The following is a 72,089-nucleotide window of genomic DNA, read 5'->3' on the forward strand; positions in this document are numbered from 1 at the left end:
TTATGACTATCAATCCATCATTCTTTATATAACACGTAATAAGCGTGCACATGACGTCATCATTTTCACAAATTCACATTTTTGTATGTATACACGGAGACGATAATGGCATCGTTTTCAAAAACGTGCACTTTGAAACCCATTTTCAAAAGTTTGCGTTTTCAGGCCCCAAAACGCGTTGTCGTGTAAACTAACAGCCAAAACGAATAAAAAGTTTTCCATTTTTAGTTGAAAACTTTGTCGTGTAAACGGCCCCTCAACGGTGTTTTTGTCAGCGAAAACTGAGCTTTTTGAAAATGCACTCCAAAATGGATAAATTTGAAAATGCTGTTTTCGTGTTGTAGTGTGGACTGTGTAAATGGATGCTTTCGAAAATGTTGGTGCATTTTTAGTCATGTGACACATTAAGTCCAAAACAAGATGGTGGACGACATTGTATCAGTTGTTTTGGCTACTCTCCAGTTTGATTGCGTTGTTAAAGATTAATGTCAGTTTGTACATACTTCAGCTAACTCTGCAAAGGAGACAGGATGTTTACTTGCAATTGCTGTTCAGCGGCAGAACGCGAGGACAGTTGCGTTTCAGACCGTAGATTCCCGCGACGTTTCAAAGAGGCATAAACGCCTGATGAAAATGACACATGTCGAAGCGTATTACGTTTTACTCATTCGTAAACATAAGTGTTTTCAGACGTTTCGTTATGGATGAGCAACTATTGGAAAATGCTAGTGTGGATGGAGGGCGTTTTGAAACAAAAAATAGACCTAGCCCCAGGCTCATCCAATATTCTGCTACAATTACAGATGTCTCCAGCTGGATCTGATTGACTTTGGGTGGGCTGAGCTTCCACTATGTTTTGTGACCATGCTGTTAAAATGGCTCATACAATTTTTTTTTTTATAAACTTCTTAGAAATTTTCTTCATGATTTAAATGCTTAAAAACAAAGAAAAAATAATGATACACATTTAAAGAAATAATAAGCACCCCATGACTGAGTGATTTTAAAAATACATTGATCGTGTGATCACGTGGGATCTGGAAAGAACCAAACTGTGCCTCACATTTTTGGAGTTATATAAGGTGAGGAAAGGACAGTATTTGTATTACAGTGTTTCAATGATGGATTGTGGCAAACTGATTATTAGTGAATAGTTTTATAACAGTTTGTTTTATGCCCTACATTGTGTGAATTAATGTAAAATACCAAAATTATGTGGTGAATAGGTGCTATTGCTAGGTGACTTAGCCAACTTTAAATGAATTTTCATGTTGTCTTCCATGTAGAACGTCAAATAATGGTTATTTTTATTAATTGATTAATCTAGCAATTTTTAGAAAGAACCTTCAACTTTTGGGCAATTAATGCAACTTTTAATCAACAGCTCTTACAAAAAACAAAGGTGATCTTATGTGGATTTTCTCAATAGAATGAGGCAGAAAATATATTACACACTATTAAATGAATCTAGAAAAAAACATATATTTTCATAATTGTCTGTTGCCACACTGCACATTTTGGATGTTTTTCTTTTCTGACACCAATTCAGGTCATGGAGCCTCTGCTACTGAGATGAGTGGAGTCTGGTGTGTTCGATAAGGGAGACATCCAAAATGTGCAGGACTTTGGGTACCTAGGACCGAACTAGCCTGCAAGATCGATTGTCAAACGTGACACTACTGGACTTTACAAACTAAATTTCCATTGATCTTAAAGCTGCGCTGCCTAATTTGTGCTCCTCTCGTTACAGCATCAGTGTTGATTTAGCATTGTTTCAATGGTTGCTTGCTATCTGTGTAATGTAAAAAAAAAATTTTTTTTTTGCAAGATCTGCACTACCTATATCTTGTGGTCATGAGCTGCTACTGCAAATATAGGCTGAGATATCATCTTAAGAGAAACATTAAGAAAGTTCTTAGGATAAATTAAAGTATAAGAAGTTTTCAAGAATGTTACTGCAATGTATAAGTTAAGAACAATTCTTAAAGGAATCAAGGTTTCAGTGAGGCACTTACAATGGAAGTGAATGGAGCCCATTTTTAAGGGTTTAAACAGAAATGTGAAGCTTATAATTTCATAAAAGCACTTACATTAATGCTTCTGTAAAAACTCATGTATTATTTGAGCTGTAAAGTTGTTTAAATAGGGTTTTTGGTTTTGTTGTCATTACATCGTCATGACAATGAAGTAGTAAAATTGACTAACTTTACACAGAAAAGGTTCGTAAGTGGTTTTCACACTAAAATCATGTTATTGTTTATGTCTTGTGGCTGTACTTTTGAAACAGTATTTTAACATTTATGAATTCACTTTCATTGTAAGTGCCTCACTGTAACCCAGATTTTTGCTTTTTTTTTTTTTTTTTTTTTAAGAAAAGGAGGGGCAGGTCAAAATAACTTTTTGTGGCAATCAATATTATGCCAAAAAATGCTGCTGACTGAGCTTAACTTGTATTGAACCCAATAGAATATTCCTTTAAGAGGCCTTTTGGACAGAAGACGTGGGACACAGATGTAGAATATTTTGGACATTACAAGAAACAGCCACCCCTTTGACCATATTTTGCTGTATCTCAGGAGGTGGCTTAACATTAGAAAACCCATTCCTTTGCCTGAATGAGGTTGCATCTTCGTCGTAAATCTCCAACATCTTTAATTACCTCTGGGTCAGCAAAAAAGCACACTACAGCACCTCAGTCATCAGAATGAGAGGAAATCACATTTGTTCTTTCTCATGAGGGAATGCAGCTCACAGAACATCTCCACTTTATTACCTCAAAGGGCTGGATTTCAGAGAGCAAATGCAATGTACCCTGTCTCACGCGTCTGGCGACTCGCATATTCGAAATAAAAACACATTGTGCAGGCTGTGCCTGTCCCTGCCAACATAATCGGCATGCATTATCACCTAAAGGGTCAATCAACAGACGTGGTTCTGTTTACAAACACGCAGGCCTATGGAAAAACAGCAGCTGCCCGGCCTCAGAATAATTTTTATCCATATATCACATTCAACATCAAGCTCTCTCTTCTTCATAATTCATTATTTACTCTAATAATTTGTTACAATAGGACGACTTTGAAATTGGTGCGTAAACACAGAGGCCATTCAGCTTTCTATGCCTGCAGTGTGGATATTTTTGATATGCAGATAAATAATTATTGTGGCTCAGTGTTGCCTGATATTGCAACACCTCTTTCAAATGTCCGCAGGTGTAAGATGATACGAGAGACAGTAGCTAGCTAGCTATTTTCCACCTGTTTATTATGTTGTATATGATACAGTAAATGACTATTATGATCCCATTGCATCTCTATAAATTATTGCACTGTAAACAAAATCCTGTTAAATTTACGGTTAAAAAACTGGCAGCTGTGGTTGCCAGAAATTCACCGTAAAAAATACGGTAACCACATTTCAGGCTTTACGGGGTGTAATTTTGATGCCTGTATGTTTTACGGTGCATTACTGTCGTTTATATTACTAAATAATAAACTTGACATATTAACCTTCTAAAACTGTAAAAATCTGCTTTTTACTTTAAGGTATTGTTAATCACCGCAGAAATTACAAAAGGGCACATGATGACATGAAGTTCATCAATAGAGGCCTTCCTGGAGCAATGACCAATAAACATGTAGAGACAGTGCTCAGTGTCACTCACACAAACACTAAACACCATCAGGGTAACACATATGAAAATAAAATTATGCAATAAACATTAAACTACATCAAATATAACACAGAACACCCCAATGTACATAACTGATATTAAAAATAAGAAGAAACATAACTATTCCCATAAAATATAATGATTCTGGGAATTCTGGGAACGCCAGACTATTGTTTTTTTACCGTAATTTTAACAATTTACCGTACATGTACTCTCTTGTTAAACATAATATAAATTTTTATTGTTAATTATACAGAAAATCATAATTTTTACATTCTACAAAAATTATTTTTACAAACTTTTACTGTAAAACTACATGTATTGTCTTTTTAAATATATTACAATTTTTTACCATATATTTTAAGGTAACTACCCGCTAACCAATTAATGTTTTTTTACTGTAGTATTTTTACAGTCTTTTACCGTTAAAATTACGAAACAAATTTACAGTGTGAAAACAAAGCCTTGGTCATAGCTATTTTCCAAAAATCCCATAGCATGCTTTCTAGCTTGCAACATCTCTATGCATTCTGTCTGGCAGTGTTTTTAAAGAGATACTTCAGCCAAAAATGAAAATTGTGTACTCATCATCATGAAGTTCCAAACCCGTATGACTTTTTTTTTCTTCCATAGAACACAAAATGAGGTGTTAGGCAGAATGACAACCCCATTCACTTTAATTGTGTGGAAAAAGATGCAATGAATGTACATGGTGACTGAGGCTGTCAGTCCCTAACAATAAATCTAACATCTTCCATTTGTGTTCCACAAAAGAAATGAAGTCATAAGGGTTTGAAGCAATATGAGGTTGAGTAAATTATAAAAGAATTTACATTTTTGGGTGAACTATCCCTTTAATGAGCTCTCTAAAATTCATCTTTAAGCATTCTCTCTACCACCCAATGAGTTTCAGCATACTTTCAAGCATAAATCATTCGATTGCAGTGCACTCCTGGTGTGAAGCAAGTGTGAGTTCTCTCTAATACACTGTGAGAGCACATGTGAAAATATTTTGCTCTTACATGCTTGTGAACTATGAACAGACTGACATTATTTCATGTATTAACATTTTTGGATACATTTTAGACTTCTTGCTGGTTGTGTTAAGCATCAGCACTATTAATGTGTTGTGTTGTTGTTCTTGCTTAATGGAAGTAAATTAGGATGATGTATCTTGATTATTTTATTGCAGCAGCAATTCATCGTCATTTATAAAAATATCCTGGGCACCACCCCAAACAGACAAGACAACCTGCACACGAGGTGATAAGAAAACTATTCACTCCAAAAGACAAGTAGTCTCATAGCATTTTCTGAGTTGCTACAAAGAAGCATATACAGTACAGTACCCTCATGTTCTGTTTGGGGTCTGAGAGACCCCAATCACTAATATGTGACAATATACCGTACTTCTGATTAAATGCATGTGAAACAATACAAAACTTGGAGATTTTCTTCAAGTTTGGCCAGTAAGCTCTCTGGTTGTTCTTCCATAAACCAGCTCTTTCAAGTGACTCAAAAGAGTTGGTAAGTTTTTTTGAGACAATAATGAAACCCACAGCAGTTAGGGGTTTATTACTTTTAATCAATTCAGCTAGCTACAAAATGGCAACCACTTCACAGACTGACAGGATACAGAGGGAGTTTTAATGTTACATGCGTTGAGGACATCAATCTCACAGTTTTACCTATGTGTCATTCAGGTAAGGTATTTATTTGACTTCTTATCATAACTATTCAACATCTTAGCGATTTGGTGTGCATAGCTCTAAGTACAGAAACAACAACAAAAAAAAACTTTTGTTTGAATTTTTTTTTTTTTTTGTTATGAATTATTATAATTTTTTTACCAATAACAAACCACACAGGGAAAGTAAACTAACATACAGTCTTCTTATAAAAGTAAGGTCTCTCAGAAATATGTGTCTTTGCTTTACATTGCAAATGATTATTTATTTAATTTTCTTTTCGGAGCATCCAAAACCTATGATACAGTAAACAACCAGTCCCCACCTTTCAAAAACATTTTCTACACCAAACTGCTTATTCATTTCAACAAGTCATTTTTGCAAGACCAGCACACCACCGTTATTTTTCATTCTCATTACATTGCCTCTTTATGTCACTTTTGCATTATTTTACAACAAAGGTCACAGTCTGTGAATATATATTAACTGAAATGGTGGCACTATTGCAAACTTGCAGTAATATGGAACGTTCCACTGTGTCCTAATACTGAGCATGCTTGTCAATTTTGCTACTGCCATGATTATTATTTTTTTTTTGTCATCTTTTTAAAACAAGTTTTATTTATAAGACGCTAAGATCTACCATTTGTCATGCATAACGCACAATTCACATCACTTGGAATGCAATGTTTTACTACTACAGCTACAGAATCTAGTTGCACATTGTCTAAACAGTAACTGATTATGTTTGTGATGAGGGATATGAACCAGGGTCATCGATTGTAAGTGCTTGTTGTACTAGTATCATATGCAAAATCTGCCCCCCCCTCCCCCCCCCCATTCTTCATGTTGTAATGACAACATCAAAATAAGGAGCATGACAGTAGCCAAGTGGTATGACACAGTTTTACCAAGACGATACTGATATACTGAAAAGACAGCTTATGTAGCATTCCTATTATATATTTCCTCCAGAAAAAATTTGATATATATATATATATATATCATACAGTATACATACTGAATATATATACATATACAAGCAGGTATACGTATACATACATACATATATGTATATAGCTGATAAAGAGAATAAAAACTTCACAAGTGTGCATGAACCATCAAATCAGCACTATATACAACCTTTGGAAAGAATGATACGGTGTTTAAGAAATCATTTACGAGGACAATCATTGAAAAAGCTGACAGACGACACATAGAACGACATTTACAACGGGGGCCGGGTGATATGTGCATGTGTGCAAACCTAGAAGGTAAATACCATGATAAGCGCATTGCCTTTATGACAAACTGCACAGCTGGTAAAAGCAGGCAGACCAGAGGCTTAGCCACTGCCGAGCATCTTTGTGGCCCTCTGGTTGGCTTCGTCAATCCTGGTCTTGTTGGAATCAGCCTGGTGGTAGTAGCAAAGGAGAGTTGTTAAAATAGTGCTTTATTATCACAGATTTATTCATGAATAGTAAGCCTTTCAGTGTTTATCATTATATATTAGTTTGTTAAAATGACAATTATTATTTCTAGGATTCCAGACTGTGTTTCATCATCAAAAAATCCAACAAGGCAAATTGGCTTTAGAGCCGTTCCATACCTTTTCCATGATCCTGTCGACCTGGCGGTTCTGGGTATCAATCTCGTTGCCCATATCAAGGGCCATGTGGCGCAGGTTACCAATGATGCCTCCCACCTGCTCTAAGTTTTCATCCATCTCATTTTCCCGGGCATCATCTGTTACCCTGTACCAAAAAGAATGTATGGAATGTAGCTGTCCCATTAATGTCCTTACTAGCACACTAGTATTTTCAGTATTAAAGGAGGGAGAATTTGATTGGGTAAGAATCTGTGTAGTGCATATTTTTGCTCCATTTTCCCGGATGAGGAAGACTTTTCATTTTAAATGCCTAGTGAATTTTGTCAACGTTTAGGAGTACACTAGCCAACCCGGTCTCATAAAATGTGCAAAATTTTTATGTGGCTTCTTGTACATATTGCGGCAGTTTCCTGGCAAAAATAAATATTAGAGGGACTAAAACAATGACTTTATTTACTTTCACACAAATCACAAGTAAAACCGCAAATTATCAGTTCAGAAACACATACTTTTCACTCAGTTTCTCAAACGATGCTCTTTTGACATCACAACACATTTACTTTAGCGCACTGAAAGGCAATACATTTGATATATTTTCATTACATAACCAACCGCGTTTACAAGCTTATTCATACATGATCAAGTTGCGCAGTAGCTCAACTGATAGAGTATTGCACTTACGATGCAAAGGACCGGAAGCAATCAATCTTCAGCTATTGCTTTCCATCTCACATTTCCTTTTTATAACACTATGGGTTAGGTTTAGGTTTAAGGATTCGGGTGGGGCAGTAGGTTTTGTTGATCTACAACTCGATAGAGCATTAACTTTAAAAACCACATCTGTTTGGGAGAACATTTAACTCGCTTTTAGCGCCACACAGTGGTCTTTTCACCTTGCAAATGCCGCGATACGTTTAATGAACCACAATGTACAGTAACTTTGCAAAAATGTCACCACAGTCACATAATTTTCATGAAACCAGGCTAGAGTTCTGCACGGGACAGTTTTTTTCATCCTGCACCTGCCCGCTCCTGCAGGCTTCTATCTTGCACCTGAACGCTCCCACTCAATTTTACTCCATGCTCACCCACTCTCTTCCAGCAGTGATTTTCTTCCTGACTGCTCCCGTTCCCGCAAGCCCGCATTCGTTTTCCACATTGGGTAAAAACCATACAAATAGATAACAAGTGTACACAAAGAACGTTTTATTTATCTGTTATTGCTAAGCTATTATCAGGTGATATGTGACATGACTGATGACGACCATCTGACTTGCCTGAGGTTGATTTTCTTAACACTTTCTAGCCAAGTTTCACATCCTTTGATGACAGAGTGTGTCCATGCTTTTCTCTGCCATTCTTCTAAAGCGCTGTTGCATTGACTACCTGCTTAGCCTGCTATAATTATTGGATAATTTGATGCACGTGCTGTGTGCACATTTTTTACATTGCATTTTCTGTTTATTGTTATCAAAAATCAATTATATATATATATATTGCATTAATTAATTAATAAAATAAAAAAAGATATCCACATATGATTTTTCAGGCTATCCTCTGACTGCCCGCTCCAGTCCACATCTCATGGAAGTACCATCCGCTCCCGCCTTCAATTCAGTCATTTTTATCCCACAACGCAAGAAATCTATCAGGTCCCGTGGCTCCTGCGGGAGTTCCACGTGAATGGAGACCTCTAGATCAGGCTGACACTAGCGTAGACCTCCAGGCTAATAGATATGGGGCTCTATTTTCATGACTGCGCTAGGCACAGCGCTATGATCAACGACAGTGTACTACGTCTTGTTCAATTTTTGTGAGAGTGCTAATTCTAAGCGCAATTTTCGTGCCAGCGCAAAGTGCAAATAGCCGTGGGTGGGAGTGTTTGCGCTTTCTGTGGGAGTATGTGCACAAACTGTGGGTGTATTGTAAGTTAATGAAGTGGCGCAAAGCGCAATTTGCTATTTCCCTGAGAAATAAGTCATTGCGCTAAGACATACTACATATACATCGTGGTTAGGATCAGCGCAGGTGACAATACAGTAACAGAGCAACGGACGCATTGCATACAGACCATTTACACTACCAAATTCTTATGAATGGGCTGTCTTCATTTATATCAACATTGCTTGACAGGAAATGGAATATATAATAGGATGCAAATTGTGCAATAACCAGAGAAGAACCTCATACTTAAACTGCACTTTACCCAGCCCATTAGCACTTTGCGTACACAATTTCACCAACCCATTTGTGCCTAGACTTAGCGCATGCTTGCACGAAAATATTAATACTTCTTGGCCATGCCCACTGACTTTGCGCATATGACATATCGCATAGAGCTTCGCTTAAAGCATAGCGCTCTTAAAATAGGGCCAATTGACTTAAAGCCACAAAACTCTCACTTTGATTTCATTGGATCTTTAAGGCAGACTAAGCATGAATCATCTTGTACATCTGCATGCACATGGGTTATCTATGCATATTAAGTAAACAAACACCAAGAGATGATATACATTTGACCCCCAAAGCATTTTATCTGAACATACACAGCTGTATAAAACAGATTTGTTTAACCTTTTGGCTACACAACAGAATCTCTGCACTTTTCCAGCAAAACCTCTTGACCAAGTGTACTGGATTCCAGGGCCTCTCACCTGCGGATAAAGCCTCCACTGATGGCCATCTGTTCGCGCTCATCCACCACACGGGCGGGCTGGCTCGCCACCACTCCATCCTGGTTGTTTCCCCAGGCCTTGCTGGCCCCACTCTTCATTCTGCACAGAGTCAGGGGAAGTGTGAGCACTATGGTAACCGGACACTTCCATATAAGAAGCAATATGTCCACAGATCAACATCAAAACATGGAGTACCAGGCAAGCATAACAGGGATGAGCTCATTCAACTCCTAGAGGCTTTATTTGCTATGTCACATCCTGCAGACAAACACTGCAAAAAATCTGTTTCTTGATCAGTATCTTTGTCTTGTTTTCTAGTAAAAATATATTTTAAACAAGAAGTAAAACTGCACATGATATTAAGACTTTTTGTCAGATAATTTCTTGAATTAAGTTTTTTTTAACCCCATTTGCAATTTATTTTTAAAACATAAATGTAACAAAACTGAGTTAGGTTTATGTTTAAAATACGAAAAAAATCAAATAAAAATTATATATATATATATATATATATATATATATATATATATATATATATATATATATATATATATATATATATATGCCATCGGGGTAAGAAAAAGAAACTGGTAAAACTTCCAAATAATTTTCTATTTGTTATCATTAGTAAATGCATTAGATATCATGAATAACAAATAACAATATGTTTTTATTAATCTTAGTTAATGTTAATTTATAAAATACAACTGTTCATTGTTAATGTTAGTTCATCATGCATTAACTAATGTTAACATATACAACTTTTTACATTATATTTTTTTTGTATATGTTGAAATTAACATTAACCAAAATTCATTAATGTTGTAAAAGTATCATTCAATGTTAACTAATAACTAATATTAATGAATACAACCTTTTTGTACTGTTAACATTAAGCTTAAATTCATGATATATTCTCTGATTCTCTTAATTTTATTTCTCAGTTTTTTTTTTTCAAGTAAATGTATCTGCATTAGGGATGTTTCAATATTTTTCCTGGAAAACATGGCAAACATACTGATTAGGAAAATTATTTTTGTAGTGAATAACATACATGTACTATATGCTGAGACACATACCTTTCTTAAAAGACTGAAAATGGGGTACAGAGGTGGAGAGTAGTTTCCAAACAAAGATAAATGGGACTGCTGTATTCCCCTCTGTTGAATGGCTTCCCTCCCTCCCCATGGCACATGAACTGTCCCCCCTCTCAAATTATGACAAATAACAAAGAGCACAGGCCTTGGCGACAGACAACACAGAGTAACAGGACTGCCACATCAGTGGAGACAAGTGCAAATAACTTCACAAGAAAATAAACTGGAGGGAGAAGAAAAACATCCTATCTCATTCTTTTATTGGCCACCTCTCACTTCACATCTTAGGTTTTGTTAAGGTGATTATTGTTATGTAAGAGAAGAAAATGACAGATCAAATCACCTGTGAGATTCTCAGTTTGGATTTAGCCCAGAGCTACAAATGAATGAAACTATCAATTATTGCTAATTATAGCCTCTCTTACAAGGCAGTTATCCACAACATACTGTATGCAGTCTTGTCAAATATGACAACAACCTATTATGCATTATTACTATTTATTGTTGTAGACATGGCCGTGGGCTATACTGATCATAAAGGCCGGAGGTGAGGTATAGAACTGCAATAATCATATGATTGAGTGAAACCCATTTAAAAATTGAAAGTAATATAATTGCTACTGCAGGAAATTGTCTGTACCAGGCTTTCAATATGACAGCCTAGTATTCATTTCTAAGATCGGCAAGAAAATTATACAACTAAACATAAATCAAGATTGCATCTTTTGCATAACTGAGCCCGTGTTTTATTCATCTGCTGTTGTCCTGGCTATGGGTTGCTGATTTGGATCTTAGTTTATTTATTTATCTAAACTGAGATGGCCAAGCCTCCCACTGCAGTATTATTTATAGAGATGGACTAAAGCTACGATTCTCCCAACTGTCTCCCCTCCTTTCTCTCTCTGAACAGCATGTTGAGCTTTATCTAATGTGAAGGAGTAATTAATACTCAAACTGGCAAACACTACCTAAAATACTGATAGTTAGAAATTTGAATATCATCTTTTTTTCCCCTTTATTCCAGTCATAATACAGGGAAACAAACATATAGGGTTTAAAAGTCTGCGTCCACATTGAAAATTTCAAATCTAATTTAATTTAATGTTTAACATTTAAGGATTTTGAAGATTCAAAAATTTCACTTTTCTTTTTTTTTTTTTAAACATATTACATTTAAATTTAAAATGTTAATTTTGTATTTGCATTTAAATTTTTAATTTTAAACAAAGAAATGTGCAAAGGAAATATTTTTTTTTATAAGTCACTAATGAAATAAGCTAATGAAACTAATGAAATAGGCTGGGATAACATAGATCATCAGGTTTTTGTGGAGTTCATGCCAGCTTGAATGCATGGTTTAATTAAAGCAAAAGGGAGACAAGTGCAAAGAAATTCAATTCAACTTTGACCTCAGATTATATATATTTTTTTTAAATTATTATATTTTATTTAATTTCCTTTTTTATTTTTATTTTTTTAATAGAAGCAAATAGAAGCATTTTTACAAGTGGACTTAGAATTTTGAACCCTGTATGTTTTTTGTTTTCAAACTGTAAAAAAGAAAAAAGAAAAGAGAAAACTATTTAACATGACATTTGATTTGAATGAGAAAACTTAAAACTATCTGACTTACAAGGACTGTAACCGTATAATAACCATAGTTTTACCCAGCCTCAGTGCTTTGATACAGCTACGAACTGAGTTCAGTGTGAACCACACAACCTGACCCAAAAATCTACAACCCGATGAAATCCTCGGGTTCATTTGTGCCACAGCATCAGCCAGGGACTCTATGACAGGCTGTCACAAAAAAAAAGAGAGAAGAATATCTCTACTGTATCTTTCACTGCCTGACCTAGATCTGCTTCCCTTAGGGAACCAGCAAAAGCACTGGCCTGTACTGCGGCTAAAAAATGGACTCTGTGTCCTGTACTCTGCCAAACCATCCCTGCCCACACAGAGAGCGACAGGCTTGAAAATGTTGCATCATCTGAGTGACTTTCAGAAGGAGTTGGTCATCAGCATTGTTACTATATTTACTGTGCATTATTGTTTAACAGGTAGCAGCAATGTCAGTAACATTAGCAAGAGATGCTTAAGCATGCATTTGGCATTCAGGGACATGCTATTGCAGTCATACAGGTATCATTGATGGATGTGCTTTCAAAGTTGCAATAAATAAATAAATAAACAGACTAGCAGGTAGTGTGTGCTTACTTATGTTACTACAGAGATCTTGGTCTTTTAGTACAGTATTGGCTACCCTTTATCCTTAATTAAAACATTCTATATTTGAATTTAAGTGTAATTTCAAAGAAATAGAGCTCACCAGAGGACAACGCATTTTGTAATAATTAGTATTAAAGGATAGTTCACCCAAAAATGAAAATACTGTCATGATTTACTCACTCTCATGCTGTTCCAAATCCATATAACTTCCGTTTAACACAGCAGATCTTGGACAGATTGACAGCCTCAGTCACTGTTCAGTTGCATTATAGATAAACGATTAAATGAAAGTGAATGGTGATTGAGGCTAACATTCTACCTAACATCTCCTTTTGTGTTTTATGGAAGAAACCAAGTCATATGAGTTTGGAACAACATGAGGGTGAGTAAATGATGACAGAATTTTCATTTTTGGGTGAACTAACCCTTTAAGAATCTATTTACAAATTTGTTCTTTGTTTGTTTATAGCTCAACTTTGGCACATCCATGCAGTTTTGTATGTTTGATTTAGCGTTCATTAAAACCTTGGTTCCTGAAGTAAGCCTATCTTAGCATGCTGTTTTAAAAAAGGGTATTAAGGCTGCTGGCTTGGCCTTGGGTTTTTGCAGCATGCCTTACTTCATTCATTCCATAGCTAACTTTCCATCAAGGACCCAGAGCAAAGGCAACTGGGCTGCTGTACTTCTGTGAGCATATGTGACCATGCCTCATGCTCAGAGGTGGAAAGTAACGAATTACAACTACTCTCGTTACAGTACTTGAGTACATTTTCACATTTTTTCTACTTTTTTAAATATAAATAAATAATAGTACTTTTACTTGAGTTGATTAAAAATGAAGTATTCAACTTCGCTACAGTTATTTTTCCGCACAAAGTAAAAAAAACAAACAAAAAAACATAATATTTCAGAAATTTTGGGATTTTTTTGGGGAAGAAGAAATCGACAAGTTATAAGCGCATAAACTGCCGCCGGTGTCATCTCTTCTCTAGCTTCTTCAAGACTTTATACAAGAACTGTAATACTGTGATTTTCTGCATATTTCATTTTATTCTGGAAAGGAGCTGTTCGTTCAGGTACGAGGGAACCGTCTGAACACGTTTAACCACATATCAAACTTCACTTGTTTTTAAGGTAGGCAGTGTTTTAACTGTGTCAAACATTAATACAATGTAGTTTGACATATATGTGGGGATATCTTGTTTACTTGATACTATATGTCTAAAACAAACTTTATAAATACCTTAGAAAGATACAATGCCAATAGTGTCGGAAATTAACGGCGACTCGGGGCAAAAATGCCACCGAAATTGACAAAAATATCCCAGAAATTCAAAATATGGGGGCAAAACAGGCCCACGCAACGAGTTCCCATGTTTTATTAATAATATCTGATATAGTTACAATTACATACATTGCGATCTTCTTTTGACTTTTCACTGAACATTTATTTTCCTGCCATCCGGTTCCCTGCACCATTGCGCACACAGACGGGCCCCGCAGCAATTCGGTATGGTACTCCGGGGTTAAATTCCGTAACTGTTCGCCCCTCTTGTTCAAAATAAACTGTCCTAGCGGGTAACACTTGCTCACGGTGCTGTAATTCCCTGCCCTTGTGCTGCTGTTTATCTGTCTGAAAAGCCTCACCCACTAGAGGCAAAAAGTGTGCAAGGGATGGATGTTATATAAAGAAGATATGAGAAATCACAAAACATAATGTAACCAAATGCTACAGTTTACTTAATAATAATATCTCAATATGTTAAATAGCCATAATGTTAATTAAGACTTTATTATTACAACTGTAATACAATAATACATATAAAGAACAACCACTTTTAGTGTTTGAATCAATCATATCTCTCACTAAACACTGTGTGAAATCTTTATTTTGCCTTATTTTAATCAGTTGGCATGTAGGAGTTGATAACAGTTTGCTTAATAATCTCATTCCATATCTTATAATTTCCTCCTCTATGATATTGCATTATATTAGTTTTCTACAGTATTTTAACTTAATAGCCAAAATACTTAGACATACATGAATGAGAATAAACCTGAAATAGGAATGTTTCAGTCGCAATGCACATTATGTAGTTTAGAGATGATTTAGAGACATTACGAATGTTACAAATGGCTATTTATATTTAAATAAATATATAAATGTTTCTCCAAGAATCGTCTTGCAGCAGTGCAGGTCTTTGGCATTTAGAAGCTTTTAGTTTAGGACATGTGAGGAGTCTGTTTCTCAAACTAGAGACTGTGATTTACTTGAATTTTTGTTGTGCATCTGGCCATCCACTTCTCTCTCTATTCTGGTTTTAGAATGTTTTTGTAAGGACTGGTGACACAGTATATGTTTACCATCATGGGTAAAGAAAAAATGGAATAAATACCACTTAATCAATTATTTCAAACCGTAATAATAATTTGCAATTAATGATTTTGGCAGTATTTTAATCAATTTAATGCATCCTTGGTGAAAGGAAGCATCAATTTCTTTCAAGAACAAAAATGTCTTTGTGTTCTAAAAATGGAAACGTATGTCCTATATATAATATAATTATCATTAAGTAACTTGTAACGTAATTTTCAGCAAAATACTTATTTACTCTTACTTGAGTCATAATATTTATCAGTACTTATACTTGTACTCAAGTGAAATATTTCTTCAGTAGCAGTACTTTTACTTAAGTAAAAAACAAATCAGTACTCTTTCCACCACTGCTCATGCTCACTGGCTTTACTGGGGTTCAAGCTGAACTGAGGATCATGGGATCGTCTGGGCGCTCCTGACAAGCAGCAGGTCGCTATGATCCCTCTCTAAATGGTTTATTTTTAGGCAGGCAGGCAGGCAAGCAGCACCTACTTGTTACATGGACAGGAACAAAGACCACAGAATTTTCCTAGATCGTTCAAATTCTTTTCTGCATCCTTCATGTCCTTATTGATTTGGTCCATTCCCTCCTCGATGCGTTCCAGTTGTTCTGATTAAACAACAAGTAATTTATCCCCCACAGAACGAGAGCAGGAACAAAAAAAAAAAAAAAAAAAAATGGAGGAAAGAGAGGACAAAGAAGAGAAGACAAAAACTTAAGACACTCACTGTGACAAAAGAAAACCAAAAAAAACAAAACAAAACAAAAAAAACAACAAAACAAAACAAACAAAAAAAAACGGACGCCACCACATACGTATGACCCTTCCATCACACGATCAGTACCTACTTGTTACACGGACATATGAAAAGGCCACAGCATTTCCCTAAATCTTTTAAATTTTTCTCGGCCTCCTTCATGTCTTGGTTGATATGGTTCATGCCATCTTCAACACGATCGAGTTGTTCTGGTCAGGACAAAGGGATGACAGCAGTGAAATGAATTTTATTGGCCCTTTTTCCAACAATATATGAGAAATGAGCACTGCTGTACTGGAATGTGAAATTGCTATATGCATCTAGAGGGGATGCATGCATTAGAATGGAACTAAATGTAAAAAAGAGTTAGGAAAGAGGTAAAATATCAATATTTTCAGAAATACATTCACTATATAAATATGCACTAAAGGAATAGTTCACCCAAAAATATGAAAAATCTGTCATTATTTACTCAGCCTCATTTCTCGTTTCCAACCCTAACTACTTTTTTCGCTTCCGTTGAACACAAAAGGGGTATTTTTTTGAAGAATCTCCTGGCTACATGTACTCATGTAGTACAAGTGAAATAGGGCTGGGGCTGTCAAGCTCTAAATAAATAAATAAATATTTTTTTTAAATAAAAATTCTCTATTAAAGTTTAATTAAAATTGTCCATAGGAATTTTATTATATTCTGAGTCTTCTAAAGTCATAAGATAGCTTTGTGAGAGGAAATAATTGATCCAAAAAAAATAAATAAAAATAAAAATAAACGGTATAAAATTCCTTCTTGAATCATACTGGACCAGTTTTTGAGTTCACTCAATGATCCAGTTGTAACAGTTAACCGCCCACTGGAGGGGACGATTATCAGTGAAAACAACTTAAAGTTTGATCTGTTGCATACACAAAGCAATAGTGACCCCGTTTACACCTGGTATAATGATGCATTTTTGGTGATCTGATTACATGTGGTCAGCGCTAAATACATGTCTAAACTGGGTCTAAAACGTTTTGTGATCGGATCACAAAAACAACATACGAATGTGGTCAAAAACGCATCGCATTTGAGGTGTAAACAGTAATCCGTCCTGTATGTGTCCCGGTCAGCAGTGAAGCACCACTCCTCACCTTTCATCAACCACTGCGCTAAAACAGTGTGTAAACTTTGCCGGTTTTTGAGCGGCTTAATATGGAAATAACCGTCTGATCGGAAAAATAAAAAAACGATACATACACAAACATGAGAAATTCACGGGTCTTCTTTAGTGTGTTTGATATCATCACAGATGAGAAGCACGGACATCTGAAGCTCTTTTAATACGGTAATCCACCAAAATTACGGATAATTCCGCTTGAAATGTTGCGTTGGTGCTTAGATTAAATTTCACTTGCATCTGGGAGAAACAGTGCACCATTTTTTCACGTTTTCTTTGTCCTTTATGACTTTGTTGCACTTTAATGTCATGCAGTAACACACTGATATAGTGATTGATGTATATCGCCATGAAACAGAGTCTCTCCCCTCCAAATCCTATCATAAGTGGTCACAGGAGACGCATTTAAGCGACCAGGTGTAAACATCGATGTGTCTTGTCTTATGTGAGCGGATCACCCGAGACGGATCTTAATATCAGGTGTAAATGTGGTCTGTATGGCTTCAGAAGACTTGGAATATAACACACAAGTTGTATTTTAATTATACTTTTATGGTGCGTTTTAACATTTTGGAGCATTTGGAGATTCACTTTTATTATATGGAAAAGAGTGGCCACGTTATTCTTCGAAAATTCACCTCTGCATTCTATGGAAGAAAGTTATACAAGATTGGAACGACATGAAGGTGAGTAAATGATTACAGAATTTTTATTTTTGGGTGAACTATCCCTTTAACATTTAATGCTTGGAAAAGTGGATGTAGTTATTGTGGACTGAGATAAAGGCAGTTCAAGCTTGCTTTGAATTTGATCCCAACAGCTAGTAGCAGACAGAGACAGGGTCTCCCACAAGTGCCACTGCAGGAGGGCAGCAGTTCAGAGATCTGTCTCTTTAATTAGACCTTGGGGCAGAAAAGACTGCCCTGATCTATAAGGCTTAGGGGCTGCAGCTTGCTGACTCATTTGTTGGAAGCAGACATGCTCTTTTCTCCTCTTTACAATGGAAGAGGGTGTAGCTCATGGTTTGTTTGTCTCTGTGTGGTTAGTGGATGATATGGCTGAGGTGCTGGGTGACCTGTGGTGATGCAGTCTGGCGTTTTTTCGTGCAGACATGGTTTGTTCGATATTGTTCTGAGGTTTAGTGAAGGCATCAGTCACAGGGAAGAGTGAGGCAAACTAGGAATGGTTCGAGAGGAAAAGAAGCCTACCATATTAGTTACTTTTGTTTAATCCCTGGCATTCAAAGATCCTTTAATTGCACAGAAGACAAATGTCAAAGAGAAAGACTAGTTAGGTTTTGTTCACAAACGCAGCGAAATCCGTTTTTTTTTTTTTTTTGGCACATCCAACTGAAAAACCATTTAGTTGTTTATAGTTTGAACAGCAAAAAATAAAATGTATGAAATGTGATTTGTACAAACCCGAGCCAAACCATATAAATAGGGGAGACTAGGGCTAGTTGTCACACGGGGAAGTTGTCATAAAGGTTGTGATATGTGCTATAGATGTCATAAATTTATACAATTTATTAATTACAAAATTTGTTGGCAAAAACAATGTTATTCCATTTTTGTTGTTTCATGAATCTTTTTTCTTTTTCACCTCAAAATTGTTTACTGTGTGGCTGATGCAAGGCATGCGTAAAATGAAAGTGAGGTATAGATTTTGTTGTTTGTGATAGTGGGGACATGTTCCCCCATCAACCCCCCCCCCCCGTTCCATTGTGACAACTTACCACCTGTAGTGTTATATAAGTTGTCACAAAAGGAACTGTATCTTTTTTCCTGGACAAGTACAGGGAAAATGTTAAATAGCTTTTTTTTGTAGCTAAAAAGGCAAGGTATGTGGCTGTGCAGAAATTCACTTCCAAAATATAAACCTACCCTGAAAAATATTCACTGGAGTAAAAAGTGTGATAACTAGTCCTGGTCTCCCATATGTGGTTTGAAATCCAATTTAAATCTGATTTTTGGAAATGTGTTTCAGTCTGAATGGTCAGACTAGTAGAAGTAGTTTTATTTGTCATTAAGGACACAACATGTATGTCACATCAACACAGAACGCAGTAGTGTCTACAGCTGTGTTGGAATCGGGAATTCACAAATTTGTGCTCACATGCAGCATTCACTATGTATTAAACGGTGAATAAGCAAACAAGAGAGCAGTTTTAGACACAGCATATGCATGAATGCTTAAAAACAATAATGTTTTTAACAAAACAAAAACCTATGTTGACTCATTCGAGGTGCAGGTCAGCACAGCAGCGATATGTCATTATAAACATAAGCAGATGCACATTTTTCAGTTTTTTTCTTCCTTTCTACTTTTACAGCTGCTTAAAATCTGTTGGCATTGTGCATGATGTTGAAATGATTAGATGGCAACCGATGTACAGTAGATGTAGATATTGACTACACTGTCTAAACAGACTAATCCAGTTTCATTACTTGCAGTGTGGCCTGTCAGTCCTAAAGATTGGATTTGAAAACAAATTGGATTTATGTGCAGTGTGAACAAAGCCTTAGTATCACCTCTGAGCTGAGAGTTTCATTTAAATAGGCTTTAGGCAACAGTTTGAGGAGATGGAAGTGTAAGATCTTATCCCCTTATGAAAAGACTAATTACTGGCTGCAGAGAGGGGGCCCTCCCACACAGCAGCCAATCACAGGACCTCTAAGAAGCTAATACTTTTAGCAAGGCCAATTATGTCACTTACTAAATCACACTAAGCTAAACAGGCTAACTTGTGCTTTTAACATGGCAGCAAGCCAGTAACAGCTTAATAGATCATTTGTGGGCACTTTGATGGCCCATTTGATTCTTTTACAGATTAAAATCACTTTTAATGGTAGGTAATATCTGGTTTCAATAATATTTGAATTCCACCATATTAGCATTCAGCCAGGGATAATACAAAAGAGTATTAGTGCAGTTTATGGGAAAGAGTGTCATTTGTCATTACCAGCTAAATCGATCGTTGCTTTATTTGTTTTCTTAAACTCCCTTTAGTTAACTGTTTAAAAACTGGACTAAAAACTATGATGGCTCAAACATTTTAGATGCAGACAATAAATGGTGAGTTGCAGTGGCCAGTCCTGTTTCTTTGGTAAAACAGTATCATTGAAAGCATATGAAATTAAAGAGGAAAACGTGTTAGCAAAAGAGTGAAAAGATTTAGTGTTACTTCAAAGAAAGGAAATCAAAACTTAATTGCATTTCAAATAAATTACTGTAATTGACTGAAGGCATTAATCAACTGATTAAACTAAAAAGATTCATTATGATTTATGATTCAATTATGACAATTTACGAGGCAATATGGTTGTATTGTTTAAAGCCTAACAATTTAAAATGCAAAAGACATTTTATTGACAATTTACAATTAAAATGCTAACAGTATTGTTCTATGAATGTAACCTATCTTGACTGTAAAAAATAGTTTTGTCATCATCTAAAATACATCCCCACTCACCTCCCTGCTCATCCAGCATAACCAAAGTCCTGATACCAGCATCTTTACTCTATGCATCAAGAGCCACGGCAAGGAAGGTGGAAAAGAGGGTGAAATACATGGAAAAGAAAGTTGAAAATACAGAAAGACAAAGAAAAAGAGGTAAGATCAGCAAGAGTAACTGAAGATGCATCACAGAACTAGTCTTCAGAGAGAGGTTGTCGGGACAGTCAACATTTATGGTGTCCATTGTGAGCCTGTGCTTTTTAGGCTATACTGCTGAAATCTAAAGACCCAATAAGTAGATGCTAATTACAGTCCTGATCAATATAGTTTGTAAATGCACCCTCTGCGCTAATGTGAGAATCTATTTGGAGGCTTTTGTTAGCATACTGACCAGATTTTGAACTGAAACAGACAGCCCCATAATATGTTAGCTCTTTCTTACTAGATTTAGGCAAATGATACGCTGATGATTATGAAACAGTATGAAAAGCAATCAATGAAATAAGCAATATTCTGCAGAACTGTGCCAAAAAGAATCCACTTTGTTTGGTTAGAATAAATGGGTGCTCGAGTAAAACCAAGCATTTAGGCAATGCAACAAATACAGTGTGATCTTATTCATGGCATTTTGCATTAACCTGAATAGACAGTTCTTTTCATTTGTCTTATTTGAGGCAGATTGGGTCCAATTTGGTGTGGCCATTAATAAAGCAACAAATCATCTGGCACTGTATTAAAGCTTATAAAGAGAGTTACACTCATAGATTAAGACACCTACTCCTCCCAAATCTCAATTAAAGTAATTAGGGGACATTTAAGCAAAGGCATAAAGACCAAAATAAAGATTCTAATTCATTTCTTGCTATAGATGTCTTCTGTGATGTGTTTATAATTGAATGGTGCATAGGTCTGCGTTATAAACCAGTGCTATGGGTGCAAGCCAAATGCATGAGGCTCGATAAAGAATGAATAATCTATATATTACTCAGTGATTCATTGATTGTCTTTACCATTAAAGGTAACACTTTACAATAAGGTTCTATTTTTTAACATTTAATGTAATGTAGTTACATTAGTTAACATGAACTAACAATGAACAATACTTTTACATCATTTATTAATCTTGGTTAAAGTTAATTTCAACATTTACTAATACATTTTTAAAATCAAAAGTTGTATTTGTTAACATTTGTTAATGCACTATGAACCAACAATGAACAATTGTATTTTTATTAACTAACATTATTAAAGATAAATAAATGCTGTAAAAAATGTATTGTTTACTGTTTGTTCATGATCGCTAATACATTAACTAATGTTAATGAATGGAACCTTGTTGTAAAGTGTTAGCTTATTAGAATTAGCTTTAGATGGCCCATGTCCATCACTATTTGGTCACTGGTGTCCCAACTCCTATACCATAACACTAGTGTTGGAGTGTAACTAACTCCCATACAGAAATCTAATAAATGCCAATATATGAAACATATATAATGTGTGAGTTCATGAATGGTTTTTACTGATATAAAAAGTCACATACTTTTATGCAACCTATATTTCAAAATACTACAAAAAAACTGCCATTTTCATATATATATGCATATGTTTTCCCAAATCATAGTGGAATTTGAATGCATACATATATGCCCAAATGTATGAACCATAATTTTATATATAAAGTATACACTGTATATAATAATATATGGCCATATACTGTATCAGATTTTTGTATGGGAGAGTATGATGCTACATTTTCAGTAGCATGACAGTAGTTCAGCTGTTTTCATGATAGAGCAGTTTTTGCTGTAATACACTACTATATAAAACAAGCAGATGTGTAGCGTGACATTTCTAGGAAATGCATCTTCAGCAGTTTGAGGGAAATCAGAATATCGATATTTGGGATTATCGTAAGGATCGGCGATATATAAATCAAGGGGAACTTAAAGCAGCACCCCCTCCCTCCAGATGGGATCACAAAGTGCCCTAAATGGGTCCTTGGGAATTTATTTGGTTGTGGCATAAACGCTGAATTTCCACAGAGCAGTAAAAGCATGGAACTAAATGCTGGCATAAATAATGAATGCGATTTACCTCCGTTTCAGCTTATTGCAGGAATACTGCTGATCTATTAGTGCCGAGATGTCTGCAACATTTGATTGGTCTAACTAAAAACATGAAAATGTCTGCCGTCTATCAAGGTATAGGCTTACATAGCTAGTATCTCTGACCAGTTGTGTCAGCAGTGCCGAACTATACTTGATCTCGCTCATGTTTGATATACCTCCTCCTCCTCCATCTTTCTTCACTCTTTTTCTCTGTCCATCAGTTTGTCAACCATTTGAGTCCTGAGGCAACTTGTCTATTTGTCAACTTGGAGGCGACTTATCACATCCCACATCTGCCAGTAAAGGATACGGGGAGACCTTCTTTGCAGAGATATGGGCAGTGATTATCAATATGACCTTGAGATATGTGGCGGAGACTTCATCGCAGCTCTCTCTCCCTCAGATATACACACTTTTTTTCTGTCCTCTCTCTCTCTCTCTCTCTCTCTCTCTCTCTCTCTCTCTCTCTCACACCCTCAACCTATCCTAAACTAGATTAGTAAAGCCCAGCTTGTGCTTATCTTAACTAAAGTCTGTCTGCAGACTAATGCTAAACAAAATGTTTGATAATTACATATTTGTTGTCCCTATTTCCTCTCCTTGTTGGTTTAGTTGAATTCTACTACATTATACAGTCTGAGTTCACTTGTGAACATGCTTCTATTATGCATTTTTGTAATAGAATACAGTTATAAATTATATTATTGGCAAAACAAATTTGAGTTAAAAGTTTAATTCTACTGTATGTCATTTCTAAAACTTTCTATTTATTTTCAGGTTTAAAGTAGACTTTGAATGCCAGATTTTGAATGTGGACCTTTGGACCGCACTGTATATATATAAAAAAACTTCTAATTAGAAATAAAGACACCTCTTATGCAGTATTATATGTTGTGAGAAATCATTTTGCTAAATATAAAATGTCTTTGGTTTTGATGTCTTTCTCTTACCTCTTCCACTAACTGCAGCATACGACGGGTGCTTTCCAGTGACTGTGGGTAGGAGGAAAGAGATGTTAAAACAGAATTCATTAGGAAGTGACAGAGATAAAGACCACTGCAAGCTGCTATGTGTGTGAGGAATTCCAATACACACTATAATCAGTAAACAATCAATTAATTTTATAAATGCATTTACCAACATTTTAAACAAATGACAAAAACAAAAAGTACAACAGAAAATTTAACTTGTCCTCTGAACACAATAATGCTTTGATTTTATTTATGTGCTAGAATTTCACAAATCATCTGTAGCAGTAAAATAAATTAAGTTATATAATCCCCCCAGGGATTTATTTGTAAAAAAAAAAAAATTTTTTATTTATCAGGTCATTTTATTTTGAACATTTCATATCAAATGCTTCAATTGAATCAATTAGTTAAAGTGGTTGCTACAGTGTCTAAACCCATAACTAGAATATCACAAAGTATCAAATGTTAGAATAATTCACTATTGGGGCATTTTTTGTCCCCACATTTTAAATATCTGGGGGATTATTTTCAATTCTGGTAGAATTTTTGCCCTGAGCCCTGGATATTTACTGACTCTGATGTTTATTAACAGAAATTCATAAAAAATGCATAAACAGAATACATAAATAATTTATTATTTTCCAACCATGTCTTTTGTATAAACACTTTTAAACAGTTATATACTGTATATATATATACTGTATACCGAATACTGTATATATATAAACATCAAAGGGACAGTTCACCCAAAACTGAAAACGCTGTCATAATTTACTCACCCTCATGTTGTTCCAAATCTGTATGACTATCTTTCCTCTATAGGACAAGAAATGAAGATGTTAAGCAGGATGGTATTCTCAGTCACCATTCACTTTCATTGCATCCTTTCTCCATACATTAAAAGTGAATGGTGACTGAGGCTAACACTCTGCCTAACATTTCCTTTTGCATTCCACTAAATAAAGAAAGTAATACAGGTTTGGAACAACATCAAGATGAGTAAATTATGACAGAATGTAAATTTTTGGGTGAACTATCCCTTTAAGAATACCAACTGCATTTGTGCAATTTATGAGTAAATGTTAGCATTTTTCCATACAAATGCCATGGAATGAGAGTCTGGATCTTATTAATTCAGATCGCTTTGGATGAAAAGGCCTTAGGATATTTTTTGCAGTGTGGAGTGCTGTTTGCGTTTTAATATTCTGCTCAGCTGTGAGAATCATAGCGTGGGGTGGCAGTGAGAAGCTCCATCAAACTGCAAATACACACTAGCACCACCCCCAGCTCTTATACACACACACACACACACACACACACACACACACACATGGCAAATGCTGCAGCGTTATGTAAGGCTGGGTGCAGGTGAACCCTCCCTCCACCTGACACACACATCCACAAACATTCACATACAGTATGGACCCTGACAGCTCACAGTCCCAGGCTAGCTCACAGAACAGGCTGTATAAAAAAGAAAGAAATCTGTGACCTAAATTACACTAGTCAGTTATAATGTATGCAATTTCAACAATTCATCTGAACCTTAATCAGCAGAGGATAAAACCGTGCAATAATAAACAACTTCAATAGTGTCAGCAATCTGGTGAGGAGCAACTTCTGCTGAAAAATTTTTTAACAGCTGACTTAATTAATAAATGCTAAATTAAACAAAAATCAGAGGAGAGATACATGTACTTTAGTATACTTCTTGATTTATCATTATCACTACAAATAAGTGATAAGAGTTTTGATTAATATTTTTAAATGAATTTTTTTTGACAAAAGTACATTTGTGGTAATTTTAATCACAAAGCAAGTTTGCATAATGATGACAGAAATAATAATAATTATTATTCATTTTTATTATTAATCATAAATATTATGTTTTCTTGTTATAGTCTAATAATGAGTTATTATTGTGTCAAAAAAGCAGAAATTAAACAATAATTAAAAATAAATTTCTGCATATCAGACACTTAAATATAATCTGTATCGTATCAGTTAAAAAAACAATATCAGTTTGTTTATAATTAGCAAATCTAAAAAAAAACAACGCATCAATTTCGTTAGTACTGCATTTGTTTGAGACTTTTGGTTGTAGTCAACTGTGACTGATGATGGATGAAGAGTGATGATCTTGTAAGTGTAGGCAGTTAATGTCGTCACCTCATCAGCCAGCTGGTCTGCACGTTGCTGCATGTCCGATAGCTCATTGCGCATATCCGAATCATCTGCCATGGCTGCTGGGTGTGCTAGGTGGAGCTGGTCTCCAACTGGGAAGAGTGGGTCTTACTGGAAGTCTGGGGGAAGCTGAAAGAAATCGACAATGGGAAAGAAAATAGAAAACCATAAAACAAATAATAATGGAGTTCAAGAATGAATGATGTCTCTAATACATACATGTCTCTAAGTGCATTGCACTTCAAAGAGTCAAACAGTTTAATTGTCAAAGCAACTGCAGTCATTTATCCAGGTGAAAGGCTCAGAGAAGTATTAAATGACAGTCTGGGTCAGATTTACAGATTTAAGGAAGAACAAAAATCAAAATCTAATTTAAACCTGGGAAAGAATTAGAAACATAAAAATGTTAGGATTATGACAAATGTAATGCAATTTTTTTTGGATGTATTATGAGGAAGAATTATTTCTAGATCATTAATCAAATGTAAGCAAATTTTACAAAAGGTCATATTTCCTTGCTTCCACTGAAACACACAAGATGCACTTTGGAACATTCTTAAATCATGTTGTGATAACATAAATCATCAGATTTTGTAGAGTCCGTGCCTGCTGGAATGCATGCTGTCGTTGAAGCAAAAGGGACACACACCTAATCCAATGAAATTAGTCAAATTCATGTTAATATTGCAATTCAACTTTCCGCTCAAATTGTTATGCTGACAATGCATTTTGTGATGAAAAAAACAAACTGTGTTAAATTAGAAAAAGATTTCACCAGTGGACTCTGGACTCCACTGAACTACACTCATCCTGAACCAATAGGCTACTCTCCCTTTCTCAGATCAATAAACTCCTGGGAATCAGCAGCTGACATGACATTAGGCACTTCAGAGGCCAGATCGAGTTATACAGCTAATAAAGCCCTTTCATAAACACAGCCTAATTAAATGTCATGAAAAGGACAGTAGGACATTGCCTGCTCTCAAGGAACCCATTGCTTCCTCATACATACTTTCTATCAGTTGTGAGGTGCTGGCTGCTGTGTTTTGCTGATTAAATTCTTCCCTGAGGTTCTGGGTGTACCAAGAGAAATGATTCTGTCACGGAAACTGTGAGGTTGACAGATATATTCCTGAAAAGGCTGGTTTGACAGCTAGAAAAATGTCCACAGGGGGCTGTTACCGAAAAGACTAGGAACAGCTTACTGAATAATTGTAAAAGTGAGTTAAACCACAAAATATCTCATTAGCAGACGAGCAACCAAAAGCAGCAACTATTCACTTTTTATTTTCCAGTAGTACCGACCAGATGTTTTAAAAAGGATCTATTTTAAAAGAAACAAACTACTGCAGAACATCCTCTAAAAGTAGTGATGCTACTTACTCATTTTCAATAATGTGCCAGATGATAAGCTGCTTTTAAATTATACTGCAAAAAATCTTTTTTGTCTCGTTTGCCAGTAAAAATATCGAAATGTTTTTCAAACAAGCCAAGTTAGCTTGAGAAGACAAATTACATAATTTGTCTTGTTTTCAGAGAAATCTAATAAAATGTAGTAGTGTTTATGCTAATAACAAGAAAAAACAAGTTTAAGTTGAGCAAAACCCACAAATATTACTCTGAAAACAAGACTTTTTTTTACCTGAAAAATAAGACAAAAAATACTCTCTAAGAAAAGTATTATTTTGCAGCGTACCGTAGCTTTTCCAGAAAAAAAAAGCTTTTTTCCAATCAGCTGTGAGCTTGAGTAGACTTAATGAATAAATACCCTGTATCATACAGTACTTTATTTTCAATGGAAATTGAACCACTCGTACAAACATTTACTTATTAAATAATAATTATTATAATGTTATTGTTGCGTACATGTGGTTAGAAACAAAAGATGACTAAAGCATCAAAAACTGGCTTTGATGTAATGGTCAGATGTTTTTAAATATATAACGAATAGAATTCAGGGTAAAATAAATTCACATGTATAATATGCAGTAATTAAAATTATTTTTTTGAAATCAGTTTAGACGGATGGGATAATAAAGTGGCTGAAGTACTGTAGTTCTGCAGTTTGTCATCAACAGAACAGAGCATTCATCTTTTGCACCACAACACTGCATCCAGTGTAGACAGCATCACTGATTATAATGGAAGCGATTTGCTTTTGAAGCAACATGAGACACCGCTTGCATCTGGTGTAGACAGGATTGGGGAGTAACGAAATACATGTAATGGGATTAGGTATTTAAAATACAAAATATAAGTAACTGTATTCCACTACAGTTACAATTTAAATCATTGATATTTAGAGTACAGTTACATTCAAAAAGTATTTTAATTACTGAAGAGATTACTTTGCATTTTATTGTCATTTGTTTCATTTAATATTTAGTCCTTTCAGATGGAAAACATTTATACATATAAATGATGCGTTCCAAAATGTGTTTAAACAGCGGTGAAACACTTTCTTATGATGTGTTACATTCATACGAGCAGACAGAGAAGTAAGTTTGAAGTAAGTTTGGTGCAGAAGAAATAGAAACAAACTTTGTGTAAATTGTCAGCTTTACGCTAAGCTAAAATGCTATTTCTAGTCATTTTACATGCACATGTTACCAGGCATGATCATATTTTTTTATCAAGAAAATTCACTTTGGATCATAATTTCTTTTTTCTAGTAAGACCTTTGATATTAGGGCAATAATCGTATTCTTGATAATAATTTTTGTATTGTTTTCCTGTAAAAATATCTAAAATCCTTAAAGCAAGTTCAATTTGATTTATCTTGTTTTAGAAACAACACTGCATAAGATATTTAGGCTTTTCAAAGAATGTATTTTTAACATGTGTATTTTGTTTTACTGTACTGGCAGAGTTTTTATAGTCAAAACAAGTGAAAAAATCTACTAGTGCTGAAGCTGTAATCCAAAGTATTTGTCTGGATGAATGTTTATCAATTAACTGTTTGGTGAAGATCTTTACTTGCCATAATGCTTGGATATGTTGACCGGTAGGGTTGTTGAAGCTTACATTGCTTATACTCGTTTGTTAACTGATTGTTATTTATTTACATTGTTCACTGAAGTTACTGTAACATGTTAACTAATATTCATGACATCTGAGTATTTTATAACATTGCTGTAGTTTCCAGGTTCCCTAAGAGTGTGTGTCGCTGTTTTCTTCTCTCTTTTGCCCCATTTGCAGAAATGCACGAGCTATCATTTATTGTCCTTTTAGCAGATTGTCTCTTTACAAGTCTGTTTAAAAACTACTTTAGGTATAAGTTACAAAAAAGGTAGTTCCCCATGAAATGTGTAATCATCTCAAGTTGTTTAAAATGTACCGATTTTATAGCACTGTAATGCACATATTAATTTGTTTAGTGTGTAACTTTCTATCTATTATAACTTTACTACTAAAGAAATAATTAAATGTATTATTGTAATTTTTATATTGCGTATTTCTGCTAAAAAATTTAATATTTAATGCAGCATATTTCATCTCCATTATTATTAAATTCTCGTTTTATGTTTACAGTTTACTGGTTATTGTGTGCATTTCAAAGACTTACTGTAGTATTACGGTTTTACTTACATTATCAACTGAGGCTGTGCAATAATCGAAAATAATAAAATCTTCTATTGAACTCATATTAGCCATATCACGAGTTTCACCTCTTCAGTTGATAAGTGTAGTACAATACAAACAGTAATAGTAGACAAAACACTTGAATAATCATATGAAAATATACTGATAACTGTTGGTGGTTGAGGAGAGTCCCCTGTTCTCTATGTAAATGCACTTTGAGTGTAGTGTCAGAAAAGCACTATAAGTGTAAAATTCATTCATTCATTCATTCATTCAAAATATATAAATACGAATGTTGTTTATCTTTATCAAAGCAAGTAATATTTAGGTTATAAAGGTTTAATAGAATAACATAATATCAACATAAAAATAGAACATTATGACTCCCACTCTGAATCTCTCCCAGTCATGATCACACACAGGTGATAACCAGGTAACCTCAAACCATGAGATTCATCAGCGCAGAAGAGTAGTGCCAAAATACAACTCACGTAAAGTGTTCTTCCGCAAAATGCTTGCAATTTTAAGTTTCAACCACAGAGGGGGGCCTGGGTAGCTCAGTAGTAAAGATGCTGGCTACCACCCCTGGAGTTTGCTAGTTCGCTAGTTCGAATCCCAGTGCATGCTGAGTGACTCCAGCCAGGTCTCCTAAGCAACCAAATTGGCCCAGTTGCTAGAGAGGGTAAAGTCACATAGGGTAAACTCCTCGTGGTCGCTATAATGTGGTTCGTTCTCGGTGGGGTGCGTGGTGAGTTGAGCGTGGTTGCCGCGGTGGATGGCATGAAGCCTCCACACGCGTTATGTCTCCATGGCAACGCACTCAACAAGCCACATGATAAGATGCATGGGTTGACAGTCTCAGATGCGGAGGCAACTGGGATTCGTCCTCCACCTCCCAGGCTGAGGCAAATCACTACACAAACACAAGGACTTAAAAAGCACATTGGGAATTGGGCATTCCAAATTGAAAAAAAAAAACAAACAAAAAATATTTCAACCACAGATGTTGCTAGAGAGCACAAAGTTCAGTAGTGCAGCTTTTAAAAAAATATATATTTTTATATTATTTTCAAGAGTTTTGAAAATTATGGACATCTGTACTTTAAAATGCACGTTTTTTTTTAACTTAGTAATCATAAATATTTTTGAGTTTGCTAAACTTATTGAATTGAGTTCATGGAACTTACAAACCAACTTGAATTGTTTAGCTGGTAGAACTAATTTGCCTGAAATTGAGTACACTCAAAAATGCTTTGCAGCTACAACTGCCAACATTAATTGCATAATTGTACTCAAGCGATTAAATTTAACACTCCTGCCTGACCTTTCAAAGTGCAATGCTCTGGAGCCTCTAAAGGCTGCCATATTACACTCCTATCTTCACCACTGCAATGAATGTCAACTGCTACTGTGGTAAAAGATCAGGGAGCACCCAACAAGAATTGATTGACACATTCACCCAATCTGTGTACTGATGCAATTTCTCTGAGTAATCGAGTACAACATGTTTTTGATGAATTTGCAGCATGGCACCATATGCATGATGCCCTTGCTTTTACCAGTGCATTACACTAGTACAGAAACCTCTCTCTTACTTGTCCTCACTCAACATCTGATGAATGAGCTCATACAGATCCTGGGTACATCGAAAGTGTCAGGTCAGAGGATGTCAGAGTAAATTCATTTTGACAGTATTCTTGAAATAACCTGAAAGTTTACGTCATGCTTTACTGAGGACAATCCGCCACAGAACATTTGACCAAAACAGAAGTTGCCTCACAATTCTTTATGTTCTTCATATTTATTTAGATTTGAGATGTGGAAAAGCAAAATAATATCAGAGAGAAGTCTTAACTACTAGTTCAGTGAAACATTGGGCTCATGCTTACCAATTTACTTTCTTGTTACTTCCAAGCCGTTCCTGCAGCTGCCTGAAAAAAATATCTTTACTTGCTTTCTTCTCCCCACATTTTTCTCATTTTCAAATTTAAACTGAGCATAATTAGTGGGCCTTTGCATTGTAGGCTAATTAAACCTGAACAATCTAAAAAGCTAACATCTGTGGAGGCTAGAGAAAAAGAACTGAGGAGATGAAACCCTCACTCTCACCGGGAATGCTGTTGTTAAACCATATACCATAATTTAACAATCTCTGGCCTCATGGCAGGTCTGTGTTGACAGGTTTATTCATTATTGCTAAAAACCAATTCTCTATGAAGAAAATAAATGGGATTTTTACTTTTGGATCCGTACTGTTGCACTACTATTATTGACATATTAATAAAAAATCAGCCTGCTAAAAAAGTGGAGGGCAAAAGGTCAAAAGATAAGGGGTTTAGTTTAGTCTTCTTTTAGAGTAATCACAGTTCCTATGTGTCCCAGCATTAATAATAATGGATTAGGTGGTGCTAACTTTTTCTGTAATTTTTTCCATTGCTCTACTTGTCATTAAAACGTGCAGAAAGGAAACCATTGTGCAGAAACAAAAAGATCAAACAAAAAATAATGTTCCTGTATTGTTTTGCTATAATCAAAATACAAAAATGCTCTCATTCCTGCTCAATTAATGGCTGTCATTGTTTCCTGCTTGTTAAATTATGGCAGCATGGTGGCAAACCAGTAGACTCCATGCTAATCCTCAGCCACTCACATCTCTCACAACACTCCAACAAACATAGATATGTGTGCATCACTTTAAAACATTGATATAGAAGCATGCAAAAACGTCTAGCCTGTATATTCAAACGAACTGGAGAGTTACAAGATTGGACAGGGGTTACAAGAACTAAAACTGCTAATACACTGAGAAAGCTGCTAATAAAGTTAAAAGCAGCCAGTATTAGTCTGCAGGATGAGTCTATGCTCTATGCAATGGTAGTCGACCATGGAAAGTGCTTACAGTTTGTTTACAGAGACAATGAGAAGCTCTGTGTTTCAAACAATTGTTTAGAAAGGCTCAGTGTGTGTGTGTGTGTGTGTGTGTGTGTGTGTGTGTGTGTGTGTGTGTGTGCTCATCCTTCGTATCTTGCTGGCTGCCATTTTGTTTTCTCTCCTAAAACATGCTGCCTCTCACTTCACAGCAGCACACAAAATCGGTTCTTCATCCAATCTTAAATGAAAGCTTAAATAATAAACTGATAACTGCTTTGAGTTGCCACTCTCTCTGTTATTCTCTCATGCTTCGCTAAGCATTAAATATGCCTAATATCCCCTGAAATGGAATGAACTTATCATGCCTGACCTCTAAATCTCAGAGTCAGGGAAAACAGACGTGTTTTACGAGATTACCTTTGATATCGGGTTATGGTATTTCCCCTCTGCCGTGTTATGTATGTTACAACAGATTGAGTTCCATGCAACGAGTTATTGAGCTTGACATTTTTCAAAATCAGAGTCTCTGTGAGAATAATTTCTCACAAATGCAAGGACAGAAAAGTGGAGAAGGAAAAAATTGCTCAAACCCTGGATTTCTGCCATGTGCCATTCATCTTGCTACCCTTATGCTTGGAAATTTGATGGACATCTGTCACAGCCATCACACCATGTCTCATGGTCAAATCAACATCGACATATGTAACACAGTGAACATAACAAGGTTTCAAGCGGCAAATCTTTATTCCTAGCATAGTCCTAGCTAGTGGTCAGCCAATGTAAGTTTTTCAATGGCCAAATAATTTCTGTTTCCTGTACAAGTCTATGCGGTTATTACGTGAAAAATGAACAAAAGACTCATACCCGAAGACCCAGTCGGGAGGTAAACTAAACATTTCTGTTTCCTGTACAGAGCCTAATCAGCTGTCACGTGTCAAATAAGCAAAACTACAACTATGTAAGGGATAATGTACAGTCAGCTGGGGTCGGGGTCCTGATCACCCTGTCGGGGTTTATTATGCGATAACAACCGGCTGACTGTCCATTATCCCGCTTATTACATGGTTACTAACCAAATAAATAAATACATAGACATAAAATATTGATTTGTGTTGAAATTATGTAATTATGTGACAAGAAAGAAATCGCGGAACAGCTGAAATCCACCTCCGGTATGCGACGGAGTTCTGTTGGTGTTTATTTTTTGTGGAAATGACCATCTGACTGCCCATTATTCAGCCTATTACAAGACTACTTGCCAAATAAACAAATAAATAGACATGAAACATTGATTTGTGTTGAAATTATGTAATTATTTGAGAAGAAAGAAATCACTGAACAGCTGAAATCCATATTCAGTTTGTGATGGAGTTCTGTTGGTGTTTATTTTATAACTAATGAAAGTCTGACTGCTCATTGTGTATGTTATTACAAGACTACTTTTCAAATAAATAAATAAATGCACATGAAATATTGATCTGAGTTGAAATTATTTTATTAGCTTACTTGTAGAGAACGCACAGTGATCCGAGAAGCAGGAAAGATGACTCGCAAATGCCCCTAAGAGCGGCCTGATTGTGGAGGTACGATTGTTACAGAGAAATATCAGACTACTAGATGGCGCCATTGACCAATCAGAATCGAGTATTCCAGAGAGCCGTGTAATATAACTATAAATTTTGCACATGTGCCACCACAACAGAATGAACTAATCACTCTCTGAGACTACTTATTCTCCCTAAGTCATATCCCCAAGACTTGTTCAAAATGAATGAATCATTCAAACATGACCCATCACTAGTCCTAGCCCTTTGAGCAAAACCAACACAAAAAATCAAATTCTTAATGAGTATCTCTGTCTTGTTTTCCTGTAAATTCTCTTTATCTTTAATGCCATCCTTAAAACAAGATCAATTTACCTGAGAAGCAAATTTGCATAATATTTTAAGTGTTTTCTTAATGTTCCATTGGCAGATTTTTAAAATGTATTTACTTGCTGACTAAAATGAGTGAAGTGTATGCTTAAACAAGTGACACAAATCTTCCAATCAAACAAGACAAAATACACTTACAAGTACATTCAAGATTCTCTGCATATGCAGTGTGTCCTCTCAGTTGAACGTATCTTGTTTTAATCATGTTTAGATATTTTACAAGACAAAGATACAGTACTGATTAAGAATGGGATTTGCAGTGTATTAAAAAATTACATGAAAACAGAGTGTAGTGGCAAGTTACTCAGGAAGGTAATAAATACATGTCAACAGTTTCATTATGTTTACAGTAGCTGAACAAATATAAGAAATAAATTGCAATGGATGATGCATTATATAGAGAGACATCAGAGGACCCTGAGATCATTAATGCATCCATTTGTCTCCAGCTATGCCTTACACTTGATTGAAAGCTGTGGAGTAATGGAAGTAGCCGGCCACCTGTAAACTATGGCAAAGGCTTATTATTCACAAGGCAATCTAGCCAGATGAGGACAGGCCTCTCATCTCAAGAGCAGTGATTAATAGCATCAGATCCCTTCCTCCTGAGTGGAGGATTTGCATGGAGGGATTCCAGAGCTCTGTTAACACGTCTTATTTAACCTCTTACTGTTTACACTCCTTATACAAATCAGGCATATAATATACACAAATAGACATACATGTATAAGCACATGCATTGAATTTCTGTGGAAATTTCATCTGAAGATAATAAAAAAGGCCTCTACTGCATTAGAATCTACTTCAAATTTGATTATACTGCAGTGAATAAGAAATTCTCCACTACCAACCTCAGGTAATGGGCTTCCCCAACTGACTCTTGGTTGCTCCCAAGGTTTCTTCCTCATCTACCTAAACAACATTATAGAGTTGCTTTGGACCAATATGTTTTGTAAAAAGTGATACAAAAATAAAATAAAATTGAATTGAAATGTGATTATTCTGCACTAAAGTTCCATCTTTGGAGTATTTTGGCAAATCTTCAACTTAGTCTCATTGAATCACCTAACTATGCTGACATTTCTGCAAAATAATTTTTTGTTGGCTTGTTGTACATATCACAGCAGTTTCCTGGTGATATAAACGCTAGAGGCACTACAACAACCAAGACCTTTATTTCCTTCACGTAAAGTAAAACGGCAGAATATCAGTTCATAAATGCTTGTTCCTCACACAATGGGCTTCATTCATGAAACATGAGCAGAACAAATTTTTGTGTAAATCGTTCGTAAAGCCGTTCTGACATAAATTCTCGGATTCATAAAAGTTTTCATATTTTCAAAACATTAGTTGGTACAAACAAAACTTACACCTGCTCCCGACCACGTGTAAATTGTGCGTAAGACATCCGAAACGTGTTGTGTTATTTCAGGCAAACTGTCATGACTTCATTTTGATAGACATGAAATTAAATAATTAATGAAAAAATTAAATGATAATTAAATTAGTGAAATTAACCTTAAAAAATAACTACTTATCACAAAAATAAAGAAGACGAAGAAAAACGTTTTGTCATCTTTTTAAACCATAGCCTATACTTATTTAGAAACGTTTATTTACTGCTTAAGTAACTCTGCTTATCATTTTCCCAGCAGAAGTGCCTTTTAACTTGACTGGTTGGACTTATTATTATTTATTATTTGATATGAGCTCTATAATTTAGGTTTCATATTTTTATTGGCATCTGTAACTACCTCGATTAGTTGATAACGTAGTCAATATTAATGCTGTTAAACCCATAAACAAACACATCGCAGACAGGTGCGTACCCAATACAATGTGGAAAAAAAAGAAAAAGCCTGCACATTGTCATATAGCTTGAAAATCTGTACTATCATATAGCGTTTCAGTCATAGACCTTCTTCAGGCATTCTATTAATTTCTCTGAAGATTCTTCCAGTTGCATGTAGCCTACATATCTGTTACCATCATGATTTACCTGAGAGGTTTCAAAGATGATGCTGGCAAAGCACTCAATAGAACCAGAAAAGGTTAATGGTGGGGGACGTCATCCTCCTGGTGTGAAGTGAACATTTTCTACACTCATGTCAAGCCATTTTTATTTACTTCTTGAATTGTTGGATTCACAAAAGAGCGTCATATGACAGCAAAAACATGTGATGACAGTACGTCTGCACATTCTTTGAGACTTGCCCCTTTTTCACCCAATTTGGAATGCCCAATTCCCTATGCGCTTTTAAGTCCTCGTGGTTGCATAGTGATTCACCTCAATCTGGGTGGCAGAGGATGAATCCCAGCTGCCTCTGCGTCTGAGCCCGCCAACCTGCGCATCTCATCATGTGGCTTGTTGAGCACGTTGCCACGGAGACATAGCATGTGTGGAGGCTTCACGCCATCCACCGCGGCATCCATGCTCAACTCACCACGCGCCCCACTGAGAACGAACCACATTATAGCGACCATGAGGAGGTTACCCCATGTGACTCTACCCTCCCTAGCAACCGGGCCAATTGGTTGCTTAGGAGACCTGGCTGGAGTCACTCAGCATGCCGTGGGTTTGAACTAGCGAACAGGCAAACTCCAGGTGTGGTAGCCAGCATCTTTTACCACTGAGCTACCCAGGCCCATGATCCTGCTAAATTAAAATGTTACGATCGTTCATAAAAACGATTTAATTACTGTTCCACATAGATGTTAACAGCATTTACTAGCGAGTCTGGTGTCTTCCTTATATGCCGTTTTCAGGGGCGTGGATTATGATAATTGTGAATGAAAGTGCACACGCCTCCTCTTTACGAATGTTTGGAATTCCCTAAAATAGGAGTATGATGCGTTTGTGAATCCAGCGGAAAGTTTTCGGGAAGGTCAATTTTATGCGCATATTCCTCAGAATTTCCTCATATATTTACAAAAGTTTCATGAATGAGGCCCAATGCTATTTTGTAACATCAAAACAATTTTACTATAGTGCATGTCTTGTAAGGCGATACATTTTAATGTTTGCATTACATGATCAACTACATTTATAAACTTGTTCACGTGCAATTGTTGCACTTGCGATGTAAATGACCACGGTACGAGTCCTGAAGAGCATGTGAGGTGACACATGAACTGAAAGTGTCATAGAAGCACCACAAAATTACGTGGTCATTCAGCAATCACGTTTTTCATAGTATTCTTTCTAGCACAAATTTTCTCCTGCAATACGGACTCATGTTGCGGCGCCATAAACTAGAATGAATGACTGCAGCAGCCCTAGAACCTTATCTATTTCCCCCTTTACATTGGGTGAAAGTCTCTTGTGATTTAGAGGGGAACCAACAGCCAGTGCAATTGATTTGACAGAGTCCATTTCACAAGCCCATTTGTGTTCAGCTCTGCAGTAACAGCAGCAGGTCCTGCTGCAGAAAGCCCTCCCTCCTAGTTGCTTGTAAACCTCATAGTCAGATCCCCTCTCATGGGGAAGCCCCGGGATGGACTTATTAACAACACAGCCATTAAAGCAGACACTGTGTTCCCTGCCCGACACCCTGCTCTCCTTGCCTCTTCATCTGGCTCCAAGGTTCTTGGAGATATGTCAAGTGATGAGCTTGACATGGCAAGGATTCAGCTGTATGTGGGCTTTACTCGGGGGGAGGGATGGCTTGGAGCTTGTTCAAAATTAAGAGTGACATTTCTGTTTTTTATTGCAACCTCGTAGGGTTGTAATGATAAAAGAAAACCGCATAGAAATGAGGGTACTATGACAGTGGGTGCAGCTATTATTTGATATGTTCTACAGTTGCAGAGAGAACCTCACTATAAAAAAAGCACATTCAAACACCCTCGTATCTGCAGAAGATATATGCACCTGTTTTCAACTGCTGCTTTGATTGGTATCTTAACATTGTTTCATTGCATTTACATACTATTCCACTTCATCTACAGACACTGCAACAAAGTCAAATTGAATCAAAGGCAAATTGTGTGCCATCACATGTAATTTATATGAAAATCTCCTAAACTGCGCAGATGCTATCAAGTGGTTGTAGATGATGACATTTGTTTTGTTGATCAGACAGGAAAGGTGGGGGGTAAGAAGGTATGTCAAAAACCCATAGAAGTGACACCTGAATGATAGCACCAGCAGGTGTTAAATATTTGAGGAGTCACAAACAAGAGACATTAAAAAGCAACAAGGAAACCCAGAATCCAGGAAACAGTCAAGCTCTATGAAAAGACATGTTAAATAGATGCATTAAGTTATTTATTTCTTAGAAATACAATCTATTAAAGGAATATTCCAAGTTCAATACAAGTTAACCTCAATCCACAGCATTTGAGGCATAATGCTGATTACCACAAAAATAATTTTAAAATCATTTTAAAAATAGGATAACTGTAAACATTTAAAATAATAATTGTAAAATAGGATATAACTTTACACAATAAAACCTGGTAACACACCTACTGTTTACCTCTTGTGACTATACTTATTCATGGTAGAGCCATCTTTGAATGAAAACGAGGCTGTGAGGGATAGACCTACCATCTCTTCAATGGCGCAAACTGTATAAAGCTGTTAAAAAGCTCCTAGATCACATCTGATTGTCCACAACTCATGTTGTCTGGAGTTTTTTGCCGACAGAGTGTTCTTGAAAAGATGTTTTTTCAATGTTTTCAGAACGATCCAAAAACACTTTATAATGCAGTACAGCCGATTGAAGAGACTGCAGTCTCTCCCTCACAACCTCGTTGTCATTCCCATCAAAAATCAAAGATGGCACTGCTGTGAATAAGGTCTGTACTTGTACAAGTGAGTATTTCACTGTTTAAGGACTGGCCCCATTCATTTCCATTATAAGTACCTCATTGTGACCCAGATTTTTGCTTTTTTTAAAGAAAAGAGATTTTAAAAGACATTTTATTTTTGTGGTAATCAACAATATGCCACAAATGCTGCTGACTGAGTTTAATTTATTGACCACGAAATATTCCTTTAAATGTTTTAAGCATGATGAAATGTTGAAAGCAATGGTAAATGCTTACCATTTAAATTAAATATGTTAAATATGTTGAATACGGTGTTTAATTACAGTCTGTTAGTGAAAATGTATAGGTTAAAGCTCAACTACAATAACATCAACCACTAACAATACAAAGGTTTCACTCAAAACTAGATCATGAATTAGAAAAGGTGTAGGGGGAATTTTTGATGAATGAGAAACATTGTCGATGGTACAAAAAAAAAAAGTTTAAAGCTTTAAAAGTCAACCATTTTACATCCGTAATGTGACAAATTTGAAACAAGATAACAAATTTTTTTAAATGTGGGCAGGCACCTGAATTTATTCATTGGAAATAACTGGATCATGTAAAGTGGGCGTGGCATACCGAAATGTAGCCAGGTGGTTGGAAGAGAAGTGAAGCAAATTATTACATTTTGATAAAAGATGACAAAGATCATGCACAATAAAACCAGGAATGTGGATTTACAAAGTAAATAGGGTCAATTTTCAATTTCATGTTTAACTATAGTGCATTTATCTTTCACCATCCTTTTTAATTAATTTAATGAGCCAGTGTATGTATTGTTATCAAATCACTGTTTTAGAGTTTCTCGAACATGGATCAACAGTCAAATAATACCCAGAAATATGCAAACATCTAGCAAGGCTAATATTGAAATGGAGTTTCTGAGTAGCATTTACTACAGCATGTTACTTAAAACTGAAATATGAGTCAGTTTAATGGAATCACACTGGCTATAATCTTTACATTTAATCTGAGTAAGGATGAATCATCTATGATGATATCATCTATTCATGCAGTTGTAGATGTATCTTACATAAGCACTACACTGTAGAATTAAAAAGATATTAAATGCAGATTTGCAACAAACAGAAATGTTCAAATCATGCTGTGTACTAACTTCAATTAATGAGCTCTTGGTACTTGGTAAAAGAGCCACAATTCTAAAATGGCTCCAGACTCCAGTAATGAGCAAATCAAAAGATGCCAGAACATTTGTCCAAATTGCTCACAATTACAGTGAGCAAAAGCAGCGAAGAATGAAAATATATCCATCTGATAGGGCATAAACATTAAGATGCCTACCACAGACGAATGACACAGGTAGCAAAACAATCATTTTGATGGTACTGATTAGGCAGCTAACTTGCCCATTGAGTAAGGGGATTAGAGGTAGTGTTTTAATCCAAAGCAGGTGTGCTTTAGACAAGTGCGTGACCCATGACGGCACTCAGTGAACTGGATTTGCATTCTCACGCATATTCTAAACATTTTCTTGAACCTGAAGTTAAATATATAGGCTATGATTGCTTTAATTCCTCTAGTATCACAGTACATGCCAAATACCAAAAAGCACTTAATCCTTTGCCACTTTGCTATTTTTTCTTTTTTTCAATAAATTCTAGACTGTGCTTTTTTTTATCCCCTTTTCTCCCAAATTGGAATGCCCAATTCCAACTACTTAGTAGGTTGTGATGGCGCGGTTACTCACCTCAATCCGGGTGGCGGAGGATAAGTCTCAGTTGCCTCCGCTTCTGAGACCGCCAATCCACGCATCTTATCACGTGGCTAGTTGTGCATGACACAGCGGAGACTCCGCATGTGGAGGCTCATGCTACCCTCTGCGATCCACGCACAATTTACCACGCGCCCCACTGAGAGCGAGAACCACTAATCGCGACCATGAGTAGGTTACCCCATGTGACTCTACCCTCCCTAGTCAGCGTCAATACTCGCTGAGCTACCCAGGCCCCCCAGACTGTCCTTATTAACGAAGTGACCTGACAGGAAGAGGACTCATTATACAGTATATACATTTTTCTTTATGTTGTTTTAAATTAGCTCTCTTCCCACCCCCAGAAATCTCTAGTGGTATTTGCTGATGGTGGAGGGGAAACCCACATGTGTGGGTAGAGCTTAAAGGCTGAGATGTTTGTCATGAGGGGGCCTCTCTCTCTGCAGTCATTATGCATCATCCAAGCTAATTATTCTGGGTATCTTGTCTTTTCTCCTCTCATCCTCAGCCGCCCTCCTCTGACATCTCTCATCTGCCTTTTTTCTTCTCTGTCAACATAATCCCACTCTTCCTCTTGCTCATCTTTTCATCCATAGATGTCTTCAGTCCTTTATCTATGATGCATGTGACCATATTTTCTCAGAGGGTTCAATAGAGTGCACTTGTTGTGCAGGACTGTCGCAGAGATATCCGGTAGCCATTTTGTACTTTGCCCAGTGTTATTGTTTGCAAGCTACTCTTTTGTGTCCTAGTTTAGTGGCCCCACCAGACTGGCTCTTCTTCTTAATTTGGAGAATAGCAAATAAATTCTCATTTTTTACACTGCTGGTTTCTCTCTACTGCCTCGTGCTCAAGTCCAGTCTATATTATAAGGTCATATAATTAGGAATATGAAATCCTGAAGTTTAGGGTGATAGGTAGGACTATAAATGTAATTGTCAACATTAACAGATAGGCTACAAGCAAAGCTTCCCTAAGCTTCTTGTTCATTTTTCATTATATCTGCACATCACACAGAGCCGGTACTAGGATGTGATCTTTGTATCAGCCTAAAGGCATTTTGGCCTTTTAGGGTGGGCAATAGGTTCTCTCTTCGTCTGCCGGTCCCACTTGGTCATTTCACCGTCCGACTGGGGGTGGGAGGAAGAGGGGGGGTGTACAAGGAAAATCTGGGCCATGGCATCACAATGTTTCATTTAAATAATTTGATATCAGTCATGATGTAGTTGATTAATCAAGGCATCAAAACAGCCATAACAAAGCACTTCACTGTCTCAATGTCAGAATTTGATGAATCAATTTCCAAATGACACATTAATTGGAATAAGAGAATAGTTTCAGTAAATTACTGCCCTATGAGCTCAGCCAATTTTGTATCAGTTGAAAATGTGCAATTAATTTAAGAGCAAACACATATAATAATCCCTGGGATTGTTTACTGAACATATAATTTACATTTTGCTTATTGCTTATAAAGGATGGACCTGCATCATTATTCATATTCTTGCATATGTTTTTGATCTTGTTGTTATCTATTAATATGACTCCAATTCACAAAATGCTTGCATTAACTTGAATTAATATTAGATTCGTACATTATCATACTTTAGTGGTCATGGATAAATCAAGATGAATCATGGTCTGAGTTGGTATCGTGAGTCACCACTTATTCAGGAACATCCCAGCCGCCCTGCGCTCTGCAGTCAAGCCACAATAAGCCGCATTAAACCATCAGATTCAACAGTCGTGCCAGAAGCGTGCCAACCTGTCTCTCACAATCGTCGCAAGTCAACTACAGCTCTTAACGAGTGAAATAGCGTACAAATAGAGCAATCTGAATGTTGATTTCATAGTAGTGAAGTATGCACCAGTAATTATGCACGCGTTTACTATCCTTCGGCATAGGCTACTAAAATACTGATCAGCAACAAAATTATGATCATAAGAGTCAGCACACATTGTACAGCCCATATTAAATACGTGATAGTTTTGTCGTTCATACCGAACGCGTTCTTGTGTTGAATAATAAACAAATAAATAAATAAATAAATAAATAAATAACATATATGTATCGCATGTTTTTAGAAACATTGTAAAAACAGCGCGGACGAACGTATAAACGGCGTTCGGCTTAAAAAACAATAGGCTATGCAAGGTTCCAAAGGAAGGCACGTGACAGAAAAACAGCTCTTCTGCAGTACCCCGACATGCTCAAGTCACTCTGCTGCACTATATCTGACTGGATGATTAGATCATATTTCGTGTCGTTATGGACATCCAGTTAATGTAGGGATTTTACGCTCGAGATAATACTATTGTGTAATCATAAAGTATGATTAACACTTGAGGAAATAGTCGAGGTGGGAAAGATGGCTCGAGGTTTAAACCTGCATCATATGTGAGCCCAAATAATCATCCTCAGTGAGGGTATCTCCAGCATTCGCCCCCGCTCGCCTGTGCCCAAGCCCCCGCCCATCGTCTACCACCAGGAAGACACGCACTGACAATTACATACTGCCAACCTCATCACGTAGGCTACATAGCTTACTGCAAGGTTGAGATGATTTGGTATGGTAAACTTGAATGAATGTGTTCGACTCCATTCCATAAGTTTGAACATCATGTCTTCCCCTCTAACTCCCCCGATTGCTTCCTCTGCAACACACACACACACACACACACACACACACACACACACACACACACACACACACACACACACACGTTGCTGCGGCTATCCTAATGAGGACTCTCCATAGACATAATGATTTTTATAGTGTACGAATTATATATTCTATCCCCTAATCCTAACCCTAACCCTCACAAAAAAAAATTCTGCATTTTTACATTTTCAAAAAAAAAAAAAATAAAAAAACATTGTTTGGTATGTTTTTTAAGCGATTTGAATTATGGGGACACTAGAAATGTCCTCATAAACCACATGTATAGCATAATACTCTTGTAATTACCAGTTTGTAACCTAAAAAAAATTCCTCATAACACCCCCCCCCCTCCCCCCCCCACACACACGCACACATTCATTCTCGACCACACTGTCGCAGTTTGCCATATTAACCTCCCCCACAACCAGTCGCTGATCACTTTTACTTTTGATTAATTTTCGCCTCATGCGATCGAACCTGTATTCTCTAGTTTCTTAAATGTAAGAAATCATGTAGGGAAAAGCCATCGAGGTGATCCGATCATAAACTGCTGTTATTAGCTATAGCTTAAAAAATTAAACCCATAGGCGTTAATTTTCAGTATAATTTCGGTGATCAGTGGCCTGATGCTGTACCATCAACAGAGCCTCTCAAAAAACTGGTTGTCTGGTTCTCTCGAATATATGGTAAAATCAAACGGGGTGAATCGACGACTATGCCCACAACTTTGCCTGACAAACAATCGAATTACGGACACAAAACGCATTGGAGTGAACGCAGTCGCTGTCCATGGTGCTGAAACGCAGAAACCGGCCACATCGTGCTGCATCCAACACACCGTTCGAATGCGTAGTAACAATACATGATTGTCCTTATACGTCAAAATCTGACATCCTTTAGATGTTTTAGTCTATCAAGCTTTAATTCAATCAGTTAAATGGATCAGCTAAATAAATTATTACTGACTTCTATTAATTAGCTAGTTTTCATAGTGCTTTTTTAAAAAAAGGCTACTATTGCTCTTAGTCAAGGCTTGCGCTGCGAATAAAAAGTCAAACCACTTTTGGTCTAATACATATAAAAGAGGGAAGGATCAAAAATCACCGCATAAAATCAATTTTATCATCCACTGGTTTAAATGAAGCTTACCTGATTCCGTAGTCGGCGGACGACGTCAGCAATGAAGTGGGTATGAATGCGAATTTTCAACGGAGAACCACCATCGACCCTCTTCTGTAGAGACTGAGTTGCTGCAAAGGCAATGTGCGTGTTTGATGCCTCTTCAGTTCTTCTTCAATGGAGAGCAGCGCTGCCCTCGACAAATATGGCGTCCGCTTTGACGTCACCGACGTGTATTATAAATCTGTCGAAGGAGGTGCGGTCCCAAATCAAATTAACCAACATAGTTTGGAAGCAGCATACCAATGTTGTGTTAACAAAAAGTTTAGTAAAGTGTTCCTCGAAAACCAAAAAGTAAGAATGTTACATTTGTTTTACAATTAGCTTGTGGAGTATCATGTCAATGGTGATGACAAAGTATGGCTTTTTTAAAGGTATACGCATTTCAATTTCATAACAAAATTCCATAAAATTTAATTGCGTAATCTTTAACAAAAATTAAAAAAAAAAAAAAAAAAAAAAAAACCGTAAAATATTTAGGCTATTTTTCATTTTACTTTGTTAAAGATTAGGCAGTTCAATTTAATTTTGATAATGTGTAAATCTTATTTTATTTTATTTTGAAATTAAAACAACTGACTACTCTCATACCTCAGCATGAGATTAAAATGCCTTGTTATTTCAGCCACGTAACCAGTGTTCAAATTGCGACACAGTTCTGAGGGGTACCATTAAAAACCCAGAATTTTCAGATTAATTCAGAATCATTTAATAATTTTCACTCTGAAATTTTGCAAACTATTTTTGGCCTTTTGGGGGTCCCTTAACTCTTATGGGGGGTATGGGAGACCCCCCCCCCCCCCAATCAATTCGAACACTGCATGTAATGCTAAATTCACATGCTCATTAGGGAAACTCCTGGAGTGCACTGCAAAACCATCATGATAAACTGCTAAGACCTGGATGTCAAAAAATGGAAGAATGACTTGCAAAATTTGAAGTATAGGTCCTCTTCCAAGAAGTTATTCTGAATAAACTGATTGTGTTCCTGAATTTATTGTGTATATACAGCCATGCATCTTTACTGATCACATGATACTCAAAGATTAAAGAGATGTTTTGCATATTAATGCACGGTTTAAACTCATTTTGCCAGGGAATTGCACTCTATATATTTTTTTATATACTATATATACCCCTTTTAAATGTAAATCCACTCAGTCAATCTGTTATAATGTATTGCTTAGTAATGGAGTGAGGAAAAATAATACAAATATTTTCATGAGGATTAAATGGTAAATTTGGTAATGACGGTAGTTTGTTCTTGATAAATTACACTGTAAATGATTTTTGTAGTTTTGACAGTATTATTGCTGTATTTCCAAATGCAACTTACTGTAGATGCTGTTTACAGTATGTTACTGTCAAACTGATCTGTATTCTTTAGAGAAAAAATGAGCGGGAAAATAATTACAGTAATTTTCTGTTAAATTGCATGAGAACTGGCCCAATCTTAAACCTGTACATACACAATTTAGAGGGGAAATTAGTGGTATTATTCAGTGATCTATTATCAAAAAGACGAAACCCTGGAGATGTCTTCTCTGCATTGGACTTATAGAATCGCATAAAAAGTAGAACGGTATGGGAATGCACCTGGCAACCTCTGAAAGTTGAGCCTACACTCGACTCCTCGTCACTTCAGCTTTGAGAGGAGCACAAGCAAAGTAATCACTTTTCGACTGAACCAGGTGAGCATCAAAAATTGCACAAAACATCTTTTAGCAGTTTATAATAATTTTTTCAAACATTCATCATTTTACAATGAAGATATCATGTCATATTTGAAAAGTTTACATTCTCAAACAGATACTAGCATTAGTTATAACAGCCTGTTTAGTATTGGAGTAAGCACTTGCAAGTTTTGAAATACTATAAGTAATCAAATTACCTTATGTGTGAACAAATTTTGTTCTTACACTAGTCGAATGGGCGCAGCTCGTTGGATGCCCCATTTTTATTTTGATGTGCTGCAGAGTTATACCGACCTCTTTATTTGACGTGTCCATCTAAGATAAAGTTAAGTAATGTACAAATATAACATGTGTATATGTTTTGCTGTGAATTTTATTCTACATGTCTGTAAGTAACTTCCATCTCAGTCCTTTCTGAATGATGCACAACCTTGGTTGTTGAAAGTGTATTCTCTCCCTTGTAGCTTAAATGCCATCTTGATATAAAAACAAGATTGAAGTTGCATAATATGAATTGATTTTTGTATATTGTTCTCTAGGTCTGGACAGGCAAATAACTGGAGAGTGTTCTTTTAGTCATTTGGACATCTGGTAAACTTAATATTGAAGTTTTTGAATGGATTTTATGTGTGTAGTTTACATTTATAAGTAACATTTATGTGATATTTGAGTTGTCATTGTGTAATAAATGTTATGTTTGCAAAAAGGCTTCAGTTGTTTCATTCTTTTTTACTTGTAATAAATAGAAGTTAGTTACTCCAACTCTGTAAGCTAAAATTGTGCTTCCTGTACCTACTTCTACAGTATGGACTCTGCAATTTAATATACAACATACAAACAATTACCTTAATTAATTTTACTGTACAGCTAATATACTGACTTTTAATATACATCTTACAAACAATTACCGTTATTCATTTTACAGTACAGCACACACTGTAAATCATTATATAGTATGCTGTAAACTACTGTAGATAGTTTTACAGTAGTTTTACTGTGGTATGGAATACAGCAGCTTGCTGGCTATTTGTTGCCAGTAAGTTACTCTTGATTCTACGTCATATTTTTTACAGTGTGATCAAATCTGTGATTGTCAACCAAAGTAATGCATACTAAGAGTAGCACGTATGGGTGTCCTTGCCAAATTCCCCCCATTGGCCCTTATCTATCATAGCCTATCAATCTCCATCCCTGAATTGGCTACATCACTCTACTCTCCTCTCTACCAATAGCTGATGTATGGTGGGCGTTCTGCCGCACTATGGCTGCCGTCACATCATCCAGGTGGATGTTGCACATTGATGGTGGTTGAGAAGATTACCCCTCTTCTATGTAAAGTGCTTTGAGTGCCTAGAAAAGCGCTATATAAATGTAAGGAATTATTATTATTATTAATTATAATGTGGCACAGGCATAACCAGAGAAGTCTTCCTGTGACCATGGCATGATTATACAGTTAAATACAACGTGGAATGATCACTGACTGTTTGTGCATCCGAATTGCTTTGTTTTAAAGCTGCCTGTAACTACTTTTCTAGGATCAGTTTGCATCCGAACTGCTCTGTGTTAAAGCATTTAACACTCAATATTCGGTTGAATGAAACACATTTGATTCATTTGTAAATACACACTGCATTGAAAAATATCAGTGAACACATTTAGGCAGAGGGATTATAAGACTAGACTTCCACTGACCACGCCATGATATACAGGGTGAAATACTCGCTCAATTCACTGACTTATGCAGCCGAACTGCTCCATGTTAGAGCTCCCTGTAACTGGAAGAATGGGATGAGAAAAGCTGTCTCTGGATCAGCAGCTGCAAGCTGTTGTGTACGCAGAGAAAATTTCTTAATTTCTTAAAATATTCAAAATTTTTGTTCTATAATAAACTAGTAATTTGATTTGTGAAACATAAAGTTTTGAATACATTTTGGTAGCATTAAAAATGATTCCATTCAAGTTGTATCATCATGCGCGTTTGCAGTTGTATGTGATCAACCAGTGGCTTCTGTATGCACCGTGGATCAGCTCAAAACAAGCTTGCACTGAGATGACTTGAGTTAAAAATATTCATTTATTCATCAGACTTATTCCTTGAACATGTTAGGTTGGCATTCCCCACTTAATTTTATCCTGACTTCTGAAGAACATCTCAAGTTGACTCTGGCATTGTCAATGGGCACAGCACATGATGACATATATGATGCAGGTTCAAGTGTTGGACTTTGCTGCTTTAGGTAAGATAGTGGTTATCCTTCATTATTCATGTTGGCTGCCATGTCGATGGAAAAACAAATCATACATATTACAGTTATTGAGTATTTATTATAAATATGACGTGAAGACCTACCGATTGTAGACTTTCTAAATATCTGTTTGTTTAGTATGTTGTTTTGACATGAGTATTGTACAGTAGCTAGCATGACTTGTAATGTCTCTACATATCTCTTGTATTTTTATTCAATGCACAGCAGAAGAGAGAGTCAGTGAGAAAAAAGTAACGCAAAAGTAACGCAACGCTTTACTTTCCATAAAAAGTACATTTTTAATTAATTTAGTTTTTTTAAAGAGTAACGCAATATTCTAACGAGTTACTTTTAAAAGTAATGTTACCCAACACTGCTCATCATGTTTATAGTAAATAGCACAGACAGTTTAAAGACATGAAATGTAACATAACTTTATAACGAAGCAGATCTCGCCATGATTTTTTCAGTTGGCTCTTTTTTGTAATGTTGAGATTAAAGGAAACCTTTAAAGAATTCTCAGAGATTCTTTGAAGCCTTTGATTTTTTTTTTCAGCTGTAGCATTTGACTTGCTGCTTCTGTTTTGGGCTCAGAGAGAATTAGCAGTTGCATTATCAACTCTCTTTGTGACAAGACCTTGCTCTCTAACACGTCACTCACAGACTAATTTTCCCCTTAATTAAACCAGAGAGAGAGAGAGAGAGAGAGAGAGAGAGAGAGAGAGAGAGAGAGAGAATGAGAGAGAGAAAGCACTTGGAAGAAACTGGGCAGATGTTGCTGACAGACATAAAGAGACAGAGAAAGTTTGGGTGGGTGTAGATCAGAATGAGAGAGGGAGATGGAAGGAGAGAACAGGGCAGAGAGAGGAAGTAAGAAAGTGAGAGAGGGATAGCGGAATGGATGGGGAAGCAGTTGTGGAGAGGGAGGGGGAGCACACTTCTGCAACGGATTGGACCAGTGACTCAGCAGTCTCCCAAAAACATGTTTATGATGTGCTGATAGAAAGGAATCCTTATAACAGGCTCTAAATATGAATATGAGATTCTCTTTCAGCATGAATACAACAAATACAGTTAATGGACTTAACTGAGATGATCTGATTCTTTTGTTTTTATAAAATCCCTTTTTCAGAGCTGTGTAACAATTAATTGTATGATATGCTATACATTTCTGAATATTCTCTGCATGCACTGATCTCCAAACAGTAGTTTTTAGATCTTTTCTTTTACCGTTACTCTTCTCCACTTTTGGTTGTTCTTTCCTTGCCTTTTTTATTCTGGGAACCTTTATCCTCTGTTTTCATTTAGGATTAAAACTAAAGTTTGCTTTGGCTTTCTTTTCACTTCAGCAGACAATATTGTTCTAGTTGCTCTTTACATCGTCTCCTTTGTCTTGCTGTGCATGACCCATTTTCCACAGTGGTTAATTCAGTTGTCTTTCCAGTTGCTCCACTGAGCCCTAGTGAAGTGTGAAAAGGCCTCTCAGTGGTCCATTTAGACTGCAAGGCCCACAGTCTTGATGATTTAAGAAAGTGATATTCAATCTGATAATTGATGATTGGCTAGATTAGAGATGGGTGCCAAAATTGGTAAGTGTGTGACTGGGGTTCTTGAATGGCCTTGTGCAGATATATGTCAGATGAAATATTGACCAGTATTGATCTGAGCTTCAACAAAGCCTCTTTATACAGGACTAATTTAATCTCAGGCATTTTCATTCCAACCAAACAAGAACAATCCAAAAAAACAAATCAAGATCTTTGATGTGTTTATATACAGTATGTTTATATAAGCACCATCAGAATGCACCAGAAGCAACCATCAAAGCACCTAATATATGGTTAATAAAATGGTGCTGCTGTAATTGTGTTTCAGGGTGTTTCATGAGGGCAGAAGAAGGTAACATTGATCCCTGGTGCACTGTCAAAGTTTAATTACTATCTAAATTGATTTGATCCAAACCCTTGTAATATTGATATGTATTTACAGTATGTAGATGTACAAGAGAGTGCAACTACAGTAGATTCTTAAAAGGATAGGTCACCCAAAAATACAAATTATGTTATCAGTTACTCACCCTCATGTTGTTCCAAACCCTTATGATGTTTTTCTTCAGTGGAACACAAAATTATTTATCTAGTATTAATCTAGAAGAATGCCTAAGTTGCTCTTTTCCATAGAATGAAAGTGAATCGGGAGAACACCTGTCAAGCACACAAAGCTATCAAAATGCTCCAGAAGACTTAGAATATAGTACATGAATCATACTACTTTTATGGTAAGTCTATTGAGCTTTTTGTCCTTTTTAGGACTTGACAACTGCTGGAATCCATCCATTTTCACTGCAAGAAAAAATGCGGCTTGGACATCCTGTTAAATGTTTCATTTTGTGTTGCACGGAAGAAAGAAAGTCATACGAGTTTGGGTGGGTGAAATATCCCTGAGTAGACCCAGTCTGCACAAATATTACATTTTTGCCTGTAATTTTAAATTTTTGGAAGTAAAAGAGTGTAGAGTGTTTCATTTTGTGTTTGTCAGGCTGGATGCCTGTGTGCATTAAACTGGAATGTGATATCCCTTCTATCCAACTAACATGAAGTCTTATGCTTTTGCCAATTGAACACGGAGTGTGTGTACTTCTTTTTTTTTTTTTTACTACACAGAAACATTTTTTGTTTTTAAGTTGAGGAAAATTATGTTTCAAATGCACAGTTTTGAGTACAGGTTTGATATCAGTTTCAGTGTGAACCTATTACTCACATTAGTCTAATTTTCAAAAGGCATTATCATCTCAAATAGAACACTAACGTTATTTTACTACACAGAGGAATTAGCTATTTTTAGTTTTGGGAAGTGATCTTTTAGCTAGCCTTAGCACGTTAGCCAACCTCAGCACAACACTTATATGTCAAATAATGTACATATTCACGTAGCATAGGGTGATGGTAAAGTATTCAACTCACATTTGTAAGGTGGTGTCTTCACAAACGTTTCAGCAGTTGCCACATATGCCATTATAACAATTGTTTTGTTAGGCCAGCATCGTGGGAAAGGTAACCCCGTCCCTCCCGCTAAGTAGGCCACACTTTGTCTTTGTCTGAGAATTCATAGTACACTTCGTCTTGTTGCACTTTTCAGAGTGATGTTGTGAACACACTTCTCGCACAACCAATAATTCAAAATGGCATAAAATAGTGCAGATGTATGCAAAATGGGACAGACTTGCTACAGCAAGAATATTTTGTATCGACTGCATTTTCTTTTAAGTATGTGTGTGAGTGTGTGCACTGTTTGCAAATTAGAGTAGGGAAGAGTTCAGTATGTCACCAAAGCTATCAGTCTTCCAATGTTCTTACACATGGTGCAATAACTCCCCTGTTGCTCACTCTCGTTTTCTCCTCCACTATAGAGTAGAAAAGCACTCTGGTCGTTGAGTCAAACCTGCCTTAGTTGGACAAATCAGCGGAACAAGTGAATTGAGTGTTTGATGGATTTAAGCGAAGAGTAGTGTAAAAATGCTTAAGCTTCACAGATGGAACACCAGATTAGCCCTTGATGCCTTCACCTGCAAGTTGCCATGGAAACACGGGGGTTTTCTCACCACTTTCATGAAGAAACCATGTGAAGAGGCGAGACCAGTGGTCTCCAAGTCTGAGATTCTATGATGTTATTTATCTAATACACTAAGTCACTTCAAGTGTCTTGATCAATTGCTATTGCTATCCGATTGGCTATGCACATCCCGTTTACATTTCACCAAATAAATTAGGTCTATATAAAACCAATCTACTATTTCAGTCTACATGCAAATAAATTTTACCTCCATGATGATGCTAATGCTGGGAAGTAAAATTTGCTATGATTTCATAGCTTGAGAATGTTTGTTGAATCCTCTCTCCACCCCATATGGCAATTTGTGTTTGAGTTTCAAGGTTGATCCATCCATGTGACCAGTGTCAGAAATAAACTTTTCCTTTACGGGGCAATATTTGCCCCCTGGATTTGAGTTTTAGGGGCATTTTTTACCTTTATGAGGGCACTTATTTTCTCTACCCATAAAAAAATATACTGTGTCATCCTTGATTCAACCAATTCATTAACAAATTTATATATGAATAATTAAAAAGAAAAAAGTTATTACCTCTTAGCCATAAAATGAAAGCAACAATTCATGTATCAAGTCATATAGGTCTCAAATAGAATATTAAGAATTATATCAGATTACAAATACGAAACTTTATAACAGGTACAATTTTTCTACCCATGTTTGAATTTTGGGGGCATTAAGTTCCCCTTAATTTTTGACCCTGCATGTAACTCATCCATAATTGCACACTCACATGTGGATTGTGGGGCTCCCAAACTTCTGTTTGCTCAGTTCTGTTTGGGAGGACTATCGTTTACATACATGGCCTGAACAACCAGACACATTTGAACTTGGCCTAGTTGCATCTTGTATGTGTAACAGGAGCCAGCTGGTACGTAATAGCTGTGCGGTGTGTGTAAACCTCACTATCCTGGCCTCAAGAGGCGCACTAGTGACTGATGCTAGGGGCTGTAGCCTTTAGCCTCCTCGTTAGCATGCCTGCCACCCATGCTGGCTGACGCAGGTTCGAATCCTGCTCAGAGCGGGTCAGGCAGCACCAGTTACAGTGGTGCCATGACCCGGATGGGAGCGAGGTTTAGGGGGGTGAGTGTAACGGGAGCCAGCTGGTACACGATAGCTCTGTGGTATGTGTAAACCTCACTCCCCTGGCCTCAAGAGGCGCACAAGCGACTGACGATAGATGTTGTAGCTTTTAGCCTCCTCATTAGCGTGCCCGCCTCCCATGCTGGAGGTCTCGACTGGTTTGAATCCCGCTTGGAGCGGGTCGAGCAGTAACATATGTGTCTGAGGTTTGAGTGATCAGATCTCTGCCCACATCGGATGCATCTTGGAGGGCATTTACAGTTAAGTTTTTTATAATCAGAGAGCTGACCAAGTGTTAAAACCTCCATGTTGCTGTTGAGTGCATCCAATAGCACAGACCTTGACTTTGATGGCACCTGCAATACCTCTTGCAGACCTGATGCAGAGCTTTGCTGGTGTGGTTTACTGGCAGAACTTACCCTTAAGGGCTGCTCAGAGGAGTATTAGCACCCCCGTGCCTTCTGCTGTTTAATGAACCAACTAGGCAAGATTATGTGCATGAGTTTATGTGTCTATGTTTGTGTCCAGAAGTGGAACAGCACATGACTCTACTGCGGTGAAAATGAAGCTCCTCAGTGCTGAAGCTGTGACCCACTCCAACTCGGCTGGATCGATGGAGTGCAGAGCAGATCTCTGGCAGCTTCAACCTGCTGGCTCCGCAGTGTTCAGCCTCTGAACCCTGTCACTGATATATACGCACTTACACCAACACTGCATGCAGCTCAACACCATTGCTTTATACCTGACTACAACACAATCATTAGTGATATTATCCCTGGGGGGTTCATAAAACTAGCTTTTTCTCTGACTGTAGGAATGGCAACGAGACAATTTTGTTTCTTTCGACTCAGCATCTGGTTGTGAGATTAAAGTTTAATGTCTTTGCAGTGCCATTAATTTCATCAATGGCACTGCAAATTGCCTGATTCAAATGCCAAATGACCACTGTGGTAATTGCATTATTCAGTATGTTACTAGGTCTTCACTGGCATTGGTTTCATGGCTCTGTTTTAATGCAGTAATGCATTAAGCAGTGGCAACCCGTGCATTTTAAGTCTAGGCTTTCAGTGCGATTCATGCCATTAAGAAAACACTGTTTCACAATTAACAAGACACCCTATGGACATCATACATTGTGTCGCAGCCACCTAATATCACCAATTGACATTTTGAAAACACGTCCATGCACGAAAGCCAAAAGTTGAAAAGATGCTGAATGCTCAAGCAGCCTAATTTTAACTGCAGCATGATTGATTTGTGAAATAATAATAATAATAATAATAATTGTAATTTAAATGTAGCTTGCAATAAATTTTGTTTCGTCAGGGTACTCGACTAATTTTCAAAGCTTGAAAAGACACTGAATGCTGAAGCAGCCTAATTTACACTTAGAAAACTCGTGATGTTTCAACTTCCAATTTACTTGAAGTGAAAATCAGTCCATATTTCCTGTTTAATAAATGAATAAAGCATATGATCATGCTGAACATCTTGGGTTTTTAAATCCATAAGGATCTCTTTCTCAATGGCAATAGTGGCGATAATAGGTGTGTTCGACTTCATGCAGTGCTGTGCAGACCGATCAGCGCTGTACTTGAAGCAGTGCATATCGGTTAGAAATTTTGTCCAACTTGAATCGGTGTCATGATCAATTGTGTCCGCCTGTGAAATTGTGTCCCTAGGGTGTAACCGTTCAGGACACAATGGTTTTTCCATCATAATTGCTGGTGGTCATATAAGATTGTAAGGTTTGTAAATATGTTAAATATTTTGTAATATTGTGGTTCAGTAAATCCGTAGCAGATAGCTTGCCAAAAGTAAACTAACTGAATATTACACAGAACAAGAAATGTTAAATTTCACGATCTACAGCTGTGGTAATATACTATTATATGTAACAAATTATTTAAAAGTCATCAAATGTCATATTTAAAAAGTTATACTGACATACAGCATACAAGGATTTTGTAGGATTTTTACTCAGGCAGTGAATATAGTACTCTTTAAAAGTCCTGTGAGCCAGTGGAATAGCTAGGAATCGTTATGACGTCAGAATCGGACTTTTAGGGGCAGACACAATTCATAAAGACACCGGGCCCACCGCCTCCTAACCTTGATGTATGCCATCAGAGTACCGAAAGCGATTCCAGAGCTCTGCAGTTGCTCCAGATGAATGAGGACACAGCTCATTCCGGATTGGCCAGACTCACAACGTGACAACGGTTACACCTGTTTCGTGGGCTGCTTTCGCAATTGTATACTTCACATAATACTCTTACTACTTCTGCTATGTCTGTCTATGGCAGAAATAAGAGTAGTATGGTAGTATGCCATTACCATTGTGTTTATTCTGACACCCCCAGTTCAGCAAAAACTCTTACAACTCCATGTTTTTATAACAGTACATCATGTTTATATCATGCTATATTATGTTTGTCATAGTAATATCATGTTTATTCGTAAAAAATCAAAATGATTAAAAATACTGACTCCTTTATTGGTATTAAAATAATACAGGCTTTTATTGGACTTTCTTCTTGTACACACAACAGGTACTGTATTAAGCAGCACATAACCTTTTCAAATGAACAATGTTTGGTTACTGTCTGGTTATTTTATGTCAAATTCAAACATCTGTCTATCTGTATTCCACGTCTGCAATAAAACAAGCAAACATCGCGCGATCTTCAGTGACTGACGTGAGTTCAGCATGCGCATAGTGTCCGGCTTAGCTCTCTTTTCAACTCGTCCCCCGACTGCAACCGATCGGCAAATCGAGCTGCAGTTCAAGTCGAACACACCTTACTTCTCTTTTACACTGGACTCGGAATCAGAGCGTAATAACGCCGGGTTCTTACCTCTATGGAGTTATATATGTGCCAAAATTGCGTAAAATTGTATATGGAGCGTGCTAATTGATATTTTGAGCGCACAAAAATGTTCTGTGCGCGCAAGATGATATTTTGAGGGTACAAGTTGATATTTTGAGCGCAAAAAAGTAATTTTGCAGATGCAAGATGCTTATTTTGAGCACACAAAAATGTTTTAAGTGCACAACATGATATTTTGAGCGTACAGAAAGTTATGAACTTGAACTCAGTTTTGTAAAGCAATGTATCTTCTTGCAAAGATTAATACATTTTTTGCGTGTGAGAGATCTCACTTGTTCTCTCTCCTCGTATGCCATCTGCATGCACTTGGAACTTTAGACTGCTCATTTGCTTCCTACGTCAGGACTGGCTATTAGAAGCTGATTACAAGCGCTCTGCGACTGGACAGTTGAGGTAGCTACAGCAACCATGAACATGTAAATGTAGAAGAAGAGCCATCAGGCACAATGCTCCAAGTTCAGTACACACTTTATATACTGTATGCAGTTATCATTACAAAGATATTTACCCCATGGATTCTAGACATACCAGGAATACTGTACTGTAAGTCTTAACTTACTGTAATGAAAGTTTTTCAAAATATAGTAGCCTGGGATCATGTATTACAAAAGATTTCTTTCTATTTTTTTTTTATTTATTTTTTTTAAACTTTTTACAGTCTCAAACAATTGAGGTTCAATATACTGTACATTTAATCTACCTCAAACTATGACAGGAGACAAAATTAGCCTCTTTTCCTTTTCTTCCCCTTAATCAATTTTGCCAGAAGGGTTGTGGTAGAATGCATAAACTTCATAAAAACAGCATACTGATCATTCAAGATACCCCACAGCTTTGAAATGCAAACATAAACAGCTTTACTAATTTATTATCAAGACTAGAATGTTAATTCAGGCAATATTTATCATATTCATAATATTTATTATATACAAGGCTGTTGAAAAAATAGGAGAGGACAGACTAAAGAAGGTGTGGAAAATACATGTTTATTAAAGAAAATAATATTTCATATAATAATAACAACAAAAAGAAGAAAGTTCAGTGGTTGCTGATCCATGGTAGATCTCTCAGAATATCCTGTTCTCTCAAAACTACACATTTAGTCTTAAAGAGTTTTACAAATTGGAGAGATTAAATTAATATAATTTCAGATGAAAGTGGTTGCTAACATGGCCAAGCTAGTAGCTACGTAAGTGTAACTTGGTAACCTTGATAACCAAATACTAGCCAAGAGAACCATACTAAGAGAGCTAGCCAGATAGTTAGCCAGCTAGTAAGCCTATTGGCAGTGTACAGACTAAAAAATATATTTCAGAAATGATAAATAAAACCAGTTAAGTCAACAAAAGGACTGTTTTCATGTGGTCATAGTGTGTTACACATTTCCTTTCTTGAAAACAAACTAACCCCTTCTCCTCTTCTTCTTGTTTTTTATTAGCAGTATGATCTGTGGTCTAGCCAGCCAATCAGAATGTACAACCTCATCTCTGATTGGCTGAAATTCTGGCACATTATAATGCTGTGACCTTGTTGACCAAACAAGCAGTCAAAGCTATGAGTGCACGCATATTGGGTATGGAGAGAGAGAAAGCGAGATCTTGTACATGCAAAAAACAGTGGAGTTACATACATTTCAGAATTCTGTGCAAATTCACATTCAAATAAACTTTATTCAGGTGCAAAATAAATTTAAGTTTGCTCAAAGTGAATTAATCTTTGCAAGAAAATACATTGCTTTACAAAACTGAGTTAACAAATGTGCAAAAAACCTTTTTGTGCACTCAAATTTTCATTTTGCACATGCAGAACATTTTTGTGTGCTCAAAATAAAAGCTTGCGTGTTCAATATGTAATTTTGTGCGCGCAGAAATGTGGCACACATATAACTCCATACACATCCTCCGTGAGCGGGGCGTGAGCTAGCCGTTAGCAGCGCGTGAGGGGGGCGGTCTCGTTGGACGTTCACATTGGCCGCGTCTCTTCTGCGAGAAACAGCAGCGCATCTGCGCAGAAAATAAATGTATCTATGGGGTCCTACGCCAAGTTTTTTCTTTAATAAGGTACAAATAAGCTGATGTTATTGCTGCTTCAAGGACAACAGCGGGCAGGCACTTCATCTTTATCAGCACACTTTGTTGTGATTGGTTAATGTTGTGTCTATACTGTACACCTATATACACAGAATGGCAAAAGGTCCGGCAGTTTATTAATTCTTTCCTTTATTAAGTAATTTTATTGAGTTTACTTGCATGCAGACATATAAAATGAAGTGTACTATAGGTTCTGTTTGAATCATTTTTATTTGCTTTTATGTCTTTTCTATAATCTCCTGATTAATTTAGTGTTGTAAGTGTGAGCCGCGCAGCAAAAATAGGCTCAACGCTGAAACTATCCGCTCACTGCCACGCCTGGGACGCGCTTGCAGTGGGAACGGTGTTATCTGTAATGCTGCCTTCATGTGCTTTCAGAATTATCCTACTTCCCACTTCTAAGTGGTAATTACAAGTACGTCGCATTCAAGTGCTTTGTTGTCGGAAAGAAAAAGAAACATGGACTACGCCAGGTTCATTCATATATATTTCTTGAGGAACTTTTATTTTGACACCATAATACATATCACTCAGCTTGCTGACGGTAATGGAATTTTGGTCAAATACATGCTATTTTCACAGTGTAAAAATGTACAACATGCATAGAATGGTTGCTGATATACATAAATGAATATGACCAAAACGGCAAGCGCTAACAATTAGCTGTATTTAGAAAAATGAACAAAACTTGTCATTCACTATAGAAACCGTACTCTCCTCTGCCAAGTTGAAAGTTTAGGACTCCTCCCATCTCGGAAACTTGGGTATCAAAATTATTCCCAGTCGTAATTACGACTTGAGGGGTCATTCATTTGCAGCTTCCAATTGGGAAACTCGTATTTACGATAATTCCGATAGCACGTGAACGCAGCATTAATATGGGCGCCGAAATGAAAATGCGCCGCTCACGCCCCGCTCAAGTAGGATATGTGAACTCGGCGTAAACCTCAGTACAGCGGGAGTTTCGGTGTCGAGTCACTAGGCTCATTTGAGATGACAAACGCCTCGCCTTGAAAGTAGAGAGGGTAGATGGCTGCAGTCGGGAGGAGTGAAATAAGAGCTGTCAAGTCGGACAGTTCTCACTTCTTGTAGTGGATCAGACACAGAGGCGTAGATTCTAGGGGGGATGGGGGGGGGAGGTAACCCCCCCAATAATCAAAACAAGCAAGTACAACCCCCCCAATATTTATAACATGATCAATGGAAACATGTAAATGCTTCACGTTGCAACCCCCTCAAGTTCAAGCCAAATCTACGCCCTTGATCAGACACTTTCGAGATCAAAGGCAGATATCGCAGGATTCAAGTTAGGTAAAGTAGATGTAATTTAAATTCTGTTACTTTAAAATGAAAGTAAATATGATGAAAAAGACACTCAATGTACCTGTTATTTAATTTCGCCAATAAGATGTTATTTTCCATCCATTTTTAGTTTAATAAAGACATATTTTAGATATTTCAGAAATATAATAAAAATCACATATTCCATTCAAAGATCGCACTGTCAGAGTGTTGGGAGTATTCACAGATAATTTATACACATAAAACATGATATTAGAGATAAAAAATCAAAAATTTTAGAATATAACGAAACATCACGGTTGTCAGCAAGTCATCTGCGCCACCTGACTGCTACAACTGCGGCATTTTTTGTCATACGTCGCCATGAATTTACAGCAAATCGGACAGATTCCTAACTGACAAGCACCTGCCGGTGCCGTGCGTGTTCACGTCATATCCACACACAGAGGAAATAAGATCCAGCTACTGTAGTGCGTGTGTGGGAGCAGTGTGAAGCTGAAAGTTTCACAATGAACGAGAAAACTTGACCATGGATAATTTAAAACGGTAAACCTTTGGGGAATCACTGGTTGTAAAAACAAAGAAACCCAGAACAGAGCAGAGTCTACAAGCAAACAGGGAAAGTTACAGAGTCCGTAATAAAACCTGAATCAACATCGGCTTGGCTTTCCAGAGGTGGCGACAACTCCGAGATCTGAAAGGATTTAAAAGCGACCCAGAGATGGCTTTTTTCTTACTCAACAAGTAAGATATTTTATTGATATGGTTTATGTATAGTTGTGTAATCACACACACTCACACGTCTGTGTGTGTAGTGAAATACAATAATTATACTGTAATCGGTGCAGAACCTTTCACTTGCTAGCACACTATTGTGTATTTTTCTTTATAACGGCAATAATTTATATAAATAAATCCTTTAGTCCTAGGCTTGCCAAGGACATGTGAGTCTTGAAATGATGTTGACCACTGGCTGGTAAAATTGACAATCTATAAATTAGTTATTACCGTGGTCTATTTGGCCAGAATATCCTGCAGTAAAAAAGACTTTACATCGTTTGACCTTATCAGACTAGCAACCGTTATGTCTAATGTTAACGAACTTTGCCTAACTTTTGTAACATTTATTTTAAAACTTCAATGTTTCCAATAAGTGAAAACAACAGCATAAGATATGGCACTTACCTGCTCAGATGACATGTTTTTGGATATCCGTCTTTTCCTTTCTTTCATTATTTATTTGTCCATTCGCTCTGGTAAGATGTCCTGTATCCATGTGTACACCAGTGCCTCGAACCAAATTCATCCATGCAGAGGAGCAGAGCCGAAGCACAACTTGCGTCATTACCAAAACAATGTTTTTCCTCAAGACGCGTGCAGTTTTATTTTTTAACCGCTAGAGGGCCAAAAGTTACATAGTGTAGCTTTAAAATGAGCAGAGCTCATTGTGTTGGCTGTCACTACATTACATTTTTCGTATTAAAATTAGTTTGTTTAGGGTGATGTCACAGTGTTTAACGTACTGTTCCAGCCACAAGTTAAGCCAATAATGCAGGTTTTTCTCTCCGTGGACTGCCGCTTTTAGTGCAGTGCCGCTTCTTTGTTTTATTAAACTTGTCGTCCAATCACTCTCTACTCATTTGTCGTGGCAAATTCATGTAAAAAGAATACTTCTGCACAATCTCTGAGAGACGGGCTTCAAAGTTATCCATTTTAATGACAGTAACATAGGTAACAACTCCTCAGCTGGTATGCGTGATTGTAAATAAAAAAACATCACGTCCAAACCACACCATTAGCTTTAACCAAACATCAGCACTCTTCGACCAGCCAAATTTTGATCATGAATTTCAGAGATGTGCGCAAACAGGAGAAATCTCACCAAACAAACACACTGGCAGAACAAAAATGTCACTGCACTTTGTCATAATTTGTAGGCAAACCAAGCGAAGCCTGTTTGCCCAGTAAGTATAAATTAGCCTTTAAGGGGGTGGAACTCAGACTCACGCACTGCTTCGGCCAAGATACTTGGCTTCGGCATGCGATGTGCCGTCATGCTTTGCTTGTAAGCATCGAGGAATGTATTTTGATTGGATAAACTTTTCGTTTTCCCCTATTCGTTTGTAGATGAATTAGGAGTGGAAAGTTATTGAAAATAAATAGGCAAAAAGGTGAATGAGAATGAAAAGATGAAAAAGTAATTTATATTAGGCATGTTAGGCCAGCAGAGAAGGCTTTGCTGGCCCTGAGAATTCGCCACTGGCATTAAGTGGACTTCATAAATGGCCTCTCACCAATGGAAGGAAAATGCAGAGAAACTTTGTCTTTTTTTTGGTCTGCATCTTTGTTGGTGTTTTTTCCCCCTGGATGGGTAGGAATGGATCAAAGTAGGACATGAATGACAGCAAAATATAGGAAGGCCAAGGAGGTAAAAAAATTATGCTACAAAGAATAGATGCCAAATGCAATCTCTAATTGCAGGAAAATGCTCAACAGCAAGGTACTTGAACTTCTGCCATTTGCCTCTATCGACCGAAATTGTACACTAAGGAGCGTAACTTGAGTGGAGATATAAACCAAAACAGTCCTTCACTCTACAACAACAGCAACTATACTTAAAACTGCTGGTAGGAAAATCTTTCTGTGCTCATTAAAGAGCTTTTTTGGAACGAACCAGGAAGAAAATATTATGTTTAGAGCTACTTCAGTGCCTAATATGAGCGAAAACGCACACCATTAGTTGAGCCCATGTTGCTGTGTCAAAATCATCCATTATAAATGGCTTACGGATACTGTAGCTCTGCCTATTAGGCTGGGGGAAAATTTATATTGTAAAAATCAAAAAGTCACAAATCTAATATTTTATATTTTATATAGGTGATGATATGGATTTGGTTTTTCCAATCCAGCTGTAGTTTTAGCTTCCATTCCACATCTTCTTGTAAACAAGTACAAGAATACACTGTACAAGAATTACCCTTCAACTGACTGACTGTAACCTTCACCTATACAGTATGTGTAAGAAAACTCCCTGTATAAGGGAATCCAGAGACTGATTACAATCAAAGTCACAGCTCATTTGCCAGACATGGTAAAACCCTAATTCACTTTTCTTACGATATTGTACAATACTGAGATCTACATTTATATTGTTATTCTGTGCCCATTTAAGTATATGCAGATGCTCAGTTTAGGTATCATACTGTATATTGCTGTGTGTAGGCTGTTGTTTTGCACCAGCTGAAATGATATGCCTGGCCTGTTCACCCTGTTTTCAGGGATGAAAGCCTTGCAGCACTGCAGTGCTTCAGTCCGACTCATACACCCCCACACAGAGCTTACTCAGCATTCCCGTTCCTCTTGGGACTAAGGGGAGACGGATAACTCTGGCCAGGCAGGGCCAGCTCAGCCTCAGTTCTGCTTCACTTACTAGGGGCCCCTGATCTGAGCACAGCCAGCTGTGTAGGGCCTGAAGGGGACCATAGAGACCCTCCAACATTCTCAGTTCAGAAACAGCCTTACAAAAGAAAAACATGCACCTATTAATAAAGTTATGACAAATCCTATTAAATATTGTTGCAATAAAACAATATATATGTTTAAAGCAAACATTAATAGATATAAGTGTTTGGGCTGTCAATTTAACATGTTAATTCAGTGTAATTAATTATAAGAAAAGTAACACATAAAAGTAAATAATGCAAGTAATCATGCCTCCTGACTCATTTGTAAATTCCACAGTAAAAGTATGTATTTTCCCACCATCAGATCTTTTCAAGTTTGTGGGACATGTAACTTTGTGTTTTTATGAACCGCATCAGCAGGGGGCAGTCAGTGCGTCTAAACAAACCTCTTAAGCAGTGCAGCCAAAGCATGAGAGCCGGTCACACAGGATATGTTCTTGACAGCTGGTGAAGCACAACAGAATACAGGGATCTGGATACATAGCTTCTTAGAATTGCTATGTTTATGCCGCTGAAACCAGTGAGACTCCAAAAGTGTCAATCTGATGCATGTGTACATAGATCAAAATGTAAAGATAGACCATACAAAATGCAAGAATGCATCCTGTGAGATCAGGACAGATTGTTAAATTCAATTGCAAAATGTATTGCTGTTGAAATTAAGCTCAATGATATGAGAATAAAACAAACAATATATTGACTTCTTAAGTATCGTTTTGTCTATTCAATGCTTTGTCTAATCAGCCGGCATGGGAGGCGGGCACGCTAGTGGGGAGGCTAAAGGCTACAGCCCCTAGCGTCAGTCGCTAATGCGCCTCTTGAGGCCAGGGGAGTGAGGTTTACACATAACACACAGCTATCACATACCAGCTGGCTCCCATTACATTGCCCCCCCCCCCAAAACACACTCCCATCCAGGTCACGGCACCAATCTCTGAGTGAGATTCAAACCGGCGTCAGCCAGCATGGGAGGCAGGCACGCTAACGAGGAGGATAAAGGCTACAGCCCCTAGCATCAGTCGCTAGTGCGCCTATTGAGGCCAGGGGAGTGAGGGTTACACGTATCGCACAGCTATCACGTACCAGCTTTCTCCTGTTACACCCCTCCTTTTCTTTAAGCAAAGCAAAGATCTGGGTTATAGTGAGGCACTTACAATGGAAGTGAATGGGGGCCAAGTTTTGAACATTACTCACTTTTTCAAAAGTATAGCCACAAGACATGAACAATATGCATGTAAACATTACTAACCTTTGTTGTGAAAAGTTATAGCCAATTTTACAACTCCGTTACCATGATGATGTAATGTCAACAAACCCTAAAATGACTGTAAAAATGACTATTTAAACAACTATACAGCTCAAATTATACGTGTTTTAACAGAAGAATAAATGTAAGTGCTTTTTAAAAATTATAAGCTTCACATTTCTGCTTTTAAACCTTTAAAAAACCTTAAAGAATTGGTCTCATTCACTTCATTGTAAGTGCCTCGCTGTAACCTCGGTTTTTGCTTTTTATTTTTTAAAGAAAAGGAAAGACGATTCTAAATTATTTGACTGAGCTTAACTTGTATTGAACCTGGAATATTCCTTTAATATTTTCTATGTCCCCCTTTGGCTTAATGACATCATGCACTCGAGCTGGCAGAAACTACAAAAGTTAGTCCCAAACCTGATGATTCATGTTATCCCAGCATGATTAGACAGTGTCCCAAAGAACATCTTGCATGCTTGGAAGCAAGGAGATCTGACCTTTTGTACAAAGGTGTTAACATCGCCAGAGTCACAAATTTGCTTACTTAATTTACTTGACCTAATTTGTGCAGAAACTTAAATATTTCTTATTCATTGTCATGTACCCCCCCCCCCCCCCAATTTCCTAAATCAAATTTCAAAATCCTTTATTTTCCAGGTCTCAAATTTTGAATTAGACTTTTCGAATCCACTGTACATACACTCATAAACGCACAATTACGTGCACAAAAATAAAATTTGCATGTGCTCAACGCTCCTGAAAGATTTTGTTTACATTAAAGCTGAGAGCACTGATTTTATTAAAATTTCACTCCTCCTCCTGAATCAGCTCTCTTTCCATCCCTGACTCACCCCACACTGCTCTGTCTCGTAACACATACAAGGATGAATGTCACCAATGTTTTTGCACTCACACTATCGCTTTCATACGCCCTGCCCTTCCCTCTCTGTCTCTCTGACGCACTTGCTCTCTGAACCACCCCCACCTTTCTCTCTCCCTATGTGTGTCTCTCTCTCTCATGTTTGTTCTGTTATTGTCTATTATCTCTTTCTCAGTATCTCTATAAACATGTACGGTCACATTTATTCGGGTACACAATCATTCACATTCATATATATATATATATATATATATATATATATATATATATATATATATATATATATATATATAACATTGACTCTCTCTCTTTGTTGCTAGTTACAGTAACTGGTAATTATCCTAAATGCTTCATAATCTGATGGGATATCAGATGGATATGTGTAAACACCATAATTTCAGTATAAGAAGCCCATGATTTATGGATGTTCATTGTGTCCATTTATTATGTAACTATACCCAATGGACCTTTAGGGCAAGGCGATCTAAAATTATCTAATTCAGTTGTAAAAGCTGGTATCAGCAGAAATGAGCACATTTAATCAGATTCACATCCTACAAATACAAACCACCGTTATCTCTGTTTTTCAGACGCCACTGTTGACATTTTCAACAGCTTACTGGCTCTGCAGTTACATAAAAACTTGTCATTGCATTGATTTGATGTGGTTATTTATTTCTTTATTGCTGTAAGAATCATGATCACTTATTACTGGTACATTTCTATTTGTTTTTACATGGAATACAATATATCAGGGACTGTTCTCAAGAGATTGTACCTGAAAGGATACCTGAATAACTCTGCATAAAGCTTAAAATGGCTATGATTTATGAAACATACAATCTATACCTTCTGAATGAACCCTAAACCACATGGCATTTTAAAGAGTGCCTCTAAACAATCACAATTGTTTTGGCTGCCATTTTGCAGTACTCTGTGCTAAGCTGTAACACAAGAGTCCAAGAGGATCTTTAGCTCAGCTCTCCACAACAGACGCTATGCATATTTAAACACGGTCACGCCATCTGTTGGCCAAGCAGAGGAACTGCAAGCTAAAAAGGAAAGCCAAAGCACACTGTAGGGCTCGTGCCTAGTGGCGCGCTTGACGATACCGGAAAGAATTTAACGTCAACAAATACTCCAAGGCCACTGCCGTCTCAGTAACTGGTGGACCACTTTAATCTTAAAAGAAAAGAAAATAAGACGTTAAGAATATAATAAGGACAGTTTATTTTTTATTTTTTATTGCAGCACTATAGAATAGAATAGTCTTTCTATTACCCTACCTAAAAGACCAGCTAAGACTAGCATGAATTTCCATGCTAGTCCAAACTGGATTATGCTGGTTTGGTGCTGGTTTAGCTGGCGGACCAGCATAGATATGTTGTTCATAAGCAAAAATAAATAAATAAATAAATAAATAAATACAGCTGGTTGACCAAGTGTGGTGACCAGCATCCAAAACATAACGTGCTAATCTTTTCAACGGGGTAGTCATAGTCTCAGTCAATACACACATTTCCATTATTGCTATATTAGACATGTTTAATCTGCATTTAATGTCCATGTGAGTCCATGTGGATTGAGCGGCTCAGTTTTCTGAGATAAACAACATGAAGGATTTTGTGCATTGCTGCCTGTGGTGCAAGGCCTGTACTCAGCATGCTCGACAGACGCTGAGACACGAATGAGACAAACTGCATGCCAGTAAGTAGGTAGCAGCTCTCATCTCCTGCCTCTCATAAATGCATAATCAATCTGCCTCCCTCTCTGATACAACAGAGAAACAGCACTGAGACATGGCATTTTTAATCCCTAAGTAACTCCAGCAGAAAGCACACAATGCATATTAGAGTGTTAGATTCTTGCCTGTGCAAAACTCTCTTCTATGATGCTAGGGGGTTCTGGGTTGTTGCCAAGGTATTGCTACGAGGTAGTAAAGTGTCTTGAGTGGTTGTCAGCGCATTGCTATGCATGCAGTTGCCAGGTCTATGCCTCAGTGTAAGTCTATGGGACCTTTTCCAGCCATATTATCATTTGCCAATCAAAAATCCAGCCTGATGACATGAAAATTACATGACTGTGGCATGGTTCCTTACAGGTTTCACCACAGTTCCAAGGTGAAATGTCCACTGAGAAGCACTAAAATGAGTTAAATGTTCTCCCAAACAGATAAAGTTTAATGCTCGTTTTAAATCAAGAAAACCCCCCACCTTACCATAAATGCTAAACCAAAACGATAGTGTCATAAAAAGCAAATGTGACATGAAAAACGCAATTGCTCAAGCAACTAGATCATTTTGTGGTGCTTCTATGACACTTTCAGCTCATGTATCGACTCGTGTGCTTTTCAGGTGCTTTGCATCATTAAGTAAGTGTATGAATGAACTAATAAACTGCTGTTTTACTCATGATTTGTGTGAAATGGAATAAAAGTTGTTGTTGTAGTGCCTCTGGAGTTCATTTCACCAGTAAAATGCGGCAAAGTACATACTACGAAAAATTATTTTGCAAACATGTAGGTATAGTAATGTAGGGCTTTACTGGTTGTTTAGATCAGTGTTACTATCAGAAATAATTAATAATTATTTCTTTAGTTATTAATTAAAATTTAAATTAATTAATTGGATCTAACTCATTAAAACCTCATATGGGGCTCCAGTAAATGTAGTGTGCTACGTTTAGGAGCAAGTTTGATTATTAGCAATAATTAATAATTATCAAAGATAATTATTAATTATTAAAATCAATAGAACATTGATGAGAATCAATGTTAGCTTTTTAAAATCCTTTAAATCAACAATTATCAAAGATAATCGTTAATTGTTAACATCGATGAAACATTAATTAAAATTAATACTAGCTTATTGATCATTCAAATTCAATCATCAAAGATAATTTTCAATTATCAAAAATCAATACAATATTAATAAGGATTAACATTGACGGGGCACCACCCTGGAATTAGGGACTAATAACCAAATAGTAAAACAGTCTCAATATTAGATTGTTTTCTTAGGAAAATCGACATCCGAAGAATATCGATTTTCAGGAAAAAAAACAATGAATGAAGGTTTGAATCCGAGCACTGACATCCCGTCAGCATGACACAGATGTATGCAAAACAAATCAAAACACTTCTCTTTGTAATATAAACAAAGTTTATTTATGCAGTAATATCAATTAATAATTAATACAATGCAGTCAATAAACTTCCGACTTACAACTACAAACTAAACAGTGATATGATTAGATATGGAAATCAAAATAATCCTATAACACATAAGGTGTGTGTGTGTTTGTGTGTGTGTGTGTGATTAGTAAGAGAGAGAGAGAGATGATTAAGTGACAGCCCTAAAGCCGATTTCGCGATAGTGGGAGAGAAAGCAGCTGTGTTTATCACTCAGAGACGCGGTGGATGGCTCGTAAAAGTCCCGCGTTATTTGACTCTTTAGTGGATGAACTCAGTTGCTGTCTCACCCGCAATGGCGAAATTGCACAACAGTCCTATTTGGTTGGACCACAATACAGCAAAACAAATTTGTGATAATTATTGTAATTAAATATTATAATAATATTGTGAGTATTAATAATGAGCGGATATGGCGGTCCGTAAACTGTACAAGCAAAAACCTTGAAACACAAGAATAACACACTATAATATTCAATCTCTGCCCAGACGTAAACCTCTTACTTGAATCGCATGAGGACACAGGTAGAATGTGTTTTCCTCTGTCCTTTAACTCTGACCCGGTTCCTTGAGGTTCGAGGGGACAGGAGGCCGTTTCCTCGCTCTGTCGGCGGGCGGTACGGCTGTTGATTCTCGGCGGGCTGGCGGAGAACTCAGAAATGTCGACTTGATTGAAGATGGAAGAGAGATCTTTAATCTCTTCACTTCTGTAGGCAAACGGATGAAGATGCTAATTGCTCGGCGGTCTCCTTCGGATCCGTTAGAGTGTTCGGTTGAACACAGAGTAATCTCAACTCGTCCAGCGAGATGGAGATTGTATGGCTACAGTTTCAAGTCGGACGTTACTTCCTTGTGCCACGAGGTTGCACCTGAGAGCAGCAAAGAGCTACGTCTATATTCGGTGAACAAAGTCGCTGGAAGCAACTCACGAAACATTTCAGAGGTATTTCAACTCCTGATGATGTCATGTTTGAGGGACGTTCTGTTGTGTGCCTCATCCAATAGGAGTTGAGAGTTCGATCCTTTAGTGAGCAAGGCTTCATGAATTTGTAGTCTGTTTTGGACTCCCTTTGTTTGATTTTGGCACGATTTTTATCAGTAAGATTTAGGACTTGGAAGGTGGGGGCTTGAGTTAGGTTTTTACGACTGTATTAGGCCTGCCTTTGTCTTATATCTGAATACATGAGGATGATTCTATGGATGATAAGATGATTCTATGAGACCAGGTTGCAAAATGTTTTGACTGCTTAGAAAAGTAAAAGCACAACACCCTCAATAAGCGGCGCGATCATTCGTGTTCGTTGCTATGCACCAAAGTTAAGTAATTAGGGTTAGGGGTCTGTTCAGATCCCTTACCCAAAATATGAGCAATAATATTAGTGATTCTTGCCTTAGTAAGCACCACAAATTATATTTCAGAAATGTAACATCAGCTGTTTTTTTGACTAGGTCTTCACCTTTATTCAGTAAATTCAAGCTCCAACGACTTCTTCTGAATAGTTTTATTGAATGGCATCTTGAAGTCATCAAATTCCACCTCGTAGGTAAAGCGCTGCCTCCTGCTTGCCTTTCTATTAGTTGGCTGGTAGTCAGCTGATTCTGCCAAGTCTGGAATATAGATCAGCAAAAACACGTCATAATCTATTGAAAATAAGATGACCTAATCTCATGCTCATGCCTGGTTCACATTTCTCTCGATAGAGCTGCGTTATGTGAGTGGTATCCAGCTTACTGTTCTTGGCACAAAACTGTTGTCCAATTTGTTGAGCTTGCCGCTGGTGATCACTGGTGAGTGCTGTGCAAGATAACGCTGTCTTTCTTCTTTGCTTTCTTGACTGCTGAGTTTGAGGAGGCTGGCGGAGTGGGAACAGTGCCCTGCTGAGAAGATAAAGCATCAACACTGTAATCAAGACAGAGGATGTGATGACAGTGACAAACAGTTTGACTTTCAGCAAATGTTCTGTGGGGTTCCCCTTAGCAGAGTCACAAGGCCATTGGTGCCTTGATGGGGGGTAATCTGACATGCCCAGACTCATTCACTTACCTTTGGCTTTGGTTTTTTTCTGTCAGGTGTCACGTCTACATAGTATAAAAAGAGAACTGTCTATAGTCTCATTTTGTCCCATTCATTTTCTCCACAGGCAAAATTATTTTTAACTGTAACTTATAACTTGTTTAAGAGACTCAATATCTCCCATTTTCACACAGTTGTTCATATTGATGTATATGTTTTCAGGCCCTTCAATGTACCACAGTGTCATCTTCGATAGGATGTCCTGGTCGATGGTCCCGGTCAAATCTGTACATGTCTGTATAATGCTGGTAGCTTTCTGTCATAAAATGTGCCAGCCCACCATCATCCCACCATTAAATGAGATCAGGCGGGACGGTGCAGATGGGCATGGGTAGGTGAACTTAATCTTTTTGCTCTTTCCTCCCTTGCTTCCTATGTCTTAGGAAGGTATTTAAGACCTTTTAGGAATTAATTAATATTAATGCCCTCTCTTCTCCTATCAAGAGCCAGCAGAAGAGCCTGAATTTGGTCATCATCTATAGGAGCTTGAAGGTCCTGAAAAAATGATACAAAGGTCTCCCTGGATACTGTCTCTATTCCCATGAAGCTGTCTGATGCTAACTCAAAAGCGCTTCTCATTGCAGTCTTATTTTCATGAGACCAGCCGTTCGGCCTTCTTAAGCTCTTTCACCTTAGGCTTGTGGCCACAGTCCTTAGCAATCTGATGAGGAAGGAGGCCTTCTTGGTTTTTCAGTTTGGGATTGCATCCTAAAGTAGGTATCACAATATAAGTATATAAGGCATCAAATATGAATAGTTAGCTTGATCCTGCTTGTTCCACATCAAGAAGCACGATTGCTTTTTTGGTTGTAAAAATACCTGAGGCATCAGTTTATAGTGGTTGATTTATGAAAAAAACAAAACAAACAAACAATAAAACATTAATGTACAAATGAAAGGGCATTTATAATAGGAAATCAGCTTGCTACAGAATTATTAACTGTTTTGTTGTTTTCCTTTATTTCTAATAGCTTTCTATTACTGTTGATCGCCTCTGTATCATTTGAGAATTTACAAGCACATCTCTTCCACTGGTTTCAAGGGATAGTTCACCAAAAAAAAAAGAAAAAAAAAAAAAGAAAATGTTGTTAAAAACCCTCCAAGGAGATACTAGGCAGAATGACAGCCTCCCTTCACTTTCATTGTATGAAAAAAAAATTAATAAAAGCGAAGGGTGACTGAGGCCCAACATTCTGCCCAACATCTCCTTTTGTGTCCACAGAAGAATGGCACATGTGTTTGGAACAACATGAGGGTGAGTAAAGGATGACAGAATTTTCATTTTTTGGGTAAACTATCCCTATAATGATTCTATATGACATACTTAAGAGTGAATTGATTTACATCTTTGAGCTAGAAACCTGCAGCAATCTGTGTAGCCACCAAATGCTGCATAGTGCAGAGGTGAATCCCCCTCTGTTGTTACCACTCCAACAATAGCTGCATATGCAGACAGCACCTTAAGAATCTGGCAAGACCCAAACTAAAGTTAAAAGCAGTGATTGTAATCCTTGGGAGAAATCGTATGCCTAAACCCTAAATGCTATGATGTGA

General features: G+C 36.9%; 2 protein-coding genes across 3 annotated transcripts in view; both read right to left on the bottom strand.

The window, feature by feature from the left end:
* Positions 1-5,237: 5,237 nt before the first annotated feature.
* Positions 5,238-44,892, bottom strand: snap25a (synaptosome associated protein 25a). 2 transcript variants are annotated; one of them, XM_051655019.1, is made up of 8 exons: positions 44,730-44,892; positions 25,969-26,112; positions 23,779-23,820; positions 20,736-20,784; positions 15,841-15,958; positions 9,625-9,744; positions 6,971-7,115; positions 5,238-6,775 (listed from the first exon to the last, which is right to left on the bottom strand). In XM_051655019.1, exons 2-8 carry the CDS (start codon positions 26,038-26,040, stop codon positions 6,707-6,709), a joined length of 615 nt encoding a protein of 204 aa, XP_051510979.1. In that variant the 5' UTR covers positions 26,041-26,112; positions 44,730-44,892; the 3' UTR covers positions 5,238-6,706. The 2 variants fall into 2 exon arrangements, with proteins under 2 accessions (XP_051510979.1, XP_051510980.1); XM_051655020.1 differs by lacking the exon at positions 15,841-15,958 and adding an exon at positions 16,199-16,316.
* A 23,597-nt stretch (positions 44,893-68,489) lies between these two features.
* Positions 68,490-72,089, bottom strand: part of LOC127415606 (ankyrin repeat and EF-hand domain-containing protein 1-like) — an 8,955-nt gene continuing 5,355 nt past the window's right edge. Inside the window, exons 2-3 of the mRNA XM_051654369.1 lie at positions 70,194-70,336; positions 68,490-70,069 (exon numbers count right to left, since the gene is read on the bottom strand). Coding sequence (XP_051510329.1) covers positions 69,921-70,069; positions 70,194-70,336 — 292 coding nt within the window. The 3' untranslated portion in view covers positions 68,490-69,920. The remainder of the gene's footprint in view (positions 70,070-70,193; positions 70,337-72,089) is intronic.

This window comes from Myxocyprinus asiaticus, chromosome 25 (assembly GCF_019703515.2).
Source record: "Myxocyprinus asiaticus isolate MX2 ecotype Aquarium Trade chromosome 25, UBuf_Myxa_2, whole genome shotgun sequence".
Lineage (NCBI taxonomy): Eukaryota > Metazoa > Chordata > Actinopteri > Cypriniformes > Catostomidae > Myxocyprinus > Myxocyprinus asiaticus.

What these genes read in the sequence shown, in the direction of transcription:
- snap25a (XM_051655019.1), bottom strand. Translation starts at nt 26,040, where the DNA reads ATGGCAGATGATTCGGATATGCGCAATGAGCTATCGGACATGCAGCAA. An exon ending in CAGACCAGCTGGCTGATGAG is followed by an intron (nt 23,821 to 25,968) that starts GTGACGACATTA and finishes TCCTACCCACAG; the next exon opens with TCACTGGAAAGCACCCGTCG. An exon ending in TCGACAGGATCATGGAAAAG is followed by an intron (nt 6,776 to 6,970) that starts GTATGGAACGGC and finishes TACTACCACCAG; the next exon opens with GCTGATTCCAACAAGACCAG.